The sequence below is a fragment of the Osmerus eperlanus genome, chromosome 25 (genome assembly GCF_963692335.1).
Source record: "Osmerus eperlanus chromosome 25, fOsmEpe2.1, whole genome shotgun sequence".
Classification (NCBI taxonomy): Eukaryota; Metazoa; Chordata; class Actinopteri; order Osmeriformes; family Osmeridae; genus Osmerus; species Osmerus eperlanus.
The window spans coordinates 7348671-7417922 of NC_085042.1; the positions used below are offsets into that span (position 1 = coordinate 7348671).

General features: G+C 46.7%; 6 protein-coding genes across 8 annotated transcripts in view; 5 read left to right on the forward strand and 1 right to left on the reverse strand.

Annotated features, from left to right (window-relative positions):
• Window positions 1-5029: 5029 nt before the first annotated feature.
• On the forward strand, window positions 5030-11497 carry ppp2r2aa (protein phosphatase 2, regulatory subunit B, alpha a). Of its 2 annotated transcripts, none has more exons than XM_062451395.1 (10): window positions 5030-5338; window positions 5925-6020; window positions 6437-6534; window positions 6652-6817; window positions 6923-7035; window positions 7172-7349; window positions 7449-7613; window positions 7743-7912; window positions 8116-8207; window positions 8708-11497. In XM_062451395.1, exons 1-10 carry the CDS (start codon window positions 5332-5334, stop codon window positions 8985-8987), a joined length of 1365 nt encoding a protein of 454 aa, XP_062307379.1. In that variant the 5' UTR covers window positions 5030-5331; the 3' UTR covers window positions 8988-11497. The 2 variants fall into 2 exon arrangements, with proteins under 2 accessions (XP_062307379.1, XP_062307380.1); XM_062451396.1 differs by having other exon boundaries at window positions 5946-6020.
• A 122-nt stretch (window positions 11498-11619) lies between these two features.
• Window positions 11620-16065, forward strand: bnip3la (BCL2 interacting protein 3 like a). The gene is made up of 6 exons (XM_062451081.1): window positions 11620-11753; window positions 12635-12905; window positions 12993-13074; window positions 13400-13506; window positions 13637-13786; window positions 14071-16065. The coding sequence occupies exons 1-6, from the start codon at window positions 11699-11701 to the stop codon at window positions 14117-14119; spliced, it is 714 nt and encodes a 237-aa protein (XP_062307065.1). The 5' UTR covers window positions 11620-11698; the 3' UTR covers window positions 14120-16065.
• Window positions 16066-16830: 765 nt separating this feature from the next.
• On the forward strand, window positions 16831-24545 carry dpysl2a (dihydropyrimidinase like 2a). The gene is made up of 13 exons (XM_062451080.1): window positions 16831-17269; window positions 19404-19492; window positions 19665-19849; window positions 20373-20537; window positions 20811-20872; window positions 21023-21103; window positions 21268-21336; window positions 21608-21728; window positions 21983-22139; window positions 22273-22585; window positions 23237-23416; window positions 24019-24205; window positions 24383-24545. The coding sequence occupies exons 1-13, from the start codon at window positions 17228-17230 to the stop codon at window positions 24472-24474; spliced, it is 1743 nt and encodes a 580-aa protein (XP_062307064.1). The 5' UTR covers window positions 16831-17227; the 3' UTR covers window positions 24475-24545.
• A 4095-nt stretch (window positions 24546-28640) lies between these two features.
• On the reverse strand, window positions 28641-37409 carry adra1aa (adrenoceptor alpha 1Aa). The gene is made up of 3 exons (XM_062451477.1): window positions 37268-37409; window positions 32736-34348; window positions 28641-29919 (listed from the first exon to the last, which is right to left on the reverse strand). Exons 2-3 carry the CDS (start codon window positions 33655-33657, stop codon window positions 29378-29380), a joined length of 1464 nt encoding a protein of 487 aa, XP_062307461.1. The 5' UTR covers window positions 33658-34348; window positions 37268-37409; the 3' UTR covers window positions 28641-29377.
• Window positions 37410-42876: 5467 nt separating this feature from the next.
• Window positions 42877-44461, forward strand: tmem230b (transmembrane protein 230b). The gene is made up of 3 exons (XM_062451378.1): window positions 42877-43261; window positions 43512-43634; window positions 43732-44461. The coding sequence occupies exons 1-3, from the start codon at window positions 43166-43168 to the stop codon at window positions 43870-43872; spliced, it is 360 nt and encodes a 119-aa protein (XP_062307362.1). The 5' UTR covers window positions 42877-43165; the 3' UTR covers window positions 43873-44461.
• A 509-nt stretch (window positions 44462-44970) lies between these two features.
• igsf9b (immunoglobulin superfamily, member 9b) overlaps window positions 44971-69252 on the forward strand; it is a 28628-nt gene continuing 4346 nt past the window's right edge. The window contains exons 1-20 of one of the 2 annotated variants that reach the window (XM_062451463.1): window positions 44971-45101; window positions 45463-45565; window positions 51510-51615; window positions 53070-53276; window positions 61215-61361; window positions 62399-62550; window positions 62746-62863; window positions 63333-63474; window positions 63940-64085; window positions 64192-64334; window positions 64422-64562; window positions 64787-64903; window positions 65162-65312; window positions 65450-65561; window positions 65671-65846; window positions 66022-66260; window positions 66363-66447; window positions 66578-66748; window positions 66974-67010; window positions 67181-69252. The exon at window positions 67181-69252 is cut by the window's right edge and continues 1591 nt beyond it. In XM_062451463.1, coding sequence (XP_062307447.1) covers window positions 51555-51615; window positions 53070-53276; window positions 61215-61361; window positions 62399-62550; window positions 62746-62863; window positions 63333-63474; window positions 63940-64085; window positions 64192-64334; window positions 64422-64562; window positions 64787-64903; window positions 65162-65312; window positions 65450-65561; window positions 65671-65846; window positions 66022-66260; window positions 66363-66447; window positions 66578-66748; window positions 66974-67010; window positions 67181-69252 — 4417 coding nt within the window. In that variant the 5' untranslated portion in view covers window positions 44971-45101; window positions 45463-45565; window positions 51510-51554. Of the gene's footprint in view, window positions 45566-51509; window positions 51616-53069; window positions 53277-61214; window positions 61362-62398; window positions 62551-62745; window positions 62864-63332; window positions 63475-63939; window positions 64086-64191; window positions 64335-64421; window positions 64563-64786; window positions 64904-65161; window positions 65313-65449; window positions 65562-65670; window positions 65847-66021; window positions 66261-66362; window positions 66448-66577; window positions 66749-66973; window positions 67011-67180 lie in introns of both variants that reach the window. The other variant, XM_062451464.1, reaches the window with a different exon arrangement.

A 69252-nucleotide genomic window follows, 5' to 3' on the forward strand; every position in this document is an offset into this window, starting at 1 on the left:
ATCTCTGTAACTAACCTTTGTCTGGTCTGTATGACAAAGCTATATTCATATACTTCTATATTGAACATTAATAATGAAATGTAAAAATATATATATATTTGTATTTGTTTTTACAGTGAGAAATTCCAGCAAGTTCCAATAGCTGTGCTATTCCTGTGGTAGTGTGTTTTCAGTAAGTTAAAGCAGTGTTGCTATCTGGTGTCCAAACAATTATGCTTCTCCTCTAGAGATTAAAAATCATGTATTGCCATTGATTGGTGAGCGGCCTGCAGCTTACAGTTCATTCTTTTCTCTTTTAATCAGCCATGCCTGATTTTCCCGAATGAGATGATAATTAATAACATTTTCCATTGAAAATCTTCAAAACGGAGAAGTATATTGGCAAAAATTCCATTATCCAGGCCTTAAGGATATTGTGCAGTTAATTAAACAAGGTTGACTAAAGGCTCAGTTAGTTTGGCTGACACAAAGGGAGCTTTTATTAGTGGTCTGGAAAATGAAATAGCTCTCATCAAACTACCGTGATGGGAAGGCTTTATCATACCATTAACCATTAGAAAATATATTTTTCTTTGCAACCCAGGGATTATTTTTCTTTGCCTCTCCTTTCTTATTCTGTTGAATGTGACAGACAGACAGACAGACAGACACCCATTGGGGACATTTATCAAAAGCGGATGCCCCATCCCCAGTCCCCTGTCCCAGTCACTGATGTACTGGGACATCAGTGACTGGGGGGGGTGAAACATCTCTCTGTATTGTGTGTGCCCCCCCCCCCCCCCTTTAAGCTATATTGTGTTTCTTTGGTCAACACAGCACAACTGTATTAAAAGCCCAGTAATGACCCACTGGATATTACATTTTAATGGCTTTGTTACAGAAGGCCACTGCGATTAGTTCATCAGCAGGACAAAGAGATCATTTCAAATGGCGCAGCTCTGTGTACAACGACTGTCATGGACGCCGGCATAGCATGAACTGCTGCGTTGAAAAACAACACTCAAGTAATGATTGCCTGCATGTCTTGATTGTGCAGAGTAGGGATGATTACATAAAGGGCATTATCAAATGTTGGGAATAATCGTATGAGGGTCCATGCGACTGATGATTCTCCTGTCCCATGTGTCAGACCCAAAGTGTGTGGTCTGGTGATTTGTACATGGGTTCGTCAGCGTTGCTAATGGATGGGCTGTGTCTCTGTATTACAAACCCGTGTGCCCTAAAGTTGCACAATCAAAAGGAAATATGGGTGAGTGATTTACCGCCTCTATTCTAATCACCCATTTGTTAACATTCGTTATGCTCATCTCACGAGACCAGCAGTCCTGCAGTCCCCCCAAATATATTTTTTAAGTAAGTAAGTAGACTAGGGAATTCCACTTTAATGTAGAAACAGACATAAGGGTGGAGATGAAGATTGGGAGAAGGTTGATAATGATTGCAGCCCACAACTTGCCACATATAGTAACTACCCAATGTGACAACTGACTTATAAACATGTTAACAGTTACTGGATAAACAGTTATTTATACAGTAAATGTATAAATATACAATATTTCATGTATGAAGATCAAAACAAATCTTATTTACAGTTAATTACAGTCTCACCTACACACACCTGAGAAAGCAATGAAAATCCTCTGGTAACCATGGATGCAACTTTTGGAATGATGGAATATACAGGAATTCACACATGTATACAGTATACATATTAGATGTATATATGCAGGATGTATATTCCCATTTCAAGATTTGTTTTTTAAACCACAGACGAGATTATGCTAATCAGGTACAGACTGGTTTCGTTACCTTGACGAATTGCGTGACGTTTGTTGCGGCTTTGTTCTTGTCACTTCTAAAAAATGATACATGGTCTGCAATTTGTAAAATCAATTATTCTGAGTATAGGAGGAGAGCGCGGCAGTGAAAGACTGTGGGGAAAGGTGTCCTTGAGGTTTTTAATGTGAGAAGGCTGTGCAAAGAGAGACTGTAGTCACACAAAACGATGTATCTAAATGCGGCCCTGTTTGATCTCTCTTCTCTTTGGTGCTCGAAAAGCTGTTCAAACAACTGAACCTGGGGGAGTATTGTTGTTTCACTAAATTGCTGCATGACTATTTAATGTACACAAAAGTATACAAAACAAGGCAAGTGAATAAAATACCAAAGAATTTTCAAAAGACACAAAAATGTATTTGCAAAACAATAGACAGAGTTTGTACATAGTACATGGTACTATACTATACTGGTCCACATAGACACTTCGTTTTTATGTTGAAGAAATATTGGAACTCGACCCATGTCAAAACATACGGTAAAAGGGACACATACTGTATGAGACAGTGAATATTACCCATGATTCCCGTGGGGTTTTATCAGAAGAAGACAGAGAGCGAAAGGCTGCATAAAAACGTAATAAAAATGAATTAGAGCCATTCCCACAATTCCTTGGGCAGGCACCTCAGGCTTGATATTAAAAACCTCAGATGTTCTGCTGTCCAGCTGACATACCAATCTATTTAGACACCGAGATAGGAAGCGAAAACAAAGCTCATCGCCACGGAGCTTGGTTAGATGTCACACAAGGGTGCAGGAAGGGAAAAAAGATATAGCTCTCTAAGTACATTCTTCATCATTTGTACTGTCCTCCATACTCTGAGACAGAGTGGCTGACCCGTCTGATCAACTGTCTCAGCAACCTGTCACCCCTCTCAAAGCCACGTAGCAATAATTGTATAGGCTGTCTGATCGCACATGAGAAAGGTGAAGAAACCAAAAGAAGATTACGAATCTGTTCTCTCAGGTCTCTGTGGCCGGCAGTTAGGGAACATCAAAGTATGGAGGATATAGGAAACGGTATCTGGATCCTAGATTGTTCCTAAGAATACTTCCCATCTTAAACACATAGCATTTGCCATCTACAAATGACTCCCTGAAAATAAACTCCCCTTCAAGAAACTGTTGAATAAATGGCCTTGGATGAAGACTTCTTTTTCAAGTGGCAATCTTAGCCAAGACGACTATTTCAAGCAGTAAATCCTCCTTTTAACTGGGCCAGTTGGCAGCATAGCAATTCGTTGGTGTGTGATATCACACTGATATGTACATTCTCTGCTACGAGCTATGCGTCCTCAGATTCTCCTATCAGGGCCCTCTACCCACATAAACATAAAGAATATCCCCTGAAAATGTTGACCTTGCTATATAAATTTACTTAGCTGCTAAATGAAATTTATGATTTCCAAATGATGTGGCTTCCATGTTTACCTACTTGGTTTAAAAAAAATGAAAACCCCTTCAAATGTTCAAAGTATGCAAAGATAATTCAAAGATGTAAATTCTAAAGCTTGGGTTGAAGAACATGTCAAGGAGGTTCCTCAACTGCTGAAAGTGATTGGATGCTTTAGCACATCATTTCCATAGGGAGAGGTAAGTGTTTACAAATGAATGAGAATTGGCATCTAAAAAAGGTCCACTGGACCTAATGTAGGTCCACTTTAAGAAAAGGTTTTTGAAACCTTCGGTCATTCCAAACCCCCTCTCAGTTATTTAAGATCACTGGGAAAAGCAAACCACTGAAGGTCCAACGATTAAAGTGGTGAGACAGTATTACATTTAATGCATTTAAAGTTTAATACAATTTGATGCATTCTTTTTGTGGCTATTTCAAAGCATTTTGTGGTTGCAACTGGTAGGTAAAACATAATCTTTGTCCCCCAAAGTTTATTTACATTTACATTTAGTCATTTAGCAGACGCTCTTATCCAGAGCGACTTACAGTAAGTACAGGGACATTCCCCCCGAGGCAAGTATGGTGAAGTGCCTTGCCCAAGGACACAACGTCACGGCACGGCTGGGAATCGAACTGGCAACCTTCAGATTACTAGCCCGACTCCCTCACCGCTCAGCCATCTGACTCCCTTTATCAAGGTCAAAGGTCAATCAAAAAATGTGTTTACATGAAAGAAGATATCGTGTAGCATTTGAAGTGCATGTTTTACTGCAGTGTCAATTACTTTGTGTCCACTCTTGCACTCGTGTTAGGTAACAGGGAGGTCACCTCTACTCAATTTTATGCCCCCAGCCAATTTCTCTGTACCTTAAAATATGTCCTTATTAATTACCATATTTGAGCTGCTCCATTTTTGGGGTAAAATTGTCTGCCCTTGTAATCACACTTCTATATTTTACATAATGTTCTAATACAAATGTATGTAGTGAAATGTGCACATGGAAAAATAATGTATTAATGATCACTTTGGTGTCAGTGTAACCCCAGAGATTAACTAATCACGGGTGTTTTGCAGAGGAAACAATTCATGATCACGTCTTGCACAGCGCAGTTATAAAGTGGCAATCTTACAAACAATTCCTGCCAGACTCTATTTTCCAGACACTCTGTTTTCCCAAAGTGAAACCGGGAACAATTAACAAAGACATTAAAGGCACAGAAACCATCTCGGAGTGTTCCAAATGGACTCAAATGCAAATGAAAGACTGACAGAGGAGCACTTTTCAGGTCTTCAGGATTTGACACTGTGATGGCGTTTGGCACACATGATTCTCTCTCGATCCACCATGAAGCTAGTTTAAGTATTTCACCCTGATTTATGAATTCTTCAGTGTGCCATACAAAATGAAATTGGAAACAATCCACACTACACTACTGCCATCTTGTGGTTAAGGTAGTCAACATATACTTATTATACAGTTGGATCAGAGAGACGGCTACAGTAGCCTACTATTTGCAAAAGTTAGCTTTTCTAATTTTAATCAGTTTAGTAGGCTATAGATCTACATCTTTTGACATTTCAGTAGCCACAAAAACAGGAGGTAAGTGGCCATTGAGGTCAGACACAACATATAGTCAATACACAACATACATACATACACATTAATTAAAAAATGTGTTTTTTATTTAATCCTGGCGTTAATTTAACTATAAATGAGGTCTTTTAATTTAGGACTGGGGCGTCAATAGATGTCTTCCACACTGACGCAAACAACGCAAAGACGTTGTTGCAAGACAATCAGGTTGCGCCATTTTAAAAATTAAAGCAGGGGGGGTGAATTTATTTTGCTAGCCTATCTAGCCTAGCAAGTGTAGCTGTAGTTGCGCTTGACAGCTACTGAGTTAGGTGATCTAGAGATCTGAAGAGTAGAGTAACTTACTCAGTAAAGTTTAAAAAGGGTCTCGGAAGAGCCACATTTCAGTGCAATATTTTGCACTGCATTCTTGCAGTTAAGACTACTGTATTGTACTAGACCGGCTAGGGGTAGTGGGTGGAAACCTGGGCCCAACTTAGTCTACGACACGAAATCCCTCTCACCATGGCAGGTACATTTGGAACTGTGGTTGAATACTGTGCGGCAGATTAAGTACAAATAATGTATGTCAGCTAGTAATATGTAGCTATATTATGTAGCTCGCAAAAAGGAACTCAGCTACAGCTCGGTCTGACTAAACTAGTGCTAGCACAACTAGCTAGAGCTAACTGGGACAGGGAGAGACTTTGGCGTCCCGCGAACTAGCGATTCAATTCCTGACTTAATGCGATTCAATTCCTGACTTAATGCAACTAGAAACTGTTCATGTTAATTTAAACTAGATGTCTTGCTAGATACTTTATTTGAAATGACTTGTACGCATGAACAGTTGCCACCAAACTGTTACTTTCCAGTTCCAGCTAGTCTAGCTACTTGACAATGACTTTCTTCATACTGAAATTAACATGCTTGCAAATATTGGCCAACTATCCAAAGTTTTTTAAAGAATGCACGCAAATATGGTTTCAGTAGTTAGCTAGCACCGTTAGCTAGACGGTGTTTAAACATACATTTGCTATCTAAGAAGTTGCTATTACAGCCAGGAGGGCGATCCAATTCCTGCTAGGTTGGTGTTAGCATGTTCTCATCACCAACAGACTTTGTTTCTATGGAACCAGGAGCCGGTGGAGGCAATGATGTTCAGTGGTGCTTCTCTCAAGTGAAAGGAGCAATCGATGACGATGTTGCAGAAGGTAAGCATCTGTACAGTCTATACAACTGTTGATACCAACTTTCAGAAAACGTGAAAAAACAAGAATACTCAATCACTGTAGTCTGTAATTAAACTGTTCATTACCATACATGAAGTGTCTTGTGTGTGGTACTAAGTGGAGTTGAGATCCTACTATCTCAGGGATAACAGTAGCCTTTTCAGTCTCTGTCCTTGTCTCTGATAAGTGACATATAGTGTTGTATTGTTGACTAGTATGTCAATTTATAACGAACTTGCCTCTAAAACCTTATAAGAAGCACACCAAATGCAGATGCCGTGTGTGTGGCTTAATCCACATTTGTTAGACAACTTCTAAAGCAGTCAACACACTTGGACATCATTTTGTATGTTCTTAATTATGTGTCAAAAGAGTCATTGAGAGTTGTGTTGTTTCAGCTGATATCATATCCACCGTTGAATTCAACCACTCTGGGGATCTGCTGGCCACCGGAGACAAGGGGGGCCGCGTTGTCATCTTTCAGCAGGAGATGGAGGTCAGTATGGGGGACTTAACACAGTATGGGGGACTTAACACAGGCCAGTGCTCTTCCACTGTTCCGTTGCCATGACGTGACCTGTCAACTGTTGTTGTTGTTGTTGTGATTGGACAGAGCAAGAACCAACCACAATGCCGGGGAGAATACAATGTTTACAGCACCTTCCAGAGCCACGAACCAGAGTTTGACTACCTGAAGAGCCTTGAGATCGAAGAGAAGATCAACAAGATCAGATGGCTACCTCAGAAGAACGCTTCTCAGTTCCTGTTGTCCACGAATGGTCAGTGGAGCATCGCTCATCCCCCCCCCCCCCCCCCCCTCTGCTGTTAAGTCAAGGATAACCAAAACGATGCATTTGCAGTACATATTGTTTTGTTTTTGGCAGATAAGACTATTAAATTGTGGAAAATTAGTGAGCGAGACAAGAGACCAGAGGGCTACAACTTAAAAGAGGAAGATGGACGCTACAAAGATCCTACCACTGTCACAACACTACGGGTGTGTAGAACTTAGTGTACATAAACAATAGATTACTCACACCCCTGTACAAACAAGTGGCACACACACACACACACCCTCTCAAAGATTGTTCCAGTGACACACCCTCGCAAACTCTCTCCTCCGTTCTTCTTAGGTGCCCGTGTTCCAACCGATGGACCTGATGGTGGAGGCGAGCCCCAGGCGAGTGTTTGCCAACGCACACACCTACCACATCAACTCCATATCTGTCAACAGCGACTTCGAGACGTACCTGTCCGCGGACGACCTGCGCATCAACCTCTGGAACTTGGAGATCAACGATCGCAGCTTTAGTATCCTTCGTCCGTGTCCCCCCGAGGTGAAACATGGATCGGATGAAGCACTGAAGGGTAGTAGATCCATTTGTCCTTGACCTTCCTGCCCCCCCTCAGACATCGTGGACATCAAGCCGACCAACATGGAAGAGCTGATTGAGGTGATCACGGCAGCCGAGTTCCACCCCAACCAGTGCAACACCTTTGTGTACAGCAGCAGCAAAGGCACCATCCGTCTGTGCGACATGAGGGCGGCGGCTCTCTGCGACCAGCACTCCAAACGTAAGCACCTTTTTGGGGGTTCGGAATACCGGGTGTACCTGTGGGAACCTGGTGCCGACCCGGGAAGAGGTCGTCGAGACCCGTGAAGGTGACCACGCTGTGTGTTCTGTGTGTTTGTCTTTTGCTCAGTGTTTGAGGAGCCTGAAGACCCGAGCAGCCGTTCGTTTTTCTCGGAAATCATCTCTTCCATCTCCGACGTCAAGTTCAGTCACAGCGGGCGCTACATGATGACCCGGGACTACCTGTCCGTCAAAATCTGGGATCTCAACATGGAGACCCGCCCCGTAGAGACGTATCAGGTCTGTGTCTGGACTTTTCTACCTGCAAAAGTAGCTGCAACTAAATACTTTTCTTTTGCCAAAGCACAATAGATGCTATTTTTTGGAAGGGAAGATGCACATTAATTAACATGAGCACTTGGTCACAATCTGTGAAGGATCTTTTATGTTGTATTTCCAAGCAAAGCTGACATGACAAAAATGCTTTTCCTACGTTCAAACAGGTCCATGAATACCTCAGGAGTAAACTGTGTTCACTCTATGAGAATGACTGCATCTTTGACAAGTTTGAGTGCTGCTGGAATGGTAACGACAGGTAAGATCATCAGTTTGACCCTGATAACATAACGGCAAACAATATCCGCCTCTCCACAGTGTAACCTATTTTCTGCCTGGTGAGCCTCCTAAGTAGGGGAAGTCAAAAATAAAATCCAGTGTAGAATACTAGGGGGATGGGTATTGTTCAGTGGTAGAGCACTGCTGATCAAATGGTTGCAAGTTCCCCCCGTATTATGTTTTATGCTGAACACTTCCGTGTGTACCATAGACGCGTCTAAACTGAGAAGCAGTTACCTTGCTAAAACCTGCTCTCTTGTCAGAAGGGGGGTCAGATGGCTGAGCGGTTAGGGAATCGGGCTATTAATCAGAAGGTTGCCGGTTCGATTCCTGGCTCTGAAAAATGACGTTGTGTCCTTGTGCAAGGCACTTCACCCTACTTGCCTCGGGGGGAATGTCCCTGTACTTACTGTAAGTCGCTCTGGATAAGAGCGTCTGCTAAATGACTAAACGTAAATGTCTCGTCACCTCGCTCCTCAGTGTCGTGATGACGGGATCCTACAACAACTTCTTCCGGATGTTCGATCGCGGTTACCGGCAGGACGTGACGCTGGAGGCGTGTCGGGAGGGCAGCAAGCCCCGCTCGGTGCTCAAGCCCAGGAAGGTGTGCTCGGGAGGGAAACGCAAGAAGGACGAGATCAGTGTGGACAGCTTGGACTTTAACCAGAAGATCCTGCACACAGCCTGGCATCCCCATGACAACATCATCGCCGTGGCCACCACCAACAACCTTTATATATTTCAGGACAAGCTGAACTAGTGTCCAGCGACGCCCTCCCCACCCACGTCTTATCCCCTGATCCCACTTAAGCTTTGCTCTTCCGATCCTCTAAGTCCGGAGAAGGACTCGTTTCTGGTTGTCCGCTCTTCCCCGGCCGCCATGCAACTGTTTCCCACTACATCCCAAAAGGGAACACTGTCTCTTTAGTCATTTCGTTTTTTTTTATTTATTTTTTTATTTACGGTTTCCCCTCTGTTCATTCATCGCACGGTTTCGGGTGCCATTACGACATGATTTGTTTTATATGCAAGCATGTTTTATGTCGTGTAAAATAGGGTGGGATTTCTACTGAATCTCATTTCTCCATCTACCACAAAGATGCCATTCTGCTCGGGTGAAAGTTTGCTACAAACACAGCGAGCTGTCGACTCCTTATTTGCCCCAGGCATTTGTCAGGTTGCCAAGTTGGCTCCCCCCCCCCCCACTCAAATAAAGTTATACACTTGCCATTGATATAGACTCTCTCTCTCACGCACACAAAACTGAGTACTATTATGTATCTGATACCAGGAGTTTATACAGTGTGCAGACTAGTAACACCAGTAAGTACAGGGTCACTCGAGTGACTGATTCAAGTCATCCAATCTTAATGTAGGCTGACATGCTTTAGCACAACCTTGTGTGCAAACAACCAGCTATTAGTCTCGTACCCCGTGCCACCATGTAAAGCTCGGCACAAGCGCTGGAGCCCAGCTGTGAAAGGCTACGGTGTCGGCCATGTTGTGCCACTGATGTGCCTGGTCTGTCTCGTTTTAATGGTTTTTAAGGCTACTCAACTAAATGTTCTGTTTTGATTTCCCCGTCTCCTCTGAATCAGGTTTGGGTTTGTATGTTTTCTTTTTTTTTTTATTATGTTTTGTACTGCACTTAAGACAAAGAATAATTACTTATAGTTGGTTTATTTTTGTATGAATTAAAATGGGAATTCTGCTAACGTTAGATGTCCTGTCTACTGTTAGTGTAGTCTGATCACTGTAGTCTGTTTATCTGGTCTGGGGCAGAGTTATACGCTCAGGGTATTACTGGGATTGGTGGGAGATGTTGCTTGAATGTGAGCACTGTTTGTTCTGGTGGGCATATAATGGGGGGCTGATGCATACTGTATATACCACTATCCACGTATGTGATGTCCAAAAAGAGTGTTCTCGGGTAACCATGCTTCTAGTCTTAGGAGCAGAGGGTTGTATTCTGTCTGAGCACGTCAAGATACAATTCTGTATTTCAGTTACTGTAAATGTTATCATCAGCGATTTGGAAATTCTAAATGAACTTGGAACTAAGCTGAGTTGTGTGACTGTTTCTGCTGGTTAGGGTCCAGGTTGGCCCTTCCCTATGGTTGCGTTAGTGGAACACTGGAACTGCCATAAAGAATCGAGTCACATGGTTTCCATTGTGTGGTCAAGGTCGGAAAGGTATTTTCTTTTGCCTCAATTTAGTCGTAAAATCAAAAGGTGTTCGGGCTATGGGCTGATTTGGTTTGGTTTATTTTATGAATGGAGACACTTGCTGGAATATGGAAAATACAGTGTGGGCAAAGGTGTCACCAGACAAAACGGTACTACGTTGTTTTTGCATACATCATTAGGTTGAGTAACTCGCTCTAGTCAGGTTTCAGGGCTTAGGAGACAGTATTTCAAACTGGCATTACCTGCACTTGTACTGTATTAGTTTCCAGTGGCATTCTTTTAATTGCATTTTGGATTATGTGGGTAGATTTATTTTGGTCCATACCACATATGTTATTTATGTTGACACTTGAATGACAAGGCACTCTTTTTTGAGCCACTGTATCCTAGTTATTTAAGTTCAGGATTGTTTACAATTTGTTGCCAATTGTAAATAATTCATAATCTCACTTACTAGCAATGCCACAGGTGCATGTCATAGCTATGGATGTTATTGTAAGTTATGGCACTGTCCTATACTGTAATTGTCACGTTGTTTCAAGGACATTTTATCTGTTGTAACAAGAGGAGCAAAGTTCGTAATATATATGTTTACCAACTCACCCTATTCCACCATCACTCTCAAATCACAGTAAATAACAAACGACAGTTCAACTTTAATTTAGCTGACACTTATCGACGGCCTACCAATACTGTTAGTATTTCCCACTTACACAGTCCTTTGCTCATTTGTTGGTTAGAGACCACCAAATGTAAAGACCCTTATTGCCTTTCTCATTGCAGTATAGGAAATAAGATAATCAAGTATGTTTCTTAAACTGACTGGCAGGCCAGGACGGGTCGGCTCAGGGGAATTTGACTTATGCGTGAGAGTCGGGACAGAACGCACTTTTTTATTTTTGAGATTTTTTTGGGATTTGTATGTTTTGTTAATTTGTTTCAAGGGGCTTTTGAATAAACATTTTTGAAAATATTAAGAGCGAAAAAAAATCTGTACTCTATGCTTTTTTGCCTTTGTCAAACTAGATTAAATTCTTAAGAAATACGCGTTCTAAGACTGGACTGCAAATAAAACATGTATTAAATGAGTTTTGTTTTTGGTGACATTTTTCATTAGTTAGACACTCATGGATGACATTTATTAGTGTTAGGCCATTGATGAGGATTGTTAAAGAATGGGTAGGGGATGTGTCTGGGCAACTGTTGGTCAATGCATGCAACTGCGCCTGCGCTTAAAATCGATTGCGTGTCGTGTGGCTGAATGTGAAATTTTGGGCAGCAAACATGTCTACTACTGCTGCCGCCCAGCAAAACAATAACGAGGAACCTGTCCTCATCGGTAAGTACCAATATTAGCTCTTTAGTCTTTTGCACCTATGCAACATGATCGTGTTGGCTTTGCATGGTTGTTTTTTTTTTAAGCTATTGTCAAACTTGTCTCGGGTCGCAAGCTCCTCAGTTTCTTCTAGGCAGAGATGAGGAGGGTTTGTTGAATAGCGTCACCCCGGATGGTTCAATGGTTTTACTTTGAGTACTTGATTGACTGGAGTTTAACCAACCACCGATACAAGTTTTCTGTGGGCGGGCTTAATGTATCAAAACAAGTCTGCGACCAAAAATGATAAAAATGGCCTTTTCATAAATGTTCATTTATCCGATAGCCTACCCATAAGGTGGCAATCAGGTTTTTATTTGTCAAATATATACTTGTATACGTTATCTATCGACCTTTTTAACAACGTATTTATAATCTCTCTTGACAAATTTCTTTGTCACAATAAAGGCAACTGGCGATCTCGTTTTGTGAAGGCATAGCTACGAGCTAGCTTTTGCTATATGCAATGCATTAATAGCACTAAAGCTTTTTTGTTTTGATGGTGATTATTTTCTCAAGGCCCTTCCATATTTATATTCCCGAGTATTTGTGACCCGCATTCTCATATGGGTCTGGTGATGCAACAAAATATCATAAAAACAACTTGATCCAGTAATTTTATATAGATGATAGATGGGTACTTCATCCCCTCGCATACATTGCGTCGTTTCAGCACTGTATCAAATTAGAATGACATTTGAGTTAGTTAGTTGTATAACTGAGCAAATTGCAAAAAATGTGAACGATACAAACAAACAACGAACAGCCGAAGGGCGAGTCTTGGATGACGTGTGTTGTTTGATTGACCACAGTCCGAGACGGTGACGTTGGCATCAATTTTTCAGGATCCTGGGTGGAGCTGGAGATCAATGGAAACACAGGATCCCCGGCTATGCAGCCAAACCCTTCACCACCCTCCTCAGCCTCAGGGAATGGAAATGAGGGGGAGAGCCAGCCCCTACAAACCCTAGAAGTGGTGCAAGAGGACGCAGAAGAGGCTCTGGCAGGTGGACTAGAGCACGTGCCTTCATCCTCTTCCATCCACAATGGAGACATGGAGAAGATTCTTCTGGACGCGCAGCACGAGTCCAGCCAAAGCAGCTCCTCTTGCGACAGGTAGGGAGCACGAAAATATAGAAAAGAACCCCCGGGTCCTCTGGTAATGTGATGCAAGCGTAACTTGTTTTGTATCCGGATCCTCAGCCCTCACAGACCGCCCAGCCCAGATCAGGACGAGGGGCAGATCACCTTTGACGTGGAGATGTCCACCCAGAGAGGAAGCCAGGTGCAGTATTCTAACCTCCACTCCTCTATCTACATCTACATTTAGTCATTTAGCAGACGCTCTTATCCAGAGCGACTTACAGTAAGTACAGGGACATTCCCCCAAGGCAAGTAGGGTGAAGTGCCTTGCCCAAGGACACAATGTAATTTTTCACGGCCGAGAATCGAACCGGCAACCTTCTGATTAATAGCCCGATTCCCTAACCGCTCAGCCAACTGACCCCATTCAGCCCCATTCACTCTACGGTCGTTCCATCTTTCCCGTTCACACTAGTGGCATAGTCTACCTCTGCTGACGCGGGTGATTTGTTTTCTAACACTTGCAGTCTGAGGAAGATGGCTCTGAGAAAGACAGAGAGGAAGACATCTTGATGGACAAAGAAGCTGATTGGGTGGCCGACTGGTCCAGCAGGCCCGAAAACATTCCCCCTAAGTATGCAAGCCCAAACCTGACAGCTATTACATTTCAAAGGGAACCAAGGGGGGTTCAAGGCCGTCCTTGTGTGTATCCAGAATTTATTTGAGAAGATAATGACCATGTGGATGTTTTGACGTTTTCCCAGGGAGTTCCACTTCCGTCACCCGCGGCGATCAGTGTCCCTGAGCATGAGGAAAAGCGGGGCCATGAAGAAAGGAGGCGTCTTCTCTGCCGAGTTCCTCAAAGTGTTCATCCCTTCCTTGGTCCTGACTCACATCCTTGCCCTCGGCCTTGGGTGAGTGCAGGCAGTGACTTTTGACCGGTTGCCTTTCAACACACAGGTGCATTTCTCTGTACAGGATAATCTGTAGGATGCTTGTCCCATGATTAAGAAGAAAACTTAATGTTGGTCGTTTTGTAATTGTTTTCATATGAGACCATGCCAAAATGTGGGATTGTTACAAGGTTTTGAAAGACCATTGAAACTGCATTACGAGTGCCTCAGTCCTTTTGCGGTTTAAACAGTTTAGACAGTGCCTGCAGTGCTATCATATTTAAATTAACGTTCTCTCTCCACAGGGTCTACATTGGGAAGAGACTCACCACACCTTCCACCAGCTCCTTCTAAACTCTAACTAAAGCAGTGCCTGGAAGTCATGTCGAAAATACCCACGTCGACTAATAGTTAAAAAAAGACAAAAATCCCTTCTCTTCCACCGCTTCCAACACACTCCCGACTTCCTCTATCTCAGTCCCATTCAGCCTTTGATAATCTTCCCCACTCTTTGTGATCCTCTTCTGTTGTTTATGTCATAATGCTCTGTGACACACACATCCTATTCGCTGGATGGCCTGTGTTGAGGATTTGTTCATATGCATTTAGGTCTGCTTTCTGACACAGGAGTAGGACGTCACAGACAGCTCTGTCTATGGCATCCAACTGTCGTGGTGTCAGCAGGCCATAATAGACAGGCCCTGCCCATACTTATCTCGTACAGAAGAAATGCATAGGTATATGGTCTGGACTGCAGTTAAAATATATCTACATAGTATCTCTGAAGTTTCTTTAGTAATGCCTTTGACGGATAGATTGTGAGATATTCAGTGTGTAAGAGTTCTGTTTGTAACTTTTTGCAGGTTAATTGACACCCCTGCATGCAGTAGTGTTCCTTCTCCAGTCTTTGCAAGAGGAGGCTGCACGATATCTCACCCACAGATATATCCTATGACCCTATGATCCTATGATTTTATATTGATCTGAAATATGCCCCATATCATGTTTCAGCACAGCTTTTAATTGGCTTAGATATAAGTGGCTGGGAATCATGTCATTGCACAATTGCTGTTTTATAAGAAGTTTCTTCTACAGCCGTAGTGCAGTTATCTGAAGATGGGTAGAAGCTGGGCATCCTGGCATGTAGTGACACATTGCCTTATGGGTTTTGATCAAGGAGCATTGTAGGTCGGGTCCAGAGGGTTAGGAAATGTGGCTAGTGTACTGTTGAGAGGAAAGTTTGAAAGATGCAGAATTATGTGAAGGCTGCAGTTTTGCTCTTTCCTCGTAGCATATTTATTTTCTCCTTAAATCTCTTCTAAATACTTTTGAATATAGCTATAAATTGTTTCTTTTTTGTCTTTTTTCTTTCTCAGAGCCTGTGTAAGATTTAGAAATGTACCAATATGGAAAAATCCCTTGCTGATACAGATGTCAGGTAGAAGGACTATGTGACCAACCATCATTAGTTTTTTCAGTGTCTAGTATACATATATTTTGAATCATACAATACAACAACTACAGACAAGTGCCAAATCTATCTTTTAGTTTCATCACCTCTCATATAAGCTATAGTGCAGACACTGATCTTATTACCTGACATGTCAAAACACTTAAACTGTGACCTGATCCTGTTTGGTAATCTACTTTGGTTTGACGTGTCCTTCGGGGATTTTGACTTTAGACATTTCGCTTTATACGTTTTATAGGAGATACCTGATAACAATGTAAGTAATGCTTTTGTATATATGTTTAACCATGACCATTGTCGAATTCAGATGAAAATCACAATCCCTATATAGCACCAAATTAACAGCGGATAATTCAGTGAATGCTCACTCAGACTGAGGATGGAAACCATAACAGTGATACAGGAAGATGCTTTTCCCCACTGTCCTGTGCTGCTTGGTGATGTAGGGTTTGTGATTAAATAAGTGGAGCCCTCCCCCCCCCCCTCCCCCCCTTTTTCTAAGGCTCCATTGCATGCATGCTTTCAGCTTGATATTGACAACCGTTTAATGTTGATTTCATACCGACAATGCTGTTAAATAGATTTAATCAAAGTGAGTGTTCATCCTTTTATCCAAGGTTGAATACTAGTAAGCATGTTAATTGTTTTGTTTCTCCAAAAATCCAAACTCTGCTTGCTTTTCAGTTTGTATGGAGGGCAGGGCCCTCTCACTTCATTTAAGCTATGATGATGATTCCAGTAGCAACAACTTAAAGCTGTGGCATTTCAGTTTATTTTCTTCATATTCTAAAACTCATTAAAATGTGGAATTTGCCACAGACCTGTCTAATGTTTTGTGTTTCTCTGTGCATATGTATCTGACGGTTGCTCTGCATTTATATTCTATTACCGATTAAATCAATATTTTATGTGTAGGTTAAGCAAATGAACATGATAGCCTTGTTCATTATATCAATTGTAAGATTATTTATCTCAAGCTTCAGGGTGATATGGATGGCAGGGTGGGGCATTGCGCATGCACGATGGCTGACTGTTGTGGTTGCTCCCTGTGACAGCCCGGTGTTGTGCGCCGAGATGCACCCCCACCCTGAAATCCAGCCCCTCACGGGAGCGCGAGCACAACCACTCGAATCAAAAAGTGCAAACCACTGGAATCAAAAAGTGAAAGATTTCGTCTTGATATCGCAACGAAACGGAGGGGAGACGGATGTATCACATTGTAATTTAAGAGAATAGAAGAGAATAACGTCGGTTATTTGTGAAAAATGACTGATGTTCTCAACACAAAATTCTTAAAACTTGTCATTCAAAACGTACAGTAACGAACCTATAAATTGTTAAGAAGAGCCATGTAAAATACCTGCTAAACAAAATAAATGTATTTTGGTAAGCTGGGGTAGGACTGAATGCGATTCGTAGAGCGTTTCTTGGTCGTAGAGCAAGAAAGGTAGGTTCGCGTTCGTCACTATACGTTTTGAATGACGAGCTTTAAGGAATTTGCGTTGAGAACATTCAGTCATTTACAAAAATAACCGACGTTATTCTATTCTATTCTCTTAACAACAAATTACAATGTGATACCTCTGTCTCCCCTCTGGTTGGGATATAAAGACGATATATTTCACTTTTTGATTCGAGTGATTTGTGCGCGCGCTACCGCGAGGGGATGCTTTTCAGGGTGGGGGTGCATATGGGCGCACAACACTGGGTTTAAAGAGCTTGGAAGAGTCCTTGAACGTGAGCTTGTCATTATAGAAACCATTAGTAACAGTCTAGGTAGATATTATTTATTTGGCGCCGACAAGGTTCGGGTTTTACGTTTCCTTACCCTGAAGCCAGTCATAACTGGATATATTTTGCTTTGGGCGTTCTTAAAAAGCATCTCTGAGCGAGCATCCATTCCTTTCATTGCTAGCCAGCTAGCATTGGTTTACATCAGTGAAGACAGTGACAGCACTGCTAACAGAGGCCCTCAACAATAAGCCACTAAAATGTCGGGGTACCAGGGCAAGAAAAATATTCCCAGAATTACAGTGAGTACTGCTTTTTTTAAATGCACCTTATGTTTATAGGGTTGTAATAGCTACATGCAGGCGGTTGGCTTGTTAGCTAGTTACGGAGATTACTGTAGCTGTTTACGAAGAGGATTCTCATAAAACAATGTCACCAGTCACCATCGGCACTGCCAGTCAGGTAGCGAGCAGCCATACATTTCAACAAAGGCGGAATAACGGAGCATTAAAAGACAACCTTTCTGACAATAGAGGTCTCTTTTTCTCCATCATTATTTCCAATTACATGCTAGTCATCCTTGCTATAATTTGTCAGATTGCTGGAGCACGCACAGTTCCCAGTGAGCGTTCTATTATATTAATTGCCCGAAATTCTAAATGGGAACGAGCTAGCTTGTCAGCATGCTTGGTTAGTGCAGCAGTTTCTGTACATTAATAGTAGATGTGTTGTTCAAGCTCAGATTTATCTAGATTTATTCTCAGTTCATAATTATTTGTATTATCCACCCTATCGTGATGGTTAAAATGAACAACACTGTCTTTTGTCATCATAAAACATCCATAGGCTGGAATGCTGATACTCTTTCAGTTGGGTTTCAACGTAGACCAAAGAACGAAAACCTATTTTGAAAAGTAGGTCATTTGAGGAAATCCACCCTAGCTTGCCCTAAACTGCGCTCATTAAGCTTTTATAGTATGAATGCTAAAGCAAAGAGAGTAATGTGTATTGAAACTACAAGCAAATCGCTCAAACCCCAACGCTACTGTTTAATAAGTGGTAGGCTATAACCAGAAATGGACATTGGTGGCACATGGATTCTCAAAGGCAGCATATAGTTGTACTGGGATTAAAGGGGTTTTGCAGTTTAAAAAAAAATCTCTGGGCAGCTGTCAAGTCTCCCTCACAACTGGAGAAAGTCTTGACTAAGCCCCCCCCTGTCCCAACAGCCTCCAATGCGGTCACCACTGCCTGATTCGCCAGGGAGTCAGGTGGCTGAGCGGTGAGGGAATCGGGCTAGTAATCCGAAGGTTGCCAGTTCGATTCCCGTCATGCCAACTGACGTTGTGTCCTTGGGCAAGGCACTTCACCCTACTTGCCTCGGGGGAATGTCCCTGTACTTACTGTAAGTCGCTCTGGATAAGAGCGTCTGCTAAATGACTAAATGTAAATGATTCAGCTTTAGCCGACCAAGGGCTACGCACACCTAGTGGAATACCTTCTCTTTCCCTCACTGAGGATTTAGATCAGGGTATTTAATAGAACCTTTTCCCTTGGCTGAATGAGGCAGTGTGGATCCTCGCAATTGTTCTCTCAACAAGTAGCTAGACTACGACACTGAAACCCTACGGTGCTGTACACACAGTATACCGGAAATAAATGCCGAACTGATGATCAGTTTTTCAAGCAACTTTCCCGGTAGAGCGAGGGCCTATTCCTGGAGGGAATCGCTCCTCCTGCAATCTTTGTGCTGATACCATGTTTTTCCAAATATAAAAGCTAGCGCAGGATAATGATGACTCCAAAGGTGAAAGGATGAGAGTCACTCATAATTCATGGGACAATCAAAGTCATGCCACAAATCTTAATGCTGCCTGCAGAAAGTCAGCCAGAGGCTATTTGACCGTTTAGGAATACTGCTAGCAAGATCATGCCATTAAAAAGGCCAATTTCCCCTAGCTCTTGCATCCAGTTTATTGATCCTGTGTCCACAACGTCCATTAGCATTAGATCTATGTATAGAAGCTCTCAGGTTAGTGTTCTCCTGGGGGAACGTGGTCTAAGCATCTCCTCTCCTGTGGGACCTGGCTCGAACCTCCATCTTCTTTATAAGCTCCCTTCACCCCCCGGAGGGCCCCAGGATGGCCTAAGGAGAAGTGGGCCAGGCCACCGCACACCCACCCCCTCGCATGGAAACGGCAGCCAGCTCTGTGTCCTGTGGGGCCTGCTATGATGTAGCTGCTCCGGGCCTGCCAATACTAATCCATGCTCGCTCGCTCTCTAACACGCGGTTCATGGCCTCTCTCCGACTGAACTCAACCAGCACGCCGGGGTAGAGATTGGTACTGCTGTGAGAGGAGGTTGTTGTTTTCTAGCTGGACACAGATAGGGGATGGGGGAATATCATGCAGCCGTGTGACTTGTTTCTTCCCACAGAGCGACCGTCTCCTTGTCAAAGGAGGGAAGATTGTGAACGATGACCAGTCTTTCCTGGCTGATATCTACATGGAGGATGGGGTCATCAAGTAAGTCTCACACTTTCATCAACTTTATGTCAACTTACTTTTATCTTATCTCTATCTATCCATCCATCTATCCTTCCTTCCATCCATCCATCCATCTATAATCACAGTATCTGTCTGTCTTCTTGTCTTTCTTCTCATGTCTCATTTCGGGTCCCTCTCCCTTCGTTCTCAGGCAGATCGGAGAGAACCTCATTGTTCCCGGCGGGGTGAAGATCATCGACGCCCACGGGAGGATGGTGATTCCCGGGGGCATCGATGTGCACACCCGCTTCCAGATGCCCGACCGGGGCATGGTAGCAGCTGACGACTTCTACCAGGGCACCCGGGCCGCCCTGGCGGGAGGAACCACCATGATCAGTAGGTGCACTCGGTGCTTTCGCCGCAATTTGTCCTCAGGGATAAATAAAGCATATCTGTCGTTTCCGTACTGCTACCAGTGGTGAATATCTACCAAGCAATGGAAGAATAGTCTGGGATATGAACAGTTGACAAATTATTATATTAAATTATTATATGATATATTATATTTATGCATTTTATTCTGAACTGTTGTGTTATACTGCATATTTTCAGTTTAAGTACATTGAGAGCAACCAAACCCAGAAAAATTCCTTGTATGTGAAAATGTACTTGGCCAATAAACATGATTCTGATTCTGATATACGGATACAAGGGTGTAGGTTTGGTTTGAACATTGTTGGAGCCAGCATGTATATTTTTATCACCCTGTATGCCAACACTACCCCTGCTCTGACTCTAATTATTGGTGGGGATGTTTCAATGGTCTCTTGGCATTAGTAGGGCCATGTCCCTAATGTCCACCCCTAAATCTGCACCTATGCTAGGATGTGTGTGGGACTCTGATCTGTGTGTTTTGTAGTTGACCACGTGGTTCCAGAGCCGGGTGGGAGTCTGGTGGCGGCTTTCAGCCAGTGGCGGGAATGGGCCGACAGCAAGACCTGCTGTGACTACGCTCTGCATGTCGACATCACTTCCTGGCACCAGGGTATCCAGGAAGAGATGGAGAGCCTGGTTAAGAATCATGGTATGAACACACACACACACATACACACTAGCACACATGTACATATGCGCACACACTCACACCCTCACGCATGCATGGCCACAAGCGCGCACACACAACTCTGAGTCTGTCAGGCGGGTACATAAAACTCTTCTAATAGGATTCTCGCTTTTCATGATCTATTTCCTTCCTATGACTTCCTTCCTATACTTTTTACTACTGCTTCCTGCTTCCTTAACAATGCCCTCTCGTCTGTCTATTGGCACCTTGGGCTCATAAGTTTTCTATCTTTAGGTGTCAACTCTTTCCTCGTCTATTTGGCTTATAAGGATGTTTTCCAACTTTCCGACTCTCAGGTACGCTCTGTATTGAGTTTTCCTTCTCTTCCGGCCTGCTTAGGCCTGCCTCGTGCTGGAGACTAATACCACTGCTAATCCCAGAGTGTGGTCTAGACCGCCAGCCTTTTGTTTTGACCGGTGTGTCTTCCTGCCTTCCTGTCCCCGCAGATGTACGAGGTGTTTGGTGTCATCCGAGACCTGGGAGCCATCGCACAGGTGCACGCGGAGAATGGGGACATCATCGCAGAGGTAACACAGCACCCCATCCTATCCAAACCCTGTCGGACTCGACTGCTAAAGCTGCGCTCTAAAAGTGTGTGTGTGTCTGTGTGTGTCTGTGTGTGTCTGTGTGTGTGTGTGTGTGTGTGTGTGTGTGTGTGTGTGTGTGTGTGTGTGTGTGTGTGTGTGTGTAGGAGCAACGTAGGATCCTGGAGCTAGGCATCACGGGGCCTGAGGGCCATGCGCTGAGCCGTCCTGAGGAGGTACGAAAGTTTGACCTCTGACCCTGCTCTGCCTTTGTGAAAGAGGCAATCTCTAGCTCTAAGAGGGTGTGGAGGAGGGGGGGAGCTGTAAAATATTCAAATGAAATTTTCTTATCATTATTTATTCATTTTTTTAATATCTGTATTTACTTATTTATTGTGAATAGAGTGGAAATAGCCGGGGTCAGGGTTGTGTAGGAGCAGCAGAGACTGAGAGTAATAGTTGATGAGCTCCGTGTTTTGAGCACTCTGCTGTGTGTCTGTGCTGAAGGTGGAGGCTGAAGCAGTCAACCGCTCAGTCACCGTGGCCAACCAGACCAACTGCCCCCTCTACGTCACCAAGGTGATGAGCAAGAGTGCCGCTGATGTCATAGCCCTGGCCAGGAAGAAGGGTAAATACAAAGAGCTAAAAGTGTTTATAACAATAATACAGGTATGTATTACATTCTGGCACTGTAATCCAGAGGATATATAGAAGGGTATATGGTACTAAATGTAAAGTTTATCAATTTTTTTGCAATACTTGCAAACACGTCCACACATGAACTTTTTGGGGATCAACAAACTGGTCTCTCTATCAGTGGGTACTTTGTCCTAACATGCTGGGTCTGTACTGTCCTGTGTCCTGTGTGCTGTCCTGTGTCAGGGGCTGTGGTTTACGGAGAGCCCATCTCTGCCAGCTTGGCCACCGACGGCACCCACTACTGGAGCAAGAACTGGGCAAAGGCTGCCTCTTACGTCACCTCTCCTCCCCTCAGCCCCGACCCCAGCACCCCTGACTACCTCAACTCCCTCCTCTCCTGGTAGGTGCTGCCGACAGTGCTGTTGCGTAAATCCACCACCAGGTGGCGACGAGCGTCCACATTTCTCGCTCGAAGCTCAACCGCTCAGCTCAGAGAGACTGACGGTCTCTTGTTGGTCTGGCCGCCCCCTCAGCGGGGACCTGCAGGTGACGGGGAGCGGACACTGCACGTTCCACACCTCCCAGCGCGCCGTGGGCAAGGACGACTTCACCCTCATCCCCGAGGGCACCAACGGCACAGAGGAGAGGCTGTCCCTCGTCTGGGACAAGGGCGTCGTGGCCGGCAAGATGGACGAGAACCAGTTTGTGGCGGTGACCAGCACCAACGCCGCCAAGATCTTCAACCTGTACCCGCGCAAGGGCCGCATCGCCGTGGGCTCCGACGCCGACCTGGTGCTGTGGAACCCCGACGCCAGCCGGGTCATCTCAGCCAAGACCCACAACCTGGTGAGGCCTGGTGCACTTTGGCCTCTCGTTCACTGTACCATGCACCACAGAACACTGCACAGTATGTCAAACACAAGACCACTCAGTGTCGAGTGCAATCTTAACTCAATACACAATGCAATGTAGTATAGTGCTAATGCTATAACTCTACAGGGTGAATGACGTAGTCCCTCACAGAATATGTCTCTTCCATAGAGCAGTGCTGTCAGCGGCTGGCTGACTGACTGGCTGACTGACTATCTGGCTGACTGACAATCTGGCTGACTGACTATCTGACTGACTATCTGGCTGACTGACTATCTGACTGACTATCTGGCTGACTGACTATCTGACTGACTATCTGGCTGACTGACTATCTGACTGACTGGCCGGCTGGCTGGCTGACTATCTGACTGACTGACTATCTGGCTGACTGACTATCTGACTGACTATCTGACTGACTGACTGGCTGACTGACTATCTGGCTGACAGACCATCTGGCTGACTGACTGACTGACCATCTGGCTGACTGACTGACTGACCATCTGGCTGAGTGCCTGAGTGTTGTTTTGTGTAGAGGGTCTACAGCCCAACCCAGCCATGACTCTAGTGTGTGTACCGGCCAGCTCTGTTTGACATACTCCCCTGTGCATCCCCCCCCCCCCCCCCCAGGCGGTGGAGTACAACATCTTCGAGGGCATGGAGGTGCGTGGCGGCCCGCAGGTGGTGATCAGCCAGGGGAAGATGGTGCTGGAGGAGGGTACCCTGCACACCACCGAGGGCTGTGGGCGCTACGTGAGCAGGAAGCCCTTCCCCGACCACGTGTACAAGAGGATCAAGGCCCGCAGCCGGGTGAGCAGAGCCCTCCAGCTCCTCCTTGATCTTGATGGTTGGGGGGGGGGGGGGGGGAAGGGGGGTGGGGGGGGGAGGGTGGGGGGGGGAGGGTGGGGGGGCAGTACAGGTGTGTGTGTTTTTTTTTTCTATTACCGAACAGCCTCAGGCCTTCGCCTGACCTCGTTCTCCCAGGGCGCTTGTAGCTCGTGCTGTGCGTGTGTGTGTGTGTGTGTGAACCTCTTTTTCTCGTGGATGGCTGATTACTCCTCAGACAGACTAAATAAGACAGACGGGATAGATGATGAACGGCATGCTCGGCTACAGAGTGAATTGGATGGCCGTGCATTTGGTTTCCACAAGGGAATATTTTGTATGTAGCTCTCTAATAGAAACTCTTATGGCTATAATAAAATAATGGGGGGGGGGGGGCACAGCATTGCATTTGGAACCGACCCTGGTCAACAGAGTGGATCTCTGTCTCCATACCCTGAACAGGGATATGATTACTGCAGTGTGTGTGGATGGCGGTAGCGATCCCCCGAGATGGGACCTATCCTGTATTCTTAGCACGTTAGACGAGGCGTATTGACGCCCCCCCCCCCCCCCCCCCCCCCTCCCAGCTGACGGAGCTCCGCGGCGTGCCCCGGGGGCTGTATGACGGGCCCGTGTGCGAGGTGACCGGCACCCCCAAGGCCATGACCCCGGTGTCGTCGGTGAAGACGTCCCCCGCCAAGCAGCAGCAGCAGCAGCAGGCGGCCGCTCCCCAGCCGGTCCGCAACCTGCACCAGTCTGGGTTCAGCCTGTCTGGTGAGGACACCTCTCAGCACTCGTAGCCAGATGTATGCCTGGTGCCTCGGAAGGACAATTAATGAGCCTCTCTCTCTCTCTCTCTCTCTCTCTCTCTCTCTCTCTCTCTCTCTCTCTCTCTCTCTGCCCCCTCCTCTGTCCCTCCCTCTCTCTCCTCTCTGTCTCTTCGTCGCCAAGGTGCGCAAGTCGACGACAACGTTCCACGCCGCAGCAGCCAGCGCATCGTGGCTCCCCCTGGTGGCAGGGCCAACATCACCAACCTGGGCTAAGCTGCCCCGGCGCCCCGAGCAGAGAGGCAAGGAGGGCAGGAGACCACCACCACCACCCGGGGGACAGTTCACCCCCCCCCCCCCCCCCCCCCACCACCACCACCTCATTGTCTGGAGCTCCAGCTACAAGGGCCCCCCCCACCACACCCCCCCCTCACCCTCCAACCCGACTCGCCCTCGCTTTATAACGCACCCTCCATCCTCCATCCATTTCTGCTGTGTCACAGTAACGGGGATAGAAAAGGAAAGCGCTGTCTGGTGTCGTACGATCTGCTGGATGTTTTTTTTTTTAAGTGTTTTGAAAGGGAGAGTCGGTGTGAATTGCAATGGCAGTTTTTAGTGTTATGATAATGTAATGGATTCATTTAGCAGACGCTTTGATCCAAAGCGACGTACAATGGGGGATTTGAACCTGGGATCCCATGATCTGAAGTCTAATGCTCTAACCACTAAACTGTACGCATCCCAGTAGATATTGAAAATGTGGCCATATATGTGGTGTTTATATTTTGGGTTTTGTTGGTACAAACTATATTTCGTTGGTTTACTGAATGAGCGGCACAATAGGATGCAGCCCTGTGTGGTTTTATACATTGCTACTTAAATGCCTTCTTGTTCTGGCAGCAGACACTATGAATTCAAGTCGTGAAATAATGAACTTACAGCGATGCTATACAGTGATAAACGGACTGTCAGTAATCTGCATCGGGGCGTTGGTATTGCTTTAAGTGAGCAGCATTGTTTACGGTGTTTCTTGGTGTTATATTTTTAATGGTTGTTTCAATGGCATGAACTGGTGGTGATTTTTGAGTGTTTCAGTTCCAAGTAACTATGCTTTTTTTGGGGGACACTGTAAATATCTTCAGGCAGTAGAATCGTGTCGTGGACGGAACTGCAGAGGATTGTTTTGGCTCACAAATCAGTTTGCAGTATTTGATCTGGGTCGTGCTTAAGCTTTTATTTTGTCATTGTTACAGTACCACTGAATGCTTAGCTGAACAGATTCACTTCAATCTTCCTTTTGTCTCTTCGCCTCACTTCCCCCACGTCTTACTGTTGTAGTGTTTTGTTAAAACTGTCATGTTCAATCATTTGTAATCATTTCTAAAACACTAAAAGTACAATACAAAATATTTGTGATGGAATGCACAGCACGCAGAAATCTTTATAGGGTAAATTCCTCGTGCGTTCGGGGCAGAACCATCGTCCAGAATCCTCGACGGCAACGGCCTCCTCTTTCCTACGGTTTCCTTTAGCTCCCTAAAGTTGAATGTTGCCAGGACAACAGCCTTCCTATAATCGCAGTGCTGTTTGTTGTTAATGACACTGACAGCCATGTTGGATATGAGGTTGCCCCTAACAACCCTTCAACACCAGGTGCTATTTGATCAATGCTGTATTGGTGCGGATGCTGTGTGTTCTTTCCACTTAACTACTGCGATGAAGGCGATAATGGGGAGAAAAAGAGAGAGCCTGGATATTGCTATTCTTCAATCATGGTCTTATTACGTAACTTTTGTTTTATAACTTTCCAGGCCAAAATTGTGAGTAGGCCTATGTGACGATGCAACATTAATCTGTATTGGCTTTGTCTTATTTAAGAATGCGTGTTGGATATCACTTGCCTGCCTATTGTATAGATATTGAGAGCACACTAATCATGTATCAATGAAAAGTACCTGTGAAGCAGTGGCTGGACACGCCTGTACAAAGTTGTGCTTTGAGACCCAATGACGAGTGCTTTGTAAAAGAAGTTATTAACTGTTTGACGATGACACAGTCACGTTCTACCGCTGGTTTCACTGTTTCTAGAATAGCACGTACTCTGAACCCTGTAAGTGTTGATGTGGGTCACTATGATGAAGTACAGTATTCCTTTACCCCCCTTCCCCTCGTTAGCTCGAGTGCCACTCTGAAGCTCTTACAGAGCCGGGACCAATAGAGATCGGTTGCATGTTGATGATGTGGCACTGTGGAGACTGCACTGTGAGGTGGTTGTCGTGGTCACCCACCCAGTCCTCTACAGACTCCACCGTGTTACTGTACAGAATTCCCTCCTCCTCGCCTCTTCAGGTGGAGGTTCACTAACGAGTCCGTGTGCCTCAGCCGAGGCAGTTCCCTAGTGTTGGATGGTGTAAAAGCTCTGCTGTTGCCCCTCGGTTACGTAATGGTTGACTTTTGTTTGTTAGCCCTCTAGATTAACTCCTGATGGCATCCAGTTATGTACCTTGTGTGTTGACTTCAGTGGTTTCAAACAATAAAAATTGAACAAAGTTATTTATCTCTGCCTTGTTTTGTCACGGTAACCGTCATTGAATGAACGCCTTCTCATGATGATGTAGAAACGTACACAGGAACTACTTTTATCTTTTGAATTTTCCCCTGTTTCAGATTTTTTTTTGGGGGGGGGGGTGTGGAAGGATTGGGTTGAGGGTTCTGAATCGTTTTTTAAGAAACCCCTGTAGCAAGTCATGTTCACGACATTCACTGACAGCATCTGTAAACAACAGGGAGGGCAGAGATTATGGGCTTGTGTTTCGCTACTCAGCATGGCTGGTTTTTAATTACCGCCTGCCTCCCCCCTCCCCCTCCAAATTGTTCTGGAAGGAGGCACTATGGCATTGATATTTAAACAGTTGTCCAATTAAGCGTAGCATCTACTTGCATAAGGGCACACAAATTGATAGCACTGGAAAAGAGAGGGTAGAGGGTCAATAAGACCGCCCACTCAAGCGAGAGAGCCTTCACAAAAAATAAATAATTAAGACTTTCCAGAAGAGAAGCTACCTGGGGAATCATGGAAATGAGCATGTTGAGTCATCAGTGTTTATCTTTGCAAGCTGTTGATACGAACCATTGCCTATTACATTTCATTCTGGTCACTGCTCCCTATTACCTCCTTACCAAATCTGACAATCAAAGATTGATTTGTCTTTCCTATCCCCGTTCGATATTATCTACTGGGGGGCTTGTTTAACAGCAGATCAACTGTCATTCAGGGTGAGGGAATGGCTTTGGAGTTTGATTCCAATATCTTTCAGGTTTTTCGAGGTCGGTGGAGGTTAGGTGCAGTCAAGACGTGCGTTTGGCGCCTCCTGTCTTGGAATTTCAAACGAGAGAAAGAATGAATGAAAAAAAAGATGTCTGTTTAGTCTTGTGTGTTCCCATGAATGTGTATTCACGTGTCACCCCTGTGTCAAGCACAGACTTTAACATGTAAGCCCTTTCCCAATTACTTTTGAGAAAATAAGCTTAAGCTTGAGCACACGTTTATACATGCCGCTTCATGTTTTAGAATGAGAGAGAGAGAGCAATAGAGAGGGAGAGAGAGAGAGAGAGAGAGAGAGAGAGAGAGAGAGAGAGAGAGAGAGAGAGAGAGAGAGAGAGAGAGAGAGAGAGAAAGAGAGAGAGAGAGATGGAGACAGAAAGAGATATAGATGGAAAGGGAGATAAAGGATGAGATCACTAAATCCATCTGTGGCTTGACGACCACTGCTCCCTGACAACGTCATCACTGAGACAGTGAGTCACAGTACAGACAAAGTCAATGGGGACAGTCTGCTGGCTGGACTATTTCTGTCCCCATTTCTTAATCTATTCCACTTGGCTGAGATACATATCTCCATGGTAGGACAGATCTTTGGCTTTGGGAAGACCACAACATCAAACCCCTCAGTATCACTCGGAGGGAGTGCATTGTAACACCCCAGACTAAATTACCTCAAGAAAATCAATCAATGTTTGCCCCATCGTGCTGGCTGGTCTTTCCACTGCCTCACCGTAAACAGCGGAAACGCTGAGAGTGTCATGCCCCTACTGAAATTTGTCTTGTTTGTGTGCGACAGGGCTTGTGGTGCGATCCAAAAAAAGAATCCCCGGAAATGAGAATATCTCAGACCCAGTGTGATGGTTCCTGTCACACTGTCTTCTTGTGGATATAATGGCTCAGGCTCCAAGCAGGAAGTTCACAAGCCACAGACCACGTCACATGACAGTTTCTCAGAATTCCACTGAATCCTGTGTATGGTGGATGTGTTTGGAACTCGGAACTGTGGGAAAGGAGAATTCCACAAGCCCTCAAGCTGAGAATATCTCATACGCTTTATTGGAATCTTTGACATGGAGGGTCGCTCTCCTCCTGGGGTTTAACTGTGGACTGGTGGTGTGGACATTGTGCCTGTCCTCAGACTTCTTGGGGAGAACCACTTCATCACAGGCACAATTCTCACAATAGGAAGACAACTTACTGTACATGATAAGGACACAAGGAAAATATTTGGTAAGATGGTTGTCAGCAGATCAGAGGAAACACACCTACCCAAGTATACCCAGCCTTGACATACAGTATCAATATATTCTTATACTCTTCTGAAATATAAAATGTACAAAAAATGACATAATACAAATTTGGCCCTGCTCAGGGAATGCCTTCACAACCCCAACACATTTTCTGGAATATTTAAATCCACATATAATTATTAACTGTTAAAATGGTCAAGTACAATGGACATTGGATTAACATTACCTTTAGACAGTAAACTGTAGGACAATATCACAATCTTCACAAAGGGTTTACGGATTTAAACAAAATGAAACCAGCCTGAAAACATCTAGCTTTGACGGACAAAAGCAAAAAATGTTCCAGACATTTATTTCACATTGTGCCACAGCTCAGAATAGATTTCTGAAGATAACTCAGAGAATTTTCGTCAATCAGTTCCAGCATCCATTGTTAGTTTCTTTCTCCCTCCTCAAAAGGGCTCAGCACTGCATGAACGTCCTCCTAATGTCTCTTTAACAGCGGCGTATCATTAGTATGGAGACAGAGATCGTAGGTATGAATTTCCTTTGAGATTCTGCTATTTCCTTGGGGATTAATAAAGAGAATTGAATTGAACGGAAGTCACACCGCATCTCCGTTCTCACACAGAGAGAGCTGATGTATCTTAATGACGGGCAGGGTCCTGTGCATGGAGGGCTGTGGAGGTCCGGACCTACGGGAGCCAGGCCTGCCGCTGATACAACAGCAGGTTTTCTGTAGACTCCTATTGCAGAGTTTGGCCACCTTGGCCCGGCCGCTCTCCACCCCAGGAGCCGCCGAACTCTCCGAGAACACCCTCCACTCCCGGCCGTCTCTGGAGGACGGCGTCCGGGAGAGTCCCAGGGAGGAGGAGGGGCTGATCCGAGAGGGGGCACCTCGGCCGTCCAGGCCCAGGGTGAGGGGTTGATTCTGGGGTTGGCTCTGCCCCAGGCCTGGGCTCAGATGATGGGAGGGTCTGGCTGGTTTTCTCAGACAGTGCACGCATAGAACATTCTGGAAGGCCTTCTTAAACTCCAGGTTGGAGCACGGGTAGATGATGGGGTTGATGCAGCTGTTGAAGTAGCCGAGCCAGAAGGTGATTTTGAAAACTGTTTCTGAAGGTCTGTACTGCGGAAACATAGATCCTACAGATGCCAAAGACAGGAGAAGGAAAGAAAAATGAATGACTCGACACAATAAACATGTTTGGAAACAAGAACAACACAATCCTCTGTTTGCAGAACAATACAGATGCTTTTGAAGGTGAGCGGTGAGCTTGCCTGAACAAAAGCCAGTTTAACATTCAGAGAGAACAACATCCTTTGTCAACACTTCCCTTTAGTGTTGCTTGAGTCAATTTATGTTTTGCCTGATTTCCATATCGGAACAGCGACACGACTCGAAGATGAACTGTTGCATCGGGGCAGAGATATCAGCCATGCCGTTAAGCGAGGTCTTTAACACGCACATTACATGCAGGGCCATGCTGTCGCTGTTAGAGTGGGGGATTTCTCCCCTTCAGTGTTTCATACACTAAAAGTATTAAATGGCGGAGGCCTTGGACGGCCTTGAAATTGATCATCTATCACCCAGGGACGAAAGGAGGGGAGCTGTCTAGTGAAATTCTTTATCGCAGAGTCAGTTTGGTTGGCACTGTTCACAGGGAGCTTTTGAAGCATGACGTGGAAATGAATACAAAGAAGGGATAGTGTGATAGGAAATCCCCCCCCCCCCCCTCCCAACAGGATGTGGATTACAACACTTTCACCCCCCAACGTGCTACACACAACACTTCTATTTTATTTTATTGTATATTTAATTCTATTATAATCCCACTTAGTACTGCTAGTTTATGTACCCTTAGTATAGATAGTCCACATATTTAAATTTTAGGTATATGTTTATTGTATGCACCTTCCTGCCAAAGCAAATTCCTTGTCTGTGAAAACTTTCATGGCGAATAAATCCCATTCTGATTCTGATTCTAATACTCTTTGTGGTTGCTTTAAAAAAATGTTGATGCTAGAGGGAAGATCTGACATTTGTCCAATGAATCTATTAACAGCAACAAAGAAACTTTTTCCTCCTTATAGATTTGAACCCGGTCGCTTATCTCAACTCGGACGGATGATTACCTTTACCAAAACCTTTTAATTCACATAAAATCGAAACCACCATGTGTAACACATGTCATATGTAGTAGTGCTACGTTTGCATAATGGGATTTGTCACCTAACAGCAGGCATGGCTTGAGGAACTAGCTAGTGTATCGTGTGAGCTGACAGTAGCTAAGCTCCTTGTGTGTCTATGAAAACCACGACTGAAATGTCAAGGAGAAAACAAGAGCAGACCCGTCTTTAAATAAACTCACTTCCAAGACCACGATAGTGCTCTCCTTACCCTTTCAACATGATCAAATTCCGACAGCACTTTATGAGGAAATAAAGTCTGCCCCAACAGACCAAGGCACACCAAACCAACCACCCACGGCCCTTCGCAATAACTCTCCTCTGGAAAATCGCTTGGTAATCCTGACGGCAAACTGGAGGCTGTTATATGACATGCTGTCCTCGATGGCCTCACGAGTTTGTAGAGAGGGCAGTCAACCATGGCGAGGGAAAAGATCATTTAAAAAAATAAAATCTCTGTGTTGCAGTTGCTATATTTATAAGCATGAGACTGTGTTATAAATCTCCCGCCCGAGGGGTTTGAGAAATCTCATGAAAACTGTCTTGGTTTTTTCTTTCCCACTCCATAGAGTAAATGATGATACTAACAAACCATGAGTCCATCCCCTGCATATCCTGTGATACCCCCCCTCTCCACTCCACCGCCTTGTAACCATCCCCAGAGAGCACCGAGGCTTTCCCTGAGGAGGGAGGAACGACATCATCCCAGAGGGTGGCCGGGTGACTTGGTCGGCTGAGAAGGCGCCGATGAGGGGCCCCTCGTGATAAGTGAGAGGCAGAGTTCTCAGGGTGAAAGAAGAGCGTCAGAGAGAGTGGAAGACTGAGGAGACACTTGACTTGCCGCGAGCTCGGGAGGCTAGTTGTCACAGTGAGATTGTGAGTTTGTGCGCGTGTGTGTTTGAGTGTGTGTGTGCGTGCGAAACACGAGCAGGGGACTGACATTGTGTTCTGTGACCGGCCCTCAGCCATACTGATTTGCTTGGATGACAGAGAGAAGTGCTAGACCACAAAAAACTGACACCCAAACTGCATGACAAGGAAGCCCTATTCTATAAGTGGGTCTGAAGCACTACTGTATGACTCCTACTGTATGAGATCGCTATCTTGCCCATGCCGAGCCATTTCTACAGCTCCTCAACGAGCCACAATAGACTCTCACAGACGGTTACAACCTTTTAATGGTCCTTCGAAAAATCGATTTAATTAAACACATGATCGAATCATTTCACAAGCACTCGAAACTTTGGGTGAATTTGAAATCAATGAGTGTCTATAAAATTAAATAGATTATAAATATAAATGAGTAATTCCACTCTTTTAAATTGTTTTTGAGAGAGATTAATAGCGACTGTGAAAGGACATAATAACCAAGGAAATATGCAAGAGCATGCAAGCTGTTGTGCCTTTGGGCAGTGGAACATCCCCCAACTGTAAATGAATTGACTTAACGTTTACCGCCCAGCTATTTTGTTCGCGCTCCCCATCTCTGATAACGTAATACAATTACACAGCCACAGCCAACTTATTCTTTTAATTTGAGCTCCCGTGGTTATTATCATTCAAGAGAAACGTGTATGATTAATGACGGTACATCCGCACTGTAATGAATATCTATTTTGGGAGTCAGCCACCTTCTGCATACTCTTCCATTAACACAGTCTGAGGATGGCAGTGCCACTCACAACAGCTCCCATGACGCGTGTGGGCTGAACCCTGTGCACGGCCTGTGAGGGGAGGCTCGGACAAGATGGCCGCCCACGGGCGACACTCACCTATGGGCAGCACCAGGAAGAAGGGCAGCCAGCAGAGCACGAAGCAGCCCACCACGATCCCCAGCGTCTTGGCCGCCTTCTTCTCCCGCGAGAACTTCAGCAGCCGCAGCGCAAAGTGCTTGCGCCTCCGCAGCGCCGCCTCCTCCTCCGAGGCCGACGCGTTCCCCCGGTGGATCCTCAGCGTCACGCACTCCGAGTCGGACTTGTCCGTCTTGCGGCCCTCCCTCAGGTCCCGGCTCTCCCGCCGGGCCACCACGTACACGCGGCAGTACATGGCCAGGATGATGGCCAGGGGCAGGTAGAAAGAGCCCACGGCGGAGAAGATGGCGTAGGCCGGCTCCTCCGTGATCTTGCAGATCGTCTCGTCCTCCGGCGCCGCCTCCTTCCAGCCGAACAGCGGGCCGATGGAGATGGTAACGGACAGCGCCCAGAGGCCCACGAGGGCGATCAGGGCCCTGCGCTCGGTCACGATGGCCGGGTAGCGGAGAGGGTAGCTGACCCCGATGTAGCGGTCCACGGAGATCACGCAGAGGCTCATGATGGAGGCCGTGCAGCACAGCACGTCCACGGCGGCCCACACGTCGCAGAAGGGACGCCCGAACACCCAGCGGCCCAGGATCTCCAAGATGGCGGAGAAGGGCAGCACGGTGGAGCTCAGCAGCAGGTCGGCCACCGCCAGGTTCACGATGAAGTAGTGCGTGACGGTGCGGAGGTGCCTGTGACACGCCACCGACAGGATGACCAGGATGTTGCCGACGACCCCGAACAGGATGAAGACGCCCAGGATCAGGCCGAGGGCCACGGCCTTGACCACGCTGACCGGCGGGGCGAGCGGCGAGCTGCAGTCTGTGCAGTTGTGGGCGGGAGGCTCTGGTGCCATACTGTCTGCGACAGGAAGCGTCTGTTCCTGTGCCGCGCTCATCCGCGACACGGACCTGTACAGGGATGGTCGACTGGCAGGCTGGCCCCAAACACACAGCTGGCTTTACAGCGATTCAACAAGGACATCAGAGCACTCAACTGAAATCCATTAGCATAATGATCACATTAGGTCTGTCATGTCAAAGAATAATTTGACTGATGACGCCTTTATCTCATGAGCCATTACAGTGGTCGGATGGAGCACCAGAGAAAATAAACTATAAAAAAATACATACGCCCCCATATGTCCAAATGATACGGCCGTGGTGCTTGAAGAGGAATGTCGCAGAGCAACAGGAGGGCGATCAGTCGTGTGGATGTCAACGAGGCCGGGCCAGAGGTTATTATGCAACCAGACAACGACCCGGCGCTGGGAAGGAGTGACCTCGTTCTCACCAGCGGTTATGCGTGGTCACTGCTGAGGGAACGACAGTTTTCTCATCCACTTAACACCAGGACACGGTTGATGGGTGTTGAATCGCAAATTAGATCCACATGTGGATCCACATGCTTAGAGTGGGCAGCGAATACTGACAAGGTCTCTCTCTCCAGGCCCCTTGTTTGTGTTTGAGGTTGGGGGAGGGAACCGGTCAGTGTCAGGTCTGGAGGCTGTGTGCACAGACCGCTTCATCGTGGACGTCTAGGAGAGGAAGGAGGAGCAGCACCGGGCTGTCTGTGAGCAGGACGTCCCTCTGGAAAGAGACACAGTCACAGTTACACTTTGCTCTGAGCAGGAATACGTTGGATCAGAATCAGAGTTGTGTTTAATCGCCAAGTAAGTGGTCACAAACAAGGAATTTACTTTCCTTACTAAAATCTTAAAATGTGTGTGCTATCCTTAAATATACAGTATAAAAATGTTAAAAGACACACGTTTGTGACCAAGTAGAGCAAAAACGCTTTTAGGAATAATTATAGGAACCTGAAACGATCAAACAATGTTCCAACCAAGGTAGTTTTCCGCGACTCGTAGCATCGCCTGTATCAATCACAATGACCTAATCAATGTGGGAAAGACAGCATGCCAAGGAGAAACCTTCCCCTTGCCTGATCAATGACCCTCCTAGTGCGATCAATTATCCATACTGTGAGTTGAAGAAAACAGGTTCAGTCGTCGCTGTTGACCTGTGAACTGTGTCATCCTGGATAATCCCGTTGTGGATCAGACACCCCGACGTTGAGCCAGGCCGGGTGACACAAAGACTGGGATCGGAGCCAATATGTAAACGACGTCAGTTTTCCATTTGAGTGACATTTTGTACATGTCTTATCTTTCAAATGTACTGACCCTCAACTCCATCCATCACATCCCTCTCTGACCGATGCCAATCTTGATCTTTCTAGGCGAATCACGAAAACGAATCAATATATCACACTGTAGGCATTTGAAAGCCCGAGCATTTATAGTCTTGACACAGCATACATGTTGGAGGTCAGTAGTGGATCAGTGGACACATTCCGTCACTGTTGGTCCCGTTCTCAGTCGTTCGCAGACTAAATTAGGCGTGTACATTAGGTTTACTGCCTTTTGCGCAACCTCATTTGATATCAAACCTGTGAACCGCGAACATTGTTGGTCTTGCATAATGAATCCAATGATTTCTGTTTTCGCTCACTCTGTTTGTTTACCTGTTCAGACTTGCCTGATTCTGTTATTGTGATGTTAACTTATCGCTTTGATGCGGAAACATTTCTCCCTCCGATATTCCTTTGACTTCAAAACAATAATTTAGGCAAACACAGGCTCCAACTGTGTGGCAGATGTGAAATAATCTGAGCAATCTGGTCACTGCAGATTACTGGTATTTTTTATCCTGATGCTCTCCAGTGAACGTAGATTATACATGAAAATGACTAAACATGGAAGGACACGGATATGACTTGACAGTAGGTTGTGATAAGAAGCTTTATTTCTGACGAAATTAAACGTTAATCTGAGATGAGTTCTCATACAAACAGTCCATCTACAAAACATTCGGGGGGGTTCTGCAAAGCCTCCCCCTCTTTGAGGTTTGCCTCTGCCTCTGGCCATTCGCAAAGATGCTCAACACGAGAGCTAAGTGTGGATCCCTTCTGTATGGGGAGGCAGTACAGGGGTCACGTTGAAGGAACAGTGCTTTCTCCACACTGCCATCCCCCATCACATTATTAACCACAGGTTGACCTTTCTCTTTGTGCCCCACAGAGCCCTGCTCCGCTGTGGCAAAGCGGATGTTCGACCTGCCTAGTGGGACCTGGATGGGGTTGTGGAGGGGAGGCTGGGGTAGACAGCTGTCACCTCCATTCAGACCCCAGCTCTCCCTCCTGGGGCCTGACAGGGTCACTGCCTGGCTGGAACGGTGCACTCTCAGGGTGGGCTACACAAAATGGCACTTGGCTTGTGTTCTGGAAAAGGCCTGGCTTTTTTGGGGGTGTGAGAAATGCGTCTCACTCCGCTCATGAGTGAGTAATGGGGGGGGGGGGGGGTATTCGCCGTTTTTCTTTCATCAACATGTGTTGACAGTGGCATGGCACCTAACTGAGCCAGTCTTCGTCTAGCCTGCAGCGAGATGCCTCGTGGAAAACATGTTCAGAACAAGGTGCACAAACGCTGATGCGAACTAAGGTGCCATATTCCCCTTGAATCCATTCTAAGACAAGCCATTTGAGTTCAGCTCACAGCAAGTCCTCTCACTGCAGGATGGTGTGATAAACACGTCTGAAGATAACGGTCTTGTGAGTATGTTGGAGTATCCCCGAGTCAGAGTTAGAGGCGCGTGTCATGGCTGGCCCTTCAGGAGGGGCCCTTCGCTCCGTCTATGATTATATCACAATCAGTGGTGCATTTTAAATGAGCAATTATCACATCGTTGTCAAGCTATTCCCCCACCAAAAGCTCTTGGTCACTAATTAAACAAGTCTATTTTAGCGTCAGTTAGAGGATATCTTTTTAAGATCAATGTCAGTGTATTAAGAATGGATTGAGACAGATAGACATTGCTTCGAGGTACATATTTCTGTAATTCCTTTCTTTCTGGAAGATAAAGCCAATAACACAATACACGCTTGAAATAAATGAGCACCAAAGGGTCATTCTGGCTACCCACTGACATTAGCTGGCTTTAATAACTTGGCCGAATTTAGTAACATTGCAGTAGATTGATTCAAATGACTAATTTATATGTTAATTTTAACTCATTTTGAGCAGACTCGGAAAAATGCAGACTCGGAAACCTGCAGTACACAATTTCTGGATTATACTTGTAAAAAAAGATTGATGCCCACTGCCTGAAATGTTAGTTTTATATATGAGGGAAAATTGATTTAAACAGAATGTTTCTAACTTTTTAGTTGAGAAAAAAACACACGTTTGATTGGTCTTTGAGACATCAGTTTAACCGTGCGCGTAATTGTCACATAGCGCAGCGTCTGCAGTCCACGTTGACAGAACACTCAGTTTCCGTTTACTTGTTAAATCTTAAATATCCCAAATGCGCATCGATGTACATATTACATTGTAAGCTGTTCTATACACGTGTTTAACCCCAATTACATCTCTAATCAAACTGTCAATCTTATGTCAAAATAAAATAAAATGAGTCACGTAAAATATAAGTCTGCCGTTAACTCACCTGACTTTGCCCATGGATAACCCGAAACAGATCGTTGAATAGCCTATGTAACAACCATAGTATGTGGAAGTACATAAAATAACAAGAAAGAGCAATAGACAACGAAATCAAGGAAGACACCCGCTGTAAACTGACTGCGCGCCGTGCGGCTCCGAGGTGATGTGGAATAGATAGCCACGCGCGCACCTGATGGAAAGTCCTGAGATCCGCAATATGAGCAGCTTATGTGGAGCATGTGCGCCCCTCAAATGACGACTAGCGTACAAAATGAGTCACTCCAACCACCCCCCATTTCCCCCTGTCTCCTACATAGACCTACCTATCCATTTCCAGAGTCGTTTGATACGTGCGTCATCAATATTGATTCAAAACATCAGCGTTTAAAACTAATGCCATTGAAGGTCTAATCATTGTTCTGGAAGATCTATGAGTAAAGATAAGGAACATATTTCAAAGACCCCGTGCAAAGTAGATTTGATTATGATTGTGTTTAAATTTTCCTCAGTTGTGGTCAGACACTACTGTTTGCAACACAATGTCTAATACATGACACGTACCCAAACACATAGACAAACACACGCACCTATCTAGACACACACTCCCAAATCCTTGAAGTGTCAGGTCATGTCCGTTTTTGATGGTTCCGTCAATGTAGATGATTTATTGAGTGCTGGGAACTGTAGTGATTATCTGTGTGTCTTCATCTTCTAGCTAGAGATGACAGCAGGGATGTCCTGGGGTAAATAGGGAGTCAGGTGGCTGAGCGGTGAGGGAATCGGGCTAGTAATCCAAAGGTTGCCAGTTCGATTCCCGGTCATGCCAACTGACGTTGTGTCCTTGGGCAAGGCACTTCACCCTACTTGCCTCGGGGGTAATGTCCCTGTACTTACTGTAAGTCGCTCTGGATAAGAGCGTCTGCTAAATGTAAATGTAAGTAGCAATGCTTCTGTCAGTACACAACCATTTGTTTCTTTATCCGTGAGCAATCCTGAACTCATCCAACCGAGATTCCACAGTGAACTTCTCCTACTTTTGAGCTCTGGGAAAACTCGTCCAATTTCTCTCATGATGCCGTAAGCTTGAATCTTTATGACATCTCGAGAACGTCTTCCTAAATCACGATGAGAAAATGACCATTGAAATGATGCATGTATGCACATGACATACCTGTATATCTGGGGTGCACCCAGAAGATGTTTCTTTTTGTCGTCTTTCATGATTTGATTGATGGGACCTACTGTAATAACGAAAAATGAATATAATACTGACTGATAAAGACTAACACTGGATGGAAGAGCTGTGTAGATGAGAGAGGAGATAAACATCTAGGGTCCCCCGACCCTGAATATAAAGTTGCTGAAACGAGTCAGCCAGACACACACCTCTGAAATCGAGGGAAAGCCGTATTATCTGAAGATTCTCACCCATGTTTACATTAACGGTGACATTTGCTCTGATGCTGGATAGGGAGCTGTAGCCGTGACGTGACGACATCTCAAGTACCCTTAATGAACTAGAATCGAGCTCACGTCTTCCCGGTCATGCCAAATGACGTTGTCTCCTTGGGCAAGGCACTTCACCCTACTTGCCTCGGGGGAATGTCCCTGTACTTACTGTAAGTCACTCTGGATAAGAGCGTCTGCTAAATGACTAAAATGACTAAATCTACTAATGTTCGACGTCAATTACAACTCTCACCTGTTGGAATTGACGTCACTTCACCTGCTTCAAGAGAAAAGCTTTCTGTTCCGCCCGGGCAAGGAAACGGGCATTTTCGAGATCTGGTTTGATGCGCAGTGGACAGGGGCCACAGCTGCACCCACTTAACCAGGGGTGTACCTCATGAAGGAGAAGGAAGAACAACATTCTCGTTCTCACAGTCTGTCAGACGGGTGACAGTCTGAGTCATCTGTCAGAGCAGTAGCAGACTGTGAGGTCCAGCTCCACCACCACCCCCTAACACACAAACACATCTCCCTTGTTATTGAGACCCCCCCCCCCCCCCCCCCCCCCCCCCCTGGTGCAGGGGGTGCTGGAGAAAACAAGGCAGACTCCATCCAACACATCAAGTAGTATGGTAGTATACCAAAGACAATTTATTTCATGTCACGTGTGAAAAAAAGAAAAAGACAACAGCATGGGCTTTTCAAGTCACTGTAACCGTGAACACATTGTAGGCTTCTTTTTTTTGGGGGGGGGGGGGGGGGGGGGGATTGCTAATATCGGTGTGCTATCCTGCAACCAAACCTGCCAACGACGAATATAACACCGGTCAGTCGACCGCATCAAGTAATGCACGTCACTGACCCTGTGGGTTTGAAGTGAAATCCCGGGCACAAATTGCTTGACGGTCAAGTGGTGTAATGGTAAGGCCAGAAGCCTAGTCCCAGTCATGGCACTATCTAAATTGTTATAATGAAGTCAGGTCTAATTATGTGAGCCAATAGAGCTCTACCCCAAACAAGCCCTCTAATTATGGCCTTGCTGCTGCTCGCTCGCTCGCTGCACTGTCACACCCCAGGGTGAGAGGGAGTGGATGGCTGCTGACTGCTCAATACACACACACACACACATCCACAGAAAACACACACACACAGAAACACACACGCAAACACACAAACACACACAGACACACAAAGACACACACACACACATCCACAGAAAACACACACACACACAGAAACACACACACACACATCCACAGAAAACACACACACGCACACACACGTACACACACACAGACACATCCATGCGCATTCACACATGGGAAACATGTATACACGCAAGCACACAAAAACAGACTCGCAACTACGAACACATACGACTCGTAGGCTAATTGTCTGTTACTGACTGTGAAGACATTATGTTCTAGTTGTTCATATCTAAAATGTCAACATGGTCTCCTTCTGACCAAGGACAATCTGTTACAGAATTTATCACGCTAGCCCCCGATTGATTTAAGACTATATTTCCCTTAGTTATGATAAAGCTGACTCAAACTCCATTAGCTGCCACTATCGTATTGCCATACAGGACTGTTTTTTTAGAAACCAAAATCTATCTGTGCTTTCTGAAACAATGCCAATTCAGGACTTGAGAAGGGGATGATGCTCCTCAGGGCAAAAGGTCTGAATCATTTTTATATGTCTGTGAAAGAAGTAGTACTCTGACTTACTGTCCACAATTTGTTGATTTCTCAACAGAATCCTTTTGTTTCACACATTAGGGGAAAATTACACAATGTGCAAATCGAACCAATATGAACAAAGTTGTTTTTCACTTAGAACTCTAACGGCAGCGCAAATAGCTTCATGTAGAGAAACTAGAAGCCTAGGTGGAGAGCTTCCTCCACAGTTATAATGAGACTCTGTGCCTGTAGTGGTCTTTATGCAAATAATATCAATGTTTCATGACAGCTGTGAGCAGGTTCTGTGAAATATGAAGAATTATCACCACAGTTCAAACCTCTGATTCATATCTTGCCCCGAGATCCTTCGTAATGTTTGGAACATTTATTTCATGCAACTGTATGACCCTGTATGAGTGTTCAGATCTCTGCTTTGCTACTCCACAGCTGGAGGGCTAGGAGATAGCTATCATCACACTATGTAGCCTGCAAGGGGGATCTTTCTCTACATGTTATATTTAGTACAATTTATCAATGTGACATAGCAGAGCAGAGAAGAAAACACATCGCAACCCAACTAGATCAGATATTCATTGGAGGAAGTCATTATCTGTTTTCAACCAGCATCTCCTTCTCTGTTGTTCATTGGTCATCTCATTTCTGTGCATGATCACACAGGAACTCAGCAACACCATCTTGTTCTCAGCTAGCTTTATGTCACCGCAGGCTCAAGTTGTGGAAAATGTTGCTGGAGGTGTGTGACTCTCCTGCAGTTCTTCCACCTTCATCTTCACCGGTCTCTGTCATCACAGAGCTATTCCCCCACCAAAAGCTATTGGTCACTAATTAAACAGGTCTATTTTAACGTCAGGTAGAGGATATCTATTTAAGATCAATGTCAGTGTAATAAGAATGGATTGAGACAGATAGACATCGCTTCGAGGTACACATTTCTGTCATTCCTTTCTTTCTGGAAGATAAAGCCAACAGTCCTTCCACCTTCATCTTCACAGGTCTTTGTCATCACCGGTCTCTGTCATCACAGACACCCAGTGTCCTCTGTTACTGTATTTAGACTTGCGTTTTTCAATCAGAACGCCCCACAGACACAACCAGTGTGTTTCTGTGAGTCAGTACTTCCATGACAGATTTAAGAGCACACACACAAGCCATTAACAATTAAACAGTTGCAACAGACACATTATCACAAAGAAAACCCATTTGGAAGGTAAATAAACATCCCTGATGTTGATGTTTTCATTGGATTAAGACTCAGAACACTAACAGACCAGTTTTTTATAACTGATGTTGTCTCTCGACCCAGACCAGATAAATTACTCCCTCTTTATCGACATGTTGGAGACTCATCAACCAGGGCTGGGTCTGGCCAGGACAGATTCCACCAGGGGATCAAATGAATTCTAGTCTATCAGACGCTGAATGTTTGGGGCTATCACCATCTGTTAGCTTGACTTGGCTTAAAAGTTCTGACCTTAAAAAAAAAGATGAAGCTAACTGCTCTTAAAAAAAGAATACTTCTTGGAACCTAGTCTATGAGTTTGCCTGGAATCATTATGTAATTGAGCTGACCACTGTGTTCCAGACAACATCGGCTCTGTTAGGGGGATGGTGATTTTTTCCCCCCGTCAGTTTCTTTTACATTACATTCAGCATGAGAGGGGATTATGCAGATTAAATAAATAGTTCAAAATGTTCATGAAGGAAAAGGATATGGAAACAACTCAGGGGAATTAAAATACATTCTGATCACAAAACATAAAAAGCAAAAAAATCATAAGTCTAGTAAACAATGGATTGAATCTTATATACAATTAATTATAATAAACACGGTGCATACAATGTTGGAAACATTGAACAGCACAGAGATGCATAGTGAGGATATTTCATAAAGTCACAGTATATGGTCAAACGTTAAAGTCAGTTTAATCAGCAAGTTTAACTTGCTTTTAACGGTTTTTTACACTGCTGTAATGACACCATTTTCACTAGAGGATGAACAAAGTACCGGTCTATCCATCTTTCTGTCTATCTTTTTATCTATGTATGATGAACGTGATCCTTGTAGAGACTTCGAGACTGCTTTTGTTTTTGCATTGTAGAATGAATAACAATAATGTGATCTGCCAAAGAGAGATATATTACGGGTGTCATAAACTATTAATTATCTATAGAGGCTACCTGAAATATTTTTGGATTCTCTGAGTTGAGTCTTGGTGGTGTTGGTGAAGAGACACAGCGCCCCTCTGTGGCCATTTAGTTTCAGGTGTGGACCGCAGCAGCAGATGTTAGAGACATAGGCTTACTTGATTTTCGTACGAGTAGACCAAAGTCGACGGTTTTGATTGTATAAATAAGATGTTTTAAAACAACATGAATTGGCTATTGATGGAGTTTCACTCTGTTGGGATTTTAACCGCGTGAACCAATACCATTTAGTGATGCATCCCACGTGGGTATTGCGCATTTACGCCAACCTCACGCAGACACAACAAGAGAAGAGCAGGAAGTCGAACACCGCTACCTAGATAATCTGCTTTAAACAGTCTTTGAATAAGTGTTAGAAAGGTTGTCGTTCAGTTTTAACTTTCCAACAGAGCTATTCGTTGTCCAGGATTACAAAGAGCTATAGTTTTTAATATGATTTTTGGATTTGCGAGCAAACGAAAATAGTGAGCATTGATTGATAAAGCCAAACAAACGATGTGACATTGTTGCAGGTGTCTCAACCTACGTTTTACTTCTGACTAAAGATGCCTGCCCGTAACATTGTAACTAACGGTATTCCTAGCAGTAAAGTTAGGTATTCTAAATTACCGAATGATGATGACGGTTATATTGACCTTCAGGTATGTCAGGCTTATTACTATTTTTGTCTTTGCTTTGCACCTCGTGTTTGTACTTCGAATCGATGATTCATTGCTTTGGAACTACTAAGCTAATCAATAATGTTCTGTGTTGTCTTTCGGACCATGTTTTTAACCATTTGCACTTATAGCACCTTGCTATTGTTTCTAAAAGTAAACTTGAGTGTTAGGCCTACGTCTTTAGTTGACGGGAATGGAGATGTTGACGTTGCCAATGTGTTGTGTCCCGCAGTTCAAAAAGAGTCCACCTAAAGTGCCATACAAAGCCATTGCATTGGCCACCGCCCTTTTCTTAATTGGCTCCCTGCTGATAACCATAGGGGCCCTGCTCCTGGCGGGATACTTTGACGTCAAGGTGAGTTTCAAGCCTTCCCCCCTCACTCCACGAATTGTCCTTTCCTTTGACTGTGACATCTAAACTTTTTTTTCCCTGTTTTTGTTTTGTATTGAAGGATAGGGATAGAACGGTGCCAGTCATCATAATTGGAATACTGGTTTTCCTTCCTGGGTTCTATCACTTGCGGATAGCCTACTATGCATCAAAAGGTTACCGTGGATATTCTTATGATGACATTCCAGATTTTGATGACTGAACCTCGCAGGCTCCTGTAGCTGCTGATTTCATTAACTCCTCTGGTGGAAATACTGTTTCTGTGTGCTGGGAAAGCATGGCTTACTCCTAAAGCCACTTGTCCTGTCAACTAGGAAAGACAAGTAGGCCTACACAATGAAAGACAAATGTTTTTTTGCTACAATTCAATGACATAAATGTGATTCTAGGAGATATATCTAGTCATAGCTCATACTTCAGTAATCTACCATGGAGTTTATTTCTTTATGCAAAAGTCTACCAAAACATTGTACAATGTCTTTCTTAAAAAATAAAATAAAAAACTTGCTTGCTATAACATTTGCACGTTAATGGCTCGATTGCAAAAAAAGAAAATTACATATGCACAATGTCTGCACATAGTTAATTCAATGGGTTACTTTGCTTACATATTTATACAATCAGAAATGTCTGTTGCAATTTCCAAAATAAAGCCTTTCATCTCCATAGGGTTTTATGCCTGTGGAAAATCTTCCCTAGAAATTAGGCTACAACAAACATGTAAATTTATTTTCATTCCAAAACTGGTATTGTATTCCGGATGCTTCTATCAATAAAATATGTTAATAGTTGTCTCTGTCAGATTTTGCCTTCATTTAGCGTATTTTTTACATTTCCGTCAGGATCAATAAAGTAAACTGAATTGCATTGAGATATCAACTAATAGACTGTCATTAATTTGGTTTAATTTACGCCACCATGTGGTAGGTGATCGTATTTTTCCATTTGAGTGACTGAATGGGAAACAATAAGATTGAAGTTTATTATTGTGATTTAAATTTTCTTCTAAATTAAAGGTTGTGATCTTAGTGCAATAATAAACTATGGATAATGGAGGCCCTTTTATTTGCATAGCTGCAGACTTCTTTGTTTAGGGAATGGCATTATTACTACAATGACCATTATAACATGTGGTAATGTTTTGATACATTTGCTTTTCTGGAGGTTTTCTTATTTTTTAGGGATACCCGTGATGTTCTCTTTTAATAACTCAGAAGTTCCCACGAAAAAAATGCGCTTTTGTTTGAGGCGCTCGAATTGTTGGGAACTGGGCGGCGGTAGGAGGGAGGTGGGAGGAGAGTACGGGACCGCGAGGAACGTTGTAGTAGGACTGTCGAAAGACTGCCCCATCAGTGTTTTCCTTACAAACGAGGGATCACCTATTTGGATATAGCATACTCTCTAATAAGCAGCAGTTGAGTAGGCATACGTGTACGTTTACGCGTTTTGAGGACAGGAACAGTTAATCCAAAATATTTTGTATTACTTTGAGAAACTTTAGACAAAGCGTATTGAACAGTAGCCTACACAATAGCGATCTCACGCGTGGGAACTTTAAACAGGCTTTAAATCGACCTTCCATTAAACCAGTTCAGATTCAATCAAATTCTAAATGAGAAATCCAAAACGTTATACGCATTGATAAATATAGTTGAACTGAACAGAGTTTACGTATGTTTGTTCGGTGGCTTTTACACGCTCCAGGCGAGTAGCGCTAAAGCCAGTGAATAAGATGCAACCACCTGCTTTTTGAATAGAACCTGCATTTTAATTTACGTACGTTTTCGAAAAGGCATGGCGTGAACACGGCGAAGGGACATCCAAAAGAAAGGGTTCTTGCTTATCCATGGACTAATTCAACTGTGTTCAACTCAAGAGAAAGTGCCTCAAGCAAGGTAAAATGCTGCTGTTTGAGAATGAAGTATTGAACAGCCATGTGACAACAGATGAAAAAATGTATTATTATCATGTTGTTTGTATTTGGTAACCTTAGTTTACCCATTTTCGTATTTCTACGGAAATTAGAAAAAGGACAAAAGGCACACAGTTGAATATTTAATTGACCGATTTGATGTATTCAGCACTTGTTTACTGAATATGTTGAGTTGGAGCATGCTGTTTTTTTAGTAAAGACGATGAAAAAATAAGATTCCATGCTTTCAGTCAATTTCCTTCTGAGAATAAATCATAAATTAATTAAATCAATTGTACTACAATCTCTGTGCTGTACAATCAAATGTAAAATGGCCAATTTCCATCCAGGGTCCCCATCCTATTTCTCAATTTGATTGTGAATTTGTCAGACAAAAGAGGCAGCTGTTTAATGTGAGATGAGGTACAGTACTTGATGTTGAGAACAGCACATTTAGTTCTTCAATGTGGATACAGTACTTTAAGTTATAGCATATAGTCAAGGGCCAGTCTGGTATTAGTCTTTGTTTATGTTATTGAGCAAAATAGACAGAGACTGAGAATGAAAAGTGCTGAATGATTATAGCATCTGCCAAGCTTCTGGTCGTCAGTATAGATCAGGACGCAGGAAACACATCTCTAATCTGTCTCCAACACAGTGACATGTGGCGTGCAAGAAAGCATGCTGTACATTTCATCTCTTTGAAATGTTGTTAATATGTCATGACATATTAACATGAATGACATGAATAACTCTGGTGTAATATGTAACTTAAAAGTGTGTCATAAACTTGCGTCATACACACATGCAATGTGTGAGGTATTGTTTGAGTGATGAAAAACACATCCGTTCTGGTCATTGTTATCAAAGATGACAGGAGCCAGTTAACATTTGAACGGTGGCCACTATCCCAGTGTACAAGTCTGAAAAACAAGCTGATTAAATTAATGTTTTGTTTAAGCGCAGTCTATTCAACACCATAGTTGTACAGAATGAAAGGCTTTTTAAGCTTATTGTGGTAGTTGCCTATTCAGGGGTTTCACTGTCGAGACCGAAGTCCGTTTGTAGAGTTCAGTTCATCCATCAGACACTGTTCTTTCACAAACAGACATTTTCATACACTTTCTGTAATGACAAGAAGAAGAGGTAGAAAGCATGAATAATTGAAGTTTTTGTTTCTTGCTAGGATTTCATGTAAACCCGCTTATTGCTTTTGGAGAAAAGACCCAAAGGAGATTACTTAAGAAAAGAAAAACTTGGATGTATGTGGTAGAAATTACACACTGATATACCCATAGCTACTACACCTCCAAATGTTGGCCACAAAATACGCAGGGACAGTTGTTTTACTGGTAGTGTTAGGCAGTAGTAGTTGATCCATTACTGGGAGAAACTGTTGAGTCTCTTAGAACATCAGTTTGAATATAATTTTTTCTGTCTGTAGATGAACGAAAGTTTTTGACCTGTGACCTGCCTTCAGACACAAACCCAGGCTTTTGACCAAGGAGCTGTGACTACAGGCAATGCCCCCTCAAATGGAAGATAGAGCTATAAGAGTTTCTATCAGAGAGCTATATACAAATGCCCCCTTGTGGAAACCAGATGCCCGCCTATCCGATGCGTTGTGGAGCCGAGCCTGGTGTTAAGTCAGGTTCAGCTACAGGAGCTGTGTATTCCTGTCAGAGCAGAACAGAGCAGAGTGGTGTCTTTAAGCAGCTTTGTCAGGTGATCCAGAAGTAGAAGCTGGACAGTGCCGAAGGTCACAGAGAGGAGCAAAGCATTCACAACGTTACAGGAAGATGCTAGTCCATCAGAGATGCACCCAGAGCCGTAGGTTTCGTCATACATGGGTGAGACCGTTTTGAAAATGGCAAATATGTCCCGTCCTGTCCCCCCAAACGCACACTTTTATCAAGAAAATTATATTCGATGGTTGCATCCAAAAAGCTGGCCCACCCTCATTTGAAAACAAACCTACGCCCCTCATGGCCTTAATTGGTTTGAGCACCGCAGAGGTCAGGGCAGTCTGTCTACTCACAGATAACCTTTGTTTGACTTTTCAGAATTACCCTTCAACATCCTCCTCTCTGTTCCCCTATGAATACATGTCACGCCTTTGGAATTATTCATGAGGGTTGGTTGTTGGAGAAACCTGTACCTGAGATGTGTTCCTGGAATTGATTATTGTTTGGGTTGTTTAGCCTGTCAGCGTTAGTCTAGCTGTGTTTCCTCTGTGCACCTGTGGTATCCCGCCAGGCGCCAGTCCTACCTGCCGCCGACCTGCTCTGAGGCTATGCCCCCTGGCAGGATTAACCAGGATTACTAAGAAAGTAATACTGCTACTTAACAGGCCTATCTGTGTTACCGCCATCAGCGCTGGTCCTGCTGAACTAGCACAGGATCAAGATACACACGCACATACTCACAAGGACAATACTATTCATGTGCAATCTCCTTAAACTGTATTCATTCTTGAGGTGCATTAGATGTAAATCTGTGAGAATAAACAGAAGATTGGTCTTTTTGGCTCTTTATTTTCCAGATGCACCAAATCAGAAGCATGTTAGTGCCCGCTGACACAATGTGTGTTTCCGCTGTGACCTACGTCCTGACCCTGGTTCTGGTTCTGACCCTGGTTCTGATCCTGGTTCTGACCCTGGTTCTCCAGGTGGTGGGTTTACCGCTGTGGGATTATGATACTTACCGCTCCCACCCTTCGCTCTCGGCTGTGGGTGTGAAGCCACTCAGCCCGTGGCTTCAGGATGAAGGGATGGCACGCCCAGCCACGCTCAGATAAACAAACCTGGCCATATTTGTAATGTCATCGTAGAGGTCCAGGGTCCATGGACATTTTTACTTTAGCCTCACCACCGCTGTGTCGTATGTTATCATTAACAGCCTATATCACAGATGGAACTTATGTTTTATCTTATAACACATCACAGATGTGTCATGTCCAGCATGTTAGTAATACGAGTGTTTTAATGAAAAGGGTGACATGTTTTGTGACTTGGTGCACAAATGCACCATGCTCGGGTCCCTGTCTCGGTCAGCTAGGACCAGCAGTGGTGCACCACCAATGTGAACACACCATCCAACATACACTGCAACAACAGCAGACACTGCCCTTTGGATCCCTTCACTTTAATTTCAAGTTCAATTAAACTATTAGCATTGGGATCAGGGGAGTGCAGGATTACACTTCACAAGTGTCCAGGCCAGAAGGCAGAGCAAGCCTAGGTCCAAGTCAATTTGTGTCAATTACGTTTAGTAAAAGATGCAGAATAGCCGTAACAAGGTCAAAAGCCTGTGCGTACATGACGCAGTGGAGTGCTGTTGAGGATGTTCCGGTTGGATCCGCAGTTATGACTCATGGTTCTTTGTGAATTTGCCTCTTTGACAGTCTTTATGTACGTGTCACTGTCACCGCTAATGGTTCTCTTTGTGGTCGCGTGTGACTTACACAAGACAGGAAGACTGCTGCCTCCTTCACTCAGATGCCCTCCTGAGGAGATCAGTACAGATAGTACCTCAGTACCTCTCCTCACCTCACATTGTACCCTGGGCTCGACTGTTCGGCATCGACCAGCAGCTCTCCCAGCAGTCGGCCAGCAGTCGGCCAGCAGTCCCACTTAAGATGGAACTGTCAAAGTGACAGGATTTTCCCTCTCGAGACAAAAAGACACCACAACGGGATTCAGAGCTGTCGACAGTATTGATGTGAGTTGGTTGCTATGTGCGGTATCTGGTGTTTGAAGACCTCAGCTCACCCCACGGATCTTTGACACGGCTTGTCTTCGAAACGAGATGACCTCCAGACGCCTGCACTCCTGTAGATGAAAGAGGATGTCTGGTCTATTGTGGAGAGAAATCCCCCAGAAGCGGTATATATCAGTGGTGATTTCTGTCCCGTTTCCTCCTCCACCTGAACTTTGACCCCTCCAGGCTTCCACTGTGGCTGGTCTAAACACGCCCCTGTGAGCGTTTGTCCCCCAGGCCACGTTTTCTCCACCCACCCCACCCCCCCCCCCACCTCCAGGCCCGATGGGGAAATACCTTGAGTGATTTCCTCATGCCCTAAAGCCTAGAACTAACTCTGAATGTTCTACAACTACCTAACTCAGAATGTTCACTTGACAGGCTACACATAGTACAATGCTGTATCTTTGCGTTGTCAGAAGTTTAATTGGTGTTCAGGATGGTAGCTGTGTAAATCCGAGAAATGAAAAGGGGTTGTTCCAGAGGGTACTGCTCACTGTCTTTCAGTCAGCTGATTGGGGGTCAAGATTGAGGCTGACCACTTCCAGAGCATGATGAAGGCCATTCTAATTATGTTCCGTCTTTGGTCCTCTGTAGAGATAATGATGGACATAACTGAGAGAACATAAATCAGAAAATGAGAGAGAGGGGGGGGGGGGTCATCCCAAAAGAAACTTTGCCACAGTCCTTGACTGTAACAACGGATCTTAGTTTTTAAAAATCCAGTTGTTGGTGCTGTGATGACAGTATCAGTTGCTTGCTCGGCATCAACAATGAAAGATCCTAATGCCCTCCGAGTCTCCATGCTCTGTCGGTCAAGTGCAGCCAGTTGAGAACAATATTCCTGGCCTGTTCTATTCAGGGACTGTTTTTGTTTCAAAGTCTGCTTACTGCTGGGAAACCTAATTACTCAACACGTGGTCGGAGTCCACTCGGGACAATGCAGAAGAACGTCAACCTCCGCTAATCGCGGTCGCCCACACGCTGTAGCGATCTAAAAATAGACGGCGTATTAAAGGTGTGATTAACTTGAAGTAATACCCTGACAGCGTTTAATGTAGTGAGTGAGCGAGTGAGTGAAGTGTGCAGTCATACTAATGGTTCCATCTTGTTTTAATCAGTGGGGGATAGCTAATAGCCTACAGTGACTACCTTCAGTTTCACCACTGTGAGATCTCCTGATGTGTCTAAAGTTGTTCTCAAAGTGGATGCTTCAGGACTATAGACTCAATTACACTTTTAACTAACTTTCACTGGAGAGGGTGTTAGTTAGGTGCATGGAATAATACAACAACAAAACTGCATGGATATGAGTTTACGGGTGTCAGTATAATAATCTGTATTGTTCAACGTGAGGAAATGTTCTGAGCAGTCCATTTTGTTTAGTAAATGGAAGCACGGAGAGAGAGATTAGCAGAGAGGTGGTGGAGATGGAGAGATGTCTGTACTCTTGCTCACTGTATCTCTCCTCCGTGGGTGACCTGTCCAGGGCTGTTGGCTTATTTATGCTGAGACGAGGTCCTCTTCCAGCTGGGCCAATAACAGCCGGCTGGATAATCTCAAAAGAATGAGTGACAAGGACAACCACAGGTCTGTCTTGTATGATCACGCACAGGCGCACACTTACACACACGCACATGCATGTGGAGAGAACACACACGCACACACACACTAAACCTGATGTCCAGAAGAGGATACTGTACTGTCCAGATGTCAAAGTTATCTCTTACACTAATCCCAAACATAGACTACACATGCAATTTTTTTGTACAGCAAGATTTAATGTAATACAGTCATTTAGATGACATTCAGTGTGATGAAGTGATTACGAAATACTATGATGAACGTTACTGTAACTTCAGGGATTAGTTTTGTCTGGGCAGGGATGGGAGTAGTATGCCCTGATGCAACCAGGACGACTGTGTTGGGAGATGACTAATGTGTTGTTGTGTTGCAGGTTGGGACTGTGGTAATAATATACATTTTGTATTCATTTAGCAGAGGCCTGTATCCAAAGTGGCTTAGAGTAAAGGGCAGGTTTTGCACCTGGGTCCTCTTGACCTGCAATCAAACACTCCACCGCTGAGCTTCAACCCCCTGATGAGAAGTGTGTGTCGTTGTGTCGCAGTTTGGGACTGTGGGATTAAGCGCGTGTTGTCTTGTTGCAGGTTGGGGGATGTGTGACGGTGTGTGACGGTGTGTGAGGAGTGGCCATGGGACTGGACAGACTGTGGCTTCTGGGTGTCACCACGGCTGTCGCCCTCTGTCTGCTACGTAAGTCTGACCTCTGACCCTCTCCCACAGGAAATCTCTCTTGATTCCCGATTCCAGGAATGATCCATTCCCTGTTTGAAATGCTTTCCTGTCTGCTCACGTGTTGTTATCGTTTAATGTAGCCGGGTCACGGTTAACAGAAGAACTCCCAGCTCAGTCTTTGATACATACAGTGAAAAGCATCTGTCACTGTCTCCCTCAGCTTATTCTGGGAAAGTGGAGAGGGGGGGGCCGAGGGGACCAGAGGGGGTGTGAGGATATAGGCGAATGGGGGGAAATCCAGCAACAAAATAAAAGGGTGTGGATTTAGATCAGTCTGGGATTTATGCAGGCCCCATCCCCAGGCACGCTTCTGGGGGGGAGGGGAGTTTGGTGGTCGGCAGGCCATGTGTGAACCCCAGGGGGTGGTGGGTGGCTGGAGAGGGCGGGGGTGAGTAGGGAAGGAGGGAGGGCGGGCGGGCTTCTGGCCTGCATCAGAGAGTGTTCCCCATCAAGATTAAAGCTTAATCACCCAGCCAGACGAGGTGCAGAGCTAACACTGGCACACACTGAGACACACTGAGACACACACTGAGGCACACACTGAGGCACACACTGAGGCACACACTGAGACACACTGAGGCACACACTGAGACACACACTGAGGCACACACTGAGGCACACACTGAGACACACACTGAGGCACACACTGAGGCACACACTGAGGCACACACTGAGGCACACACTGAGACACACACTGAGGCACACACTGAGGCACACACTGAGGCACACACTGAGACACACACTGAGGCAAAGGCTCTGCTTCCAGGTGTCACTAATAGTATTGGAGCATGTCCACAGGATAGGCGTTTGTGTCACCAAATGGAGTATCGTTGTTCTACATGGCCTCTGTGTGTCTGCCGTAACCGAGGAGGACACCAGGGAGTTCATACAGGCTCCAACGTTCACCCGACCAATTCAATTTTTCTCTTTTCTTTGTTTGGCTGTGTTCATTTCTGTCTTTCCAGCTGGTCTCTCCTCTCCCCCCCTTCTCTTCTTCCCTCCACTGTAAAAACCTACTGAGAAACAGTTTTATGGTCGGTACCCCCACCTAGAAAAGAGTCCATTCCACTCAGGGTTCACTGGTAGTTGGTAACCCAATCTTCCAGTGGACTTCGCCTGGCCCTTGAGCAGCCCTGTGTGAATCAAGCCTCCGTGGAACACATATTTCACAGACTTTTAAAGACCAACGTGAAACTGATTTATGTTGACAAGTGACCACAGTGTTTGACCAGACTCACCGTCCAAGCAATAAACATTCCACAGTAAACGCAGTTTTCTGCGCCCACGCCCTTCCTCTATTTAAGAATATTGAGTTAGTTGTGTGTGTGTCACGACCCAATTCCTCCGCCCACCCCCAACCCCACAACCTGATTTGCCCCCGGATGGGATATTGAATTTGGTGTGCTCCCCAGGTACATCGCAGGGTGTGGAGGCGTTGGTGCGTGCCAGGGTGGGGGGCTCTGCAGAACTGGCCTGCAGCCTCACCCCTCCTTCTGGCAGGGCCACCACCCCCAACCTGTTCCCCCTGCACGTTGTGGAGTGGGTACGGCTCGGATACAACGTCCCCATCCTCATCAAGTTTGGCGTCTACGCTCCGCGGGTCCATCCCAACTACAAGGGTGAGTGAGACGTGCAGCAGATATCACCGTCTTCGCCACGGTTCAGTGGAATGTAAAGCGCTGTTTTGTGGACATCAGCCAACCGCACGTTTCAACCTTTTTTTGAGTCGGCGTTTCAAAACCGTTTGTGATTGAGCCTTTTGTCTCTCTGGTTTATTGGTGGCCATTTGCCAGCTCACAAAAGCCCCAGTGCCGTGTCTAATTGCATTCCTCGGTAGTTTTAACAGTAGCGGGCAGAGGGGTGCAACAAAAGACAATTTAACCTCAGTAACCCAATGAAATGGTGGAGCTTTCTGAAAGGAGGAAAGACAAGGACCTGGAAAAGACAGTTTTCTCTGAATAAAGCTGAAGTAATTTCTTATATAAAGGTTGCTCTGCGTCGAAGAAACGTTCAATGATCTTCCTTTGAACTTTTCTTTCCCCTTCAGAAGTGGCTGGCTGGGAATGCTTCTGAAGTACAGCTGTGTGGATGGATTTGGGGGCGGGTCGAAGTTGGGATTGAAGTTGGGGAGGGACTGGGGTTTGCTACCCTGAGATTTATGAATGCTAGGGGGCTTGAGTGGAGAGACTACCCCACATAGGTAATCCACGGAAACAATGTGAACCCTGTAATTATTGTGTCTGTGTGTGGCGACGGCTGTGTTATCACTGAGGGGGTGTGGGAGAACTGGGGCGGGGGAAACGGATGGATTTTGCTGGCTGCAGGAACGGGGGAGGGGGGGGGGGGGGGCGGGGCGGCTGACAGACGGGCTGTGTGTGTGCGTGAGAGGAGGGGGAGATGGGGAGGGGGGGGGGGTCTGGATTACAGGGAATGGGGTTAAATTGAGTGAAGCTTGGGCAGGGTGGGGGCGGGTGGCCTGATGACAGTTTTTTATTGGTGTTGAGAAGGCTGACCCACTAAGAAGAGCTTGTTTTGCTTCAAGGAGAATGGTTCAAGCATAGGGTACCAGAGTTTCCTTGTTAGAATACCATAATCCAGTCATTGTCTGCCGGAGAACAAAAGACAAAGAAGGCGATCACTCCCACCCCTTCCTCTTCCTCCAAAATCCCAAACTCTCTCACATAGGCCAGTGAACCTTGTGAGGGACCTTTAAAGCCCACCTATAGTCTGTTTTCACTTTCAATGGATGCATTCAGGAGCCAGTGTAAGGATCAGATAGCCCCTGATGCCAGCCCAGTCCCTGTCTGTCCAGGCTGGGGTTCTGGACCCATGTCCCAGGGCCGTCTGTTATCCCTAACCCCTCCTGTCATTAGCCGTTAACGCGGGCATTGTCTAAGGCCACTCATTTGTTTCAACAAGCGTGGGGCCAGCAGTCACTCTGGGGGGAGGATGGGAGGTAAACAACTCCAGGACACATCCAGAGGAGCTGATGCAGTTAGTCAGCTGACTGGATGCTGTCTTTTAACTTTATACTGTCTCTCGCTCTCTCTGTCTCTGTCTCTCTGTCTTTCTCTCTCTGACTGTCTCTCTCTCTGTCTCTCTCTGTCTTTCTCTCTCTGACTCTGTCTCTCACTCTGTCTCTCTCTCTCACTCTGTCTCTCTCTCAGTCTTTCTCTCTCTGACTGTCTCTCTCTATGTCTCTCTCTGTCTTTCTCTCTCTGACTCTGTCTCTCACTCTGTCTCTCTCTCTCACTCTGTCTCTCTCTCTGTCTTTCTCTCTCTCACTCTGTCTCTCTCTCTGTCTCTCTCTCTGTCTCTCTTCTTTTCTCTTTCTCTCTAACTGTCTCTCTCTCTCTCTGGTGTCAGTGTTACTCCAGTCTGCCTCAGATCCTCACCACTCTCCGGAGGCAGATGGCGGCATGTGAGGAGTATCCGTGCTGAACGTATCATGTATTCTACTCTCAAATTAAAGTGTGTGGGGGATTTGCGGTTTAGGCAAACCCCCCACACCACAAGACAGTTCCAAGCAGCCATTTCCTGAGCTTCGTCTGTTAGTTGTCTGTGTTTTGTGACAAATGAGAAAGACAAGCCGGATGGTGCGGCAATAACGACTGTTTCGACCTCATTATGGAAGTTTAAGAGATTTCTCCGTCTCTAGCTGAGTGTTTTATGTCTAGCTGACGCCATATGCCATGTTTAGACTGCCACGTAAAAGAGACAGTGGAAGAGTTATCTCGGATGAACACACAATAAAGACATTTAACCTTCAATCATCGAGATAAGTTATCAGGTGTATGGCAGATTACAGTGAGTGCTTGAAGAGGGCTGTCTGTGTCACAGAGTTCTGCTTGTCGGTTAAAACCCCTTCAGGTCCTGCAGCCAGAGAAGAGACATCTCTAATCTGAAAGAATTCAGAATCAGGATCCTTCTAGAAGGATGTGCCTGTCACCCTTTTCCTGTCTGCCTCCTTTCCCTGGCCTGTGACCACCAATCACCCGGCTAGAAGGAGAACAAGGTTAATAGATTCAGAATCCAGACTGATACGTTTAACCTTCTGGCTGCGGAGGTTTGTTTAAGCCGCGCCACTGTGTTCAAGTCGCCGTGATTCTTTCGCTGGTTGCGCTGTCAGGGCCACTTACTCCAGAAAGGCCAGATCAAAAAATGGCCTGTGTTCTGAGGTAAATGAGCATGGACGGTGTGGAGGGGACACCCTCCTGGGCCTGGATCTACAGAGCTCCGAGCCCGGCCCGGGCACAGCAGGCTCCCATCACACGCTCAGTAGGAGCCCTGGACCCTGGGGAGCTGTGGCCTTGTTTTACTATCACACACACACACATACACATGTATGCAGCACACTCACACACACACACACACATACACACGTATGCAGCACACTCACACACACACTCACACATACACACGTATGCAGCACACACACACACACACACTCACACATATGCAGCACACACCACACACATACACACACACTTTCCCATACATACCCACGCACACAACACCACACACTGGAGCATTAGTTCAGGCTGAAACCAGCTCAAAGAGAGGTATCTGGTGCCTGGTATAACCCAACAACCAGTTTTTCTGCTAAAACTGGACTAGATGGGCGCTTGCCAAACAGTGACACAGCGAGAGAAGAATGTGTTGCCGGACTGTGCATCTCATGTTCACCTGCTCCGTGGTACTCGGGTAGAACAAAGAGTCTGTTACTTGGTCTCACCATCTAGGTGTGTCCCGGAGGACAGAATCAAAGTTGGGGGAGTGGAGAGGAGGGATCAGCCGGAGTATTATAGTATTGTGTTGTATGCTTTTCGTCTAAGTTTTCTCATAGCCCCTAGTTAGGCTGGGGGAGGAAGGGTTCTAACCTAACACACACTTGAATGTTGAGTTTCAAAGCTGCGAGGATCATATTTGGAGGAATGTTCCGGTTGAGTGAGAAAGTGCAGCACCTGACATGTCACCGTCAATAATTGACCGCCTGATCATGTTCAGAATGCAGAAGATCTAATGAGGAAGTCTCATGTGGAACACCAGTCAAGTCGTTTCCTGCTGTTCCATCAGACCCTGGTCCTTTCAGGTGAATGATAACGTTTTTACGAACAATTATCAGGGCATGCTTTGTGCAAACGACCAAGTTAACTATAATCCATCCCTTGACAAAGAGCTATTCACAACAGGGTTAAACTGATGAAGGCACAGGAGGCTTGAAGAGAGACGTTCGGGGTTAGAGGAAGGGGAGGGGGGAAGGGGGCTGTTAGGGTCTGGCGGACGGCATCAGAATTATGATTGTATTCAAATCAAAACACATCCCACAGTGCACCCCCCCCCCCCCCCTACTCCCCCCCTTCCTAAATACATACGGACAGACAAAGAAAAACAAAGCAGAGGCCTCTCGTTCCAGAAGCATCCGTCCTCCTCCATAGGACCCGGTGCTGTTGTAGCGTGTGTGTTCCGCAGATCCCGGGCTCATGGACGTGGATATCAGTGGGAATGGTCGCTGCAGTACTCACACGACCACGCCGTTTCCCTCCGAACAATGGAGCTTTATTCTGCAGATTTAACTCCAAGAGGCTCCAGAAAACACAGAACGAGCTAAACAAACACCATGAGCAATATAGCCACACACGGCCGCTGAATCCACCCGGAAGTTTGGAGTATTCATACACAATGTGTCGCTCAGCTTGTGTGCGTAGCGTGAATATGATGTAGAGACTCATATTGGAGAGTTTACGCTGACCAGGCAGGCTAGGGATGATTTCATAGTTTGAAGAACTGAATACACCACAGACCACCTTCTGGCTTATTACCACCCTAGGCCATGGTTACATAAAAAGCTGTTGCCAGGGTACAGAAATCACAAGGCTGGCTTCCTGGCATGGGCAGGAGTCTGGGAGAGAGCCCGGGTGATTCTGAACCTGCCACCCACTGTGTGAGAGCCTGACTCAGGGTGGAGAGAGAGACAGAGAGAGAGACAGAGAGAAGAGACAGAGAAGAGAGAGACAGAGAAGAGAGAGACAGAAGAGAGAGACAGAGAAGAGAGAGACAGAGAAGAGAGAGACAGAGAAGAGAGAGAGACAGAGAAGAGAGAGAGACAGAGAAGAGAGAGAGACAGAGGAGAGAGAGAAGAGAGGCAGAGGAGAGAGAGACGGAGAAGAGAGAGAGAGAGAGAGAGAGAGAGAGAAGAGAGAGAGGAGAGAGAAAATAAAGAGACAGAGACAGAGACACAGAGAGAGAGAGAGAAGAGAGAGAGAATTAACAGAGAGAGAGAAGAGAGAGAGAAGAGAGAGAATAAACAGAGCGAGGGAGAGGGTCACCAGCTCCTCCAGATCCTTGTTGCCGTTCTGCTCTGTTCACTGAGCAGCAGTCAGACCTGTCAGACCGGCCGCTCTGACGGAGGTGGCCTGGCGTCATGTGATCTGAGGGTGCAGAAACACAGAGGAGGGGGTCTTGTGGGGGGGGGGGGGGGGGGGAGGGGGGGAGCGGAGGTATTGTTTGCGTCTCTCGGCAGCCTCTGGGGGGAGCAGGGGGGGGGGGGGGGGGCGGGGGCGGGGGGCGCAGCCTAACGCAGGCCGGGAGAGAGTGATGAATGTGTCTGGTGCTGCAGGTTCCTGGAGGTCACTAAGGTCTCTTGTCCCATTGGTGGTTGGAGGAGGATTACAGATTCAAATGCTCTCTCTAACCTCTCCGTAACCTCTCATTGAATTCCTTATGGAATGCAGCAATGGTTTGTTTTACAACCGGTAAAAGAATAAAACCATAGGTAGAGGTTCATTGCTCTATATTTGCACTTTGGAGGGGAAAATCCCACTGTTCATAATATGTGCTTTTTATATTGGCTTTTAAATTGAATTTAAATTAAATATTGGCTTTTTCCATGTAACAAAAGATATCAGGACAGGTCCATTTATTTTTATTATCCTAAAATGTCTTAATTCAGCACAAGAAATGTAATAATTTGATTCACTGCATTTGCCTCCCTGGCAGCTCCAAGATTCAAATGAAAACAGTCTCTTCTCATTCTCTTCCATCCCCCTCTTTCTCCCCCTCCGGCGCTCACTGTTACAAGCCATTTGCCCACTATTCAAATCAAAACACTCTTTTTTTCTTTTTTTTCCCCTCCACATGTAATTTTTCAAATCCCAGTGACGGTCCCACCCCCCCCCCCCCCCCCCCCCCCCCCCTGCGACGGAGTCTCCCCTGTCAGGGTTTCCCCCCCTTTTGGTTTCTACAGCAACATAATTCAAATCCAAACTCCCAGTCCCGGTGTTTCCTTGATCCTGTCACTATGGTAACCTGAGGAAATGAGGAGGGCTGGGAAGGGGGAGGAGGAGGAGGAGGAGGGGGGGGGCTTCTCTTTGTGGTGATGGACAGGCGAGAGGGAGAGAGAAAGGGTTAAGTGTTCAATGGCGAAACAAGAATTCCCCAGCAGTGAGCCAGTTGGCGAGGCGTGCACTCTGGGTTTTGAAAATCAACACGTCCTCGTGTCCGCGTCCCCCCTCGTGCCCGCCTGCCCGCGTGCGAGGGAGCGAGCGCCGGTCCAGTCCAAACACCAAAACCAGCCACTTGGAATTCCAAGATTTATGTTTGCTTCTTAATCATTCTAAGAGGTGCTAGAAGCGCTAATGAGCTTAAAGCGTCCCTCAATATTAAAGCACGCATGGCCCAGGGCTGAGTGGGCGTGTAGGGCTGATACTGCACGTGAAAAGGTTTTTCCTTTGTGGTCGTTTGGAAGAAAAGAGAGAAAATCTCCCCCTGGAGAAAGGGCAGCACTGCGCCGATCCCTCCCTCTGAGATAACAGCGAACGTCTGAGGTCTTTACCACACCTGTTATCGTCTCTGCACACATTTCCTCTCCCAGTGCCCTGCCCGGGTATTTTGATGGTGTTGACCTACAGAGGGCTAGGCTGGCTGTGTGGAAACCCAAACTCAGGAGCCCGTAGAGACACGCCCTGCCTTTTAGCAGGTCAGTCAATCATTAGCCTTGCAAAGCTAACCTGGTTATTAACCACAGCAACAGAACCACACAGGAATGCAGGGTTAATTGTTAGCTATTGTAGTCCCTTTAAAAAAAACCTGTGTGGTGTGGGCTAACCTTAGGACTGTGCATTCAGTTCAATCAACCTCCCAGACATGCCTCTCCTCCCCTCTTCCCCTCCTCCCTCTTCGTCAGATGGCCCTCTGCTGCGAAGGCCCTGTGATATTGAGGCTGCATCATTTTAAGGTTGGAGTCAATTACATAATTTATTCCTGTCGTACAACACACATGGGACCTCTGGAGGTAAGCTTTCACAGAAAACATTCAAAAGGGGAGGTGACAATGGTGAACCGATTTTTTATCTGATTGTAATTAAAGAAAAAAAAAATTGAACTTTTTTGAATGGTGTGCCGATGCAAGGTTTGCAATTATGAAACTCATTTCATCCACACCTCCACGTGATGTTGTTCTCAAGGTAAACGGCAGACTGAGAGGTCTCTAGTGCCATTCCATGGACCTTGTTTTATGTCGAGAGAAGTCTACACAGCATTGCCATGAGATGATGGACCTCCCGGGTCCATCTCGCTTCCTGTGGTCTGTTCTGTTTACCGTCTGGCTCTGTTTTGCTAGGAGCAGCCTTGTGCACATCCTCATCAGTTAAATCCCCGGAAAAAAAGACTTCTTTGAGACGTAGGATAAAAGGGGGAGGGGGGGGAGAGGCGGAGGGAGGGTAACACCAGCACCCTGAAAACCAGGCTGCAGTCACCAGGCAACCACGAGATCAAGTTTCAAAGCACAAGGAGGAGTTGTAAGAAGTAGAGAGAGAGGGAGAGAGAGGGGGGGGTGTGAATGAGAGGTGACAGAGGAGGGTGTGTGTGTGTTTGTGTGTGTGTGTAGGGGGGAGGGGGGTTAATACCACGTGTATTCTGCCATTACTGTGTTAGTCTCTGCCATTTGTTCATCAATAAACAAAAACAGGTGTCCCTCTTTGTAGAAGGAGTTGACATTGCGCCAAAATATTTTACCACTCCACCTCCTTCTCCTAGTTTACACAGCCAGCAACCTCAGTAACAGAAAGACTTCTTCACGTGTAATGAGGCTCATCACTGCTGAGGTGAATTATGTGTTTGACCTTCAAACTCTAAAGCTCTCTGGCCTCTGCTCCTTGAAATTACATAGCTGGTTTGTCATTTTTCTCATTCCACGTTCCAGCAGAACCAGAGGAATCAGAAGAACTTAAAGTAGTAGCTACTTGACACTGTCTGGAATCACTGTCATCCGACCTTGAATATCTGGTTTTAGCTGGAAGTTCCACTGACGACATAGTGGATCTCCCTAAGAACACACTAGAGTCATGCACTAGCACAGTATGATAAAGCCCTGACTGTGGGCTTTGAGTGAATGCCTGGGTCCTCTTCCTGGTAAGCTCCCTATCTGCATGTGCTGACTCTGCTGGTCTGGCTCTCTGTGCTGATCCCAGGTTCTGTATGTGTGTGTGGTTGTATGTGTGCGTGTGTGTGTGGTTGTATGTGTGTGTTCCTGTGTGTTCCTGTGTGTGTACATCCAGGCCGTGTGTCTCTGACTCGAGGGGCCTCTCTGCTGGTGGAGGGGCTGAGCCTGGAGGACGAGGGCTGGTTTGAGTGTCGCATCCTGCTCCTGGACCACACCGCCGACGACCTCCGCAATGGGACCTGGACCTTCCTGTCCATCACAGGTGTGACACCGCAGCGACCCGCCTGGGCCTCGCACGCAAGGCCGGCTCCGAGCCCCTCAGAGCTGCTACTGTTCTCCGTGAAGAGTGGGTCCACAGGGGCCCCCGAGACATGGAGGCCCCTGCCTGGTGCTCTCCTGCGGACAGTGTTGTTGCCGAGCGGCAGGGCTTCATTGCGTAAGGCTGTTCGAATCAGACATCACGTCTCGTCTTTGTCTGAAGCCGTGCATGCTGGGAGATGATGTCAACACTGGATTGTCTGTTATGAGCCACAGGGGAGCGGCTCTGCAAGGCTCCGTCCCTCAACACACGCGCACACACACACACACACACACACACACAAAGGCTTATACACATGCAAAAACACACACACATGCTCAAAAGCACACTCACAAACACACGCCCACACACACACAAAAGCACACGCCCACACACACGCCCACACACACAAAAGCACACGCCCACACACACACATACACACACACACACACACAAAAGCACACGCCCACACACACACATACACACACACACACACACACATACAGTCGCACAAAAGCACATACATGCACGCACTCAAACGACAGCGCAGACTCGCTCACACATACTGTACACACACACACACACACAGATCCTCACACACTGATCACGTTGCATGCTATCCTGTGGTTGAATAGTGGTAGTTAGCAGGGATTGGGTCTGAATATGGAGTGGCCTGGGTAAAATCACTACTTGGTTGGCATCTGGTTCTAGAAAAATTCCCTCAGTCTTTAATCAAAAGGAATGAATAACCTGAAACACATTTTTGTGATGGCAAGAAAGGGTAGGGTTTCACGAAAGCCTGTATTCAGTTAAATACACCTTTTCACAAATACCTGTGAAGGCTCTGGGCAGTGTGTAGACTTCAGATGTGTCCTGGTCAGAAACCTAGGCGCTAGTGTGTACCTTAATGACAGTGTTGTGGTGCGGTGCTGGAACACTGTAATGTGTGTTTACTCTGATCCATCCACGCTTCACATGCCGCCGTCTCTCCTCTCCTCCAGCCCCGCCCGTGTTTATTCAGACTCCTCCCACGTTCGTGGAGGTTCTGCAGGGGGACTCTGTGACTCTCAGCTGCGGGGCCCACGGGAACCCTCGTCCAATCGTCGTCTGGCACAAAGACAAGACCCCCATTGTGAAACATGCCAAGATTAAGGTATGGGTCAGAAGTAGTTCTGATGTCCCTCTCTCTCTCCCTCTCTCTCTCTCCCTCTCTCTCCCCCTACCTCTCTCTCTCTCCCTCTCTCTCTCCCTACCTCTCTCTCTCTCGTCGGTAAGGTCCTTACTGTGTGAAACTAGCATGACTCATATATTCTCCTTCCCCCCACTCTTTCTCCCCCCCCTCACCCAGGTGCTCAATGGCACCTTGTCTGTGGCCACGGCCAGCAGAGAGACATCAGGAACATACATGTGCCACGTGTCCAACACGGAGGGGAACATCACCCATGTCACGCAGCTGCAGGTCAAAGGTCAGTGAGAGGGCTGCATGTCAGCTCAACTCACCGTCCCGGCTCACCGGAAGATTCTTTAGCTGTGCCGTCAAACCGTTTTGACTTCAAATACTGGAGAGATTTGACGTGCCGTAGCATGAGCTCACCAGGAGTAACCTTGTAGTAGAGAACCGCAGACAGAGCATACGTCTCCCGGCAACGGAGCTGGCTACTGGGGATTGTTCATCACGCTTTGTCCTTCTCAGGAGCTTAAAGATCACTTATTCTATCACTGCAGACTGGACTGGAGACGTTTGATCCAGCTTTTCCTATTGGTTACACTGCCATCTAGGGGCGTAACAATGACATGCATATTTGCTGTCCTTAGGGAATCATGTTATACTATAGACATGACTGTACTTCTGATATCCGTCGTATGGTTTAGTCCTCTGTTTTACCCACAATCCTCTGCGTTACCCACAATCCTCTCCTTTGTGTGTAAAACCAGGTCCTCCCATCATCCTCATCTCCCCAGAGGACACCACCCTCAACATGTCCCAGGATGCCCTTCTGCAGTGCCAGGCCGACGCCTACCCCTCCAACCTCACGTACGAGTGGTGGAAACACGGGGAGAACGTCTACCACATAGAGTGAGAGTTCCTCTTCTTCCCTCCCCTCCAGACGCCGAGCTTCTGCAGGCTGGCTGCTCGACACCACAGACATAATGACATCAGAGGAATGTATTCTTTATGGTAGTCTTTGTTGGTCCTCATCCATCGGTAATCTGCTAAAGCCATGGGTACTACAATGCCGTGGAATTAGATTGGTTGTAAGACAATTACTGGCAGGGCAGCATGAGCACATGTAATCCTTAGATGGAGGCAATAAATAAAAGATAAAGTGAAAGATTAATTAGCACCAAGGTCAGGTTTTCATATGCTACTGTTGTTTACCATGCTTAATGTGTGTCTCTCACAGCTAAGAGAGGTTCGCTGTCTTTAATTATGCTTCAGTATGTACGCTTGTTAGGTAAACACATTTACTTTTCGACCCTAACTTACCCAGAGATTCCTGATTCCTAACGATGTGTTCCGTGTGGATGTTCTCGTCCTCAGACATCTTAAGTCACGTGTGAAGATCTTAGTAGATGGCACTCTCCTCATTCCAAATCTCGTACCAGAGGACGCTGGGAATTACACGTGCGTTCCGACCAATGGCATTCTGACTCCGCCCTCCGCATCCGCCCGGCTGAAAGTAAAACGTAAGATTCACCATGGCAACACTTCCTCGTGCCTCTCAGCAGTGACGTCTGTTGGTTTTAGTGAGCTGGGTAGTGACGCCCTCTGTTACCCTCGTGTCCGTGTTAGACCCAGCCAGGGTGGGGAGGATGCAAAGAGAGACCTACCTCCCTGCAGGCATGGAGGGAGTCATCGCCTGCCCCGTCCAGGCCGACCCCCCCGCCATCTACGTCAACTGGACCAAAGACGGAAACCTGCTGGACCTTGACAACGTAAGTGTTATCTCTGAGAGGACACACCAGTCCCATCACCAGGAGGCGGGCTATCGCTGAGCTGTCTCCTGATTGGTCTCTCCTCAGTTTCCTGGCTGGATGGTGAACAACGAGGGCTCGGTGTTTATAGCGACAGCCAATGACGACGCTGTAGGGATGTACACCTGCACGGCCTACAACAGCTACGGCACCATGGGTCAGTCAGGCCCCACCAACGTGCTGCTGAAGGTAGGACTACAGCTCAGGACTGCTTCCTGCTTCTACTTCCTGGTTCTACTTCCTGGTTTTACGTCTTCAATATATGAATGATAAGGCACGTTGATTGGTCCTATGAAACGCAAACATCCGCGTTTTGATGACGTCATCGTCTCAGCCTTGATGTATTCGACCTGGGTCGTACTCCCTGGTTCTGCCGTCACCTAACTAGCTGACACACTTCCCTGTCCCTGCAGGACCCGCCCTCGTTCCGGGTGCCCCCCCGTGATGAGTACCTCCAAGAGGTGGGCCGAGAGCTGGTCGTGCCCTGCGAGGCCAACGGAGACCCCGCCCCCAACATCACATGGAGCAAGGTGGGGACATCCGCTATAAATACACACATCTAAACATACTGCATACACCTCCATATACACCTCCATAGACACCTCAATAGACACATCCATATACACATCCATATACACCAACGTATATATACATCAGTCTGTACCTGTCTGTTTTCACTCATTCACTCACCCATCCACTTATTCATTCACACAATCACCAACTCACCCGCTCACTCACTCACTCACTCACTCACCCACACACCCACTCTCTCCTCCCTCGTCCCCCAGATCGGGCCGTTCCCCCGCTCCGCCTTCACGGTGCTGGCCAACGGCTCTCTCCTGCTCCAGCCCCTCAGCAAGGACCACCAGGGGGCCTGGGCGTGCTACGCCACCAACCGCGTAGCCACGGTCAGCGCAAGCACCGTCATCATGGTGCTGGGTAAGCATCCCAGTCTGGTCATGAAGACTTCAGGCTAGTTTTGGCTAGCCTGGCTAGGCAGTGTTTGTACACGGTATCCTCAACTAGTGGTTTAGAGGATCGGCTGACAGTCCTCCATGTCTTCTTCTTCCCTGCAGGCACCAGTCCTCACACTGCGGCCTCGGTGTCTGTCAGCACAGGGCTGAACCAGGCCAATGTGTCCTGGGAGCCTGGGTTTGATGGGGGATACACACAGAAGTTCACCGTCTGGTTAGTATCTCATCCGGTTCTCACCGTCGCACGTCAGGCTGGGATGGGTCGCCGACTGTCGTATCACGAACCCCGGGGCTCTGTCTGACTCCTTCGGTCTCCCCTCCAGGGTGAAGCAGGCCTCCAGAGGGAAGCACGAGTGGTCGTCTCTGCCCGTGCCCACATCCAAGACCTACCTCCTGGTGACGGGCCTGCTTTCGGGGACCGGCTACCAGTTCAGCGTGCTCCCCCAGAACAAGCTGGGCTCCGGGCCCTTCAGTGAGATCGTCAGCGTCCGGACCCAGGGTCAGTACCAGCATCAACACACCCACCTATCTCCATAGAAACTGTCTGTCTAATCTTATTGCTCCCTCATAGCCCTGTATTGGATATGTGTACAGCCTAAGTGTCGGCCAACTGTACACATCTATTGTACAGTTTACCTGTAGGTCTAATCCCAGCCTACCGTCCGTCTCCACAGTTCTCCCCACAGAACCCCCCACCGAGGTGACCACCCCCCCATATCTGGAGCCTCCAGAGATCCTGTCAGCCAACAGAACAGCCCAGGGAGTGCTGCTGCTGTGGGCCCCCCCTGAGGCCCCCTCCTCCCCCCTGACTGGGTACCTCCTCCAGGCCAGGAGGGACCGGGCCCAGTGGGTCATCATCAACGACGCGCTGGGCGCCAACCAGACTCAGCTTCTGGTTCAGGGGCTCCTCCGGGTGAGTCAGGATAGCGCGGATGGAAAGTTTTGGTTCCTAGGTCCCGTTTTGTTTAAGTTCTGTCGGTTTGAGGGTTGAACCCGTTCTGCTCTCCTTCCTCAGGATTCCAACTATGACTTGAGACTGATGTCGCGCAGCAACAAACTGCTGAGCGAGCCCAGTGACTCAGTCAACGTGTCCACTACAGGTTAGCACCCTCACCATCACACACATCTCATTAGCCTCTTCACGGCCATTCTACTGTGAGGACAGAAGCGGGGCTCTGAGGCAGGTGGAGAGGCGTCTGTCCTGACCCTGCCGTGACCTCTCGTTTGCAGGTATGGACATGTACCCAGTCCGGCCTGGCTTCCTGGAGTTTGTCCCCGAGCCCCTATTGGCCGGCGTGCTGGGTGGAGTGTGCTTCCTGTTCGTGGCTATCATCCTCTCCTTGGTGACAGCTTGCTTCATGACTCACCGAAGACACCGTCGGCGCAGGAAGAGGAGAGAAGGTACAGAATTACTGTGAAATGAGAGAGAGGGGTCTGTTGTTTAGCTAAATGACAGCTCTGTTACTGTAATAAGCTTGTGATTGTGTCATCACTCCTCAAAGGTATTCCAGTCCTTCCACGGCCTACTTTCAAGCTTCTGTTAATGGCTTCTTTATCACACCATATTCTTGATCATTTGGGGCATTATTTGTTGTTTGACCTTCTCACCCTCCATCTTCTTTTCAGATCTCCCCTCTGCCTTCCAGAAGAGCTTGTCTCCACAGTAAGTCTCCCCCCTACCCACATCACATTGGCTTGTTTGCTCACTTTCTGACTCTTTTGGGTGTATTTTTTTTTCAATTTCAGTTTACCAATATTGGCACAATCATAGATGTTTCTGAAGTTCTCTTGAACTCTTATCTTTCGATGTTTTCCCCCTCGTTCTCTCCCCAGAGCCCGCTCTCCTTCTGACAGCCCAGACAGCGTCCTGAAGCTCAAGTTTTGCCCCCCGCTCTCCTTCTTCCCCAACTCCTCCTCCTCTCAGTCGGACCGCTCCTCCTTCGACAAAGGGAGCCGAGGGGAGTACCAGGACCAGCGGAGGCAGCTGCTGTCCAGCTCCTCTCCCCCTCCACACTACACCCTGTTTGAGAGCCACCTGGGATGCCAGGCCTCCTCTCCCACGGCCCTGGAGTCCATCACCAGAGGCCCCGATGGACGCTTCATAGTCCAGCCCCTCCCGGAAGGTTCCAGCCCGTCCAGCAAGAAGGGCTCCAAGAAGGACTTCCTGCAGAACGGCGGAGAGGGCAGTGGCTCCGGGAGCAACCGGACTTCCTTCAGGGACTCTCCCAAGTCCAGCACTCTGAACTCGGAGAAGGAGGAGCAGAAGGCCTCGCCCCTGACCGTGGAGGAGGCTGACCCCAGTAGGGCCCCACACTCCCCCGGCAGGGTGAGGGCCATGGCCAGGAACTTCTCCCGGCACGGCTGCTTCTACTCGGACGACGAGCAGGGCTCCGAGGCTCTGCTGGAGAGAGCCAGCTTCTACTCGGACAACGGCGAGAAGCGAGACTCCCTGAAGAGGTGCCACGCGCTCGGGTACGCGGACGACCTGCTGCCCGGCCTGGCCAGCAGAGACCGGCTGCCGGAGAGGGAGAGAGACCGGCCTCACCCCTCGGGATACCATCCAGTGGAGGGAGACTCCAGCACACTGGTGTCTCGCCTGGACGGCAGCGACCCGGAGAGGGACAGCGTTCGAAAGCGCCAGCAACTGGCTCGGGAGAGGGAGGAGATAGAGCGGGAGTTGGAGAGCTACACAGCCAATCCGAGGCAGCCCGAGAAGGCGGGCGGTCCTATCGGGGAAGGGGGCGGGGCCGAGGCGGAGGATCCCATTTGGAAGCAGCAGGAAATACCCCTGCGCCATAAATCCCACCGCGCCTCGGGGCAGACGACGCGGGCGTCCGACTACAGGAGGGCCTGCTACTTCGGGAACACCAGCAGCCCCATGGACCGTGTCCCCTCCTCCTGCATACAGTGGGACATCAGCCCAGTGACTTCCGTCACCACCCACATTCCAGCCCAGCGTCCCATTGAGAGCCCCGCAGCCAGGGCCCCTCACACACCGCAGGCTGACCCGGCGAGGGACTCCCCTCCGGTCGACTCCTCCCACTCTCCAGTCACCCAGTGCACATCCCTCTACCTCCTGTCCCAGAACCTCAGTGCAGAGAGCCCGCCTCTCTGCTTGGGGAACCCCAGGCCGCCGAGCAGGGCCAGGTCCGGGAGCCCGGACAGGGAGGCAGAGTCACTCCGCAGGAGGTCCATGGTTGAGGGCGGCTGGAAGGGAAAGGCAGAACCGGGAGGAGGGGCCTTGAAGACCAGGTCTTCCTACGCTTATGGCACACAGCAGCCAGAGCTAGCGAGGGAGGGGGGCCAAGCTGGGACCGACAGGGAGCTGGATGTTAGTCCAGGTCAGTCTTACCTAGAGACCACACGGTACGGCCTGTCTGGAAATAGAGAGGCTGAGCAGACTGAGGCAAGAGACCCCGGGGGGCACAGTCCCTCTAGCTACGACACCTTGCCCTATGACCTCCATAGAATAGGGACCAAGGTCCCAGTGCGCGACGATAAGAGTGAAGACGACCGCCGCGCTTCACTGTTGTACTCCGAGATGGAGCGAGAGGGGGTCCGAGCTCGCTCCAGGAGGAGCGACTGTCTGTTCGGCGAGAGCTCCAGCCGTATCTCGCCGCTGACCCTGGTGGAGGAGTGTGACAGCGACCAGTCTCACTTCTCGGTCGCTCGCATGTCCGGGTCGTTCAAAACCAAGCCGGCCGCCCAGCCTCCCAAGATGTCTCCGCTGCAGACGAGCGCCATTCTGGAGTACCTCAGTCTCCCCGGGTTCATAGAGATGAGCGTGGACGACCCCGGGGAGGAGAGCGCGCTGCCAGACTCGTCCAGCCGGCTGACAGAGCTGAAGCCGGAGGGCTCTCTGGTGGGGAAGCCGGACGTGGTTCCAGAGAACTGGGAGGTTCACG

Excerpts from the sequence above, each read along its gene's own strand:
- ppp2r2aa (XM_062451395.1), top strand. Across the intron at positions 6,535-6,651 it reads TCTTTCAGCAGGAGATGGAG|AGCAAGAACCAACCACAATG; the intron begins GTCAGTATGGGG and ends GTGATTGGACAG. Across the intron at positions 7,913-8,115 it reads GCCCCGTAGAGACGTATCAG|GTCCATGAATACCTCAGGAG; the intron begins GTCTGTGTCTGG and ends ACGTTCAAACAG.
- bnip3la (XM_062451081.1), top strand. The coding sequence starts at position 11,699 with ATGTCTACTACTGCTGCCGCCCAGCAAAACAATAACGAGGAACCTGTC. Across the intron at positions 13,075-13,399 it reads CCACCCAGAGAGGAAGCCAG|TCTGAGGAAGATGGCTCTGA; the intron begins GTGCAGTATTCT and ends TAACACTTGCAG. Across the intron at positions 13,507-13,636 it reads CCCGAAAACATTCCCCCTAA|GGAGTTCCACTTCCGTCACC; the intron begins GTATGCAAGCCC and ends ACGTTTTCCCAG.
- dpysl2a (XM_062451080.1), top strand. The coding sequence starts at position 17,228 with ATGTCGGGGTACCAGGGCAAGAAAAATATTCCCAGAATTACA. Across the intron at positions 17,270-19,403 it reads AAAATATTCCCAGAATTACA|AGCGACCGTCTCCTTGTCAA; the intron begins GTGAGTACTGCT and ends TTCTTCCCACAG. Across the intron at positions 22,140-22,272 it reads CTCAACTCCCTCCTCTCCTG|CGGGGACCTGCAGGTGACGG; the intron begins GTAGGTGCTGCC and ends CCGCCCCCTCAG.
- adra1aa (XM_062451477.1), bottom strand. The coding sequence starts at position 33,657 with ATGAGCGCGGCACAGGAACAGACGCTTCCTGTCGCAGACAGTATGGCA. Across the intron at positions 29,920-32,735 it reads CTTCCTGGTGCTGCCCATAG|GATCTATGTTTCCGCAGTAC; the intron begins GTGAGTGTCGCC and ends TGGCATCTGTAG.
- tmem230b (XM_062451378.1), top strand. The coding sequence starts at position 43,166 with ATGCCTGCCCGTAACATTGTAACTAACGGTATTCCTAGCAGTAAAGTT. Across the intron at positions 43,262-43,511 it reads ACGGTTATATTGACCTTCAG|TTCAAAAAGAGTCCACCTAA; the intron begins GTATGTCAGGCT and ends TGTGTCCCGCAG. Across the intron at positions 43,635-43,731 it reads CGGGATACTTTGACGTCAAG|GATAGGGATAGAACGGTGCC; the intron begins GTGAGTTTCAAG and ends TTTGTATTGAAG.